At 40.7% G+C, this 70,998-nt stretch overlaps 6 protein-coding genes across 7 annotated transcripts in view; 1 reads left to right on the plus strand and 5 right to left on the minus strand.

The window, feature by feature from the left end:
• The window catches only part of LOC111233792 (death effector domain-containing protein-like), a 10,796-nt gene extending 2,220 nt beyond the window's left edge, over positions 1-8,576 (minus strand). The window contains exons 1-5 of the mRNA XM_022761689.1: positions 8,325-8,576; positions 5,528-6,163; positions 3,296-3,400; positions 3,072-3,209; positions 1-1,643 (exon numbers count right to left, since the gene is read on the minus strand). The exon at positions 1-1,643 is cut by the window's left edge and continues 2,220 nt beyond it. Of these exons, the coding sequence (XP_022617410.1) occupies positions 1,237-1,643; positions 3,072-3,209; positions 3,296-3,400; positions 5,528-6,092 (1,215 nt within the window). The 5' untranslated portion in view covers positions 6,093-6,163; positions 8,325-8,576 and the 3' untranslated portion in view covers positions 1-1,236. The remainder of the gene's footprint in view (positions 1,644-3,071; positions 3,210-3,295; positions 3,401-5,527; positions 6,164-8,324) is intronic.
• Positions 8,577-12,290: 3,714 nt separating this feature from the next.
• LOC111233765 (troponin C, slow skeletal and cardiac muscles-like) lies at positions 12,291-17,154 on the plus strand. The gene is made up of 6 exons (XM_022761649.1): positions 12,291-12,416; positions 13,259-13,289; positions 14,342-14,488; positions 15,138-15,252; positions 15,543-15,679; positions 16,877-17,154. The coding sequence occupies exons 1-6, from the start codon at positions 12,393-12,395 to the stop codon at positions 16,906-16,908; spliced, it is 486 nt and encodes a 161-aa protein (XP_022617370.1). The 5' UTR covers positions 12,291-12,392; the 3' UTR covers positions 16,909-17,154.
• A 3,462-nt stretch (positions 17,155-20,616) lies between these two features.
• On the minus strand, positions 20,617-46,871 carry LOC111233764 (rho guanine nucleotide exchange factor 10-like protein). Its single transcript, XM_022761648.1, has 28 exons — positions 46,803-46,871; positions 42,854-42,921; positions 40,769-41,038; positions 40,660-40,687; positions 39,586-39,659; positions 38,064-38,312; positions 37,741-37,871; positions 35,646-35,759; positions 35,285-35,393; positions 34,278-34,381; positions 33,381-33,458; positions 32,679-32,858; positions 31,990-32,106; positions 31,573-31,665; positions 29,697-29,867; positions 29,150-29,295; positions 28,544-28,710; positions 27,522-27,637; positions 26,236-26,363; positions 25,993-26,093; positions 25,436-25,551; positions 25,181-25,267; positions 24,587-24,804; positions 24,033-24,190; positions 23,741-23,883; positions 22,940-23,134; positions 22,334-22,445; positions 20,617-21,953 (listed from the first exon to the last, which is right to left on the minus strand). Exons 2-28 carry the CDS (start codon positions 42,888-42,890, stop codon positions 21,349-21,351), a joined length of 4,047 nt encoding a protein of 1,348 aa, XP_022617369.1. The 5' UTR covers positions 42,891-42,921; positions 46,803-46,871; the 3' UTR covers positions 20,617-21,348.
• Positions 46,872-50,246: 3,375 nt separating this feature from the next.
• LOC111233811 (natriuretic peptides A-like) lies at positions 50,247-52,756 on the minus strand. Its single transcript, XM_022761716.1, has 3 exons — positions 52,572-52,756; positions 50,689-51,007; positions 50,247-50,473 (listed from the first exon to the last, which is right to left on the minus strand). The coding sequence occupies exons 1-3, from the start codon at positions 52,680-52,682 to the stop codon at positions 50,469-50,471; spliced, it is 435 nt and encodes a 144-aa protein (XP_022617437.1). The 5' UTR covers positions 52,683-52,756; the 3' UTR covers positions 50,247-50,468.
• A 2,381-nt stretch (positions 52,757-55,137) lies between these two features.
• LOC111233782 (brain natriuretic peptide-like) lies at positions 55,138-56,386 on the minus strand. 2 transcript variants are annotated; one of them, XM_022761678.1, is made up of 3 exons: positions 56,177-56,386; positions 55,614-55,884; positions 55,138-55,303 (listed from the first exon to the last, which is right to left on the minus strand). In XM_022761678.1, the coding sequence occupies exons 1-3, from the start codon at positions 56,288-56,290 to the stop codon at positions 55,293-55,295; spliced, it is 396 nt and encodes a 131-aa protein (XP_022617399.1). In that variant the 5' UTR covers positions 56,291-56,386; the 3' UTR covers positions 55,138-55,292. The 2 variants fall into 2 exon arrangements, with proteins under 2 accessions (XP_022617399.1, XP_022617398.1); XM_022761677.1 differs by lacking the exon at positions 55,138-55,303 and having other exon boundaries at positions 55,585-55,884.
• Positions 56,387-58,663: 2,277 nt separating this feature from the next.
• Positions 58,664-60,708, minus strand: LOC111233780 (C-type natriuretic peptide 3-like). The gene is made up of 3 exons (XM_022761674.1): positions 60,552-60,708; positions 59,946-60,247; positions 58,664-58,920 (listed from the first exon to the last, which is right to left on the minus strand). Exons 1-2 carry the CDS (start codon positions 60,633-60,635, stop codon positions 59,948-59,950), a joined length of 384 nt encoding a protein of 127 aa, XP_022617395.1. The 5' UTR covers positions 60,636-60,708; the 3' UTR covers positions 58,664-58,920; positions 59,946-59,947.
• Positions 60,709-70,998: the final 10,290 nt, after the last annotated feature.

Consider the following 70,998-nt stretch of genomic DNA (forward strand, 5'->3'; position numbering starts at 1 on the left):
AATTCCCATTTTGGTTAATTGGCATTTCAGGCTGCACTATAAAAGTGGTGTGCCACTAGAAGAATATCATTGTTCAAGATCTACGCACTAAATTGTTGAGGATCAACATGCAATAAATCTTACTATTATGTTGGTCCTCTGTTGTTTCAAATCTTTAATAAAAAAAATCCCCCAGTTCAGTTTGCAGCTGCCTGTGGAGATGCCACACCTCCTGACGGAGAGGGGTGCCACTGAAGACACCTTTCATTTCTCCAACATGTCCAACAGGCCCTCGAGCTACTGGGTGAGGTGATTTCAACACCTGTGCATGTGGACTCAATTACATCCTGACCCACCAGAAGACATTATATATCCACAGAGAAGACTGCTGAGGACTTAAAATGTGAGTTCAACTGTAACTGGGTGAAATATCTTTAACTCTACAAAGACAGGACAAAGTACAAAGCTCACCTCAAACTGCAGGTATCCTACTATCTGCACATCTGAAATGACTTTACACATATTGGCTATGATTTTCACTTGCTGCTGATTTGTTATTAAATGACATTTCAAATTGAAAATAAAGTTATATCACAACTGAGCATGAGTGAGAGGGTAAGTGAGCAGAGGTCCAACGGTACAGGCTGACAATGAAACTGGCACTGATTTACAAATCCAAAACATCAGTGAATGACTCAGTAACATACAGAACACTCTCTCGTTGGGTTAATCCAATCAATCTGTAATGTACACCAAAAAACCTGGAAAAAAGATGAATCAGTTTGACAATAAGGTACAACTCCCACTGGGAGTAACTCATCAGCGTTAAGCATGTTTCCTGTATTGAAAATAACTCCACTTTTGAACAGGAGTGAAGAGTATAAGAGTTAACAAATGTTTCAATGAGCTAACACACCAGAAACAAGAAATTAGTTAGAGTCAATGCACATACGAGATCAGCGTTCTCCTCCTTGAAGAAAATGAACAGCTTAGGATTCAAAAATAATGCCAACCTGTATGCATCACCTACTTCTTTTTGCTAACATAGTTCCCAATCACTTTGCATGCTACGCTTAGGGGTGCCAAGTAGATATCCTATGAACTTAGCTCTCTCTCTCAAGGAATCGGTGGGGTGGCTGGAAGTCCTTAGTTCCCTCAGACACATACTTCAGGCACCTCAAATGACACAACCACATCTCACTCTGTGGGGGAGGCACAGCAACGTTTCTCCCGTATGCTACCACCTTGAGAATGTGTCTAAGATACAGAGTCTTTGCTACCTCCTGGTGGGCTCCCGCCACCTGTGACCAAATTACAGAGCAGTTTGCGTCGCCCAGCCTGGTAGTCCTCCTCGTCAACGTTGACCAACAGTTTTATGGCCTCGTGGCCCACAGCCTGTTTTAGGGAATCTGTGATAAAGACCCCTTTTAGGGCCTCTAGCAATGATCCATTGATGTAGTCCCTCCAGAAGGCATCCAAGTAGGTGAGCTCTGAGAACTTGATGTCACAGATGATGGAGCCCAAGTCTCGGGATTTGAGGATAGTGTTGGCCTGGTTGAAGCGCTCGAACTGTCGTTCCACTGCCTCTTGTTTGTTGGAGAATACATTGCCCTGAAGTGCAGACTCATGTTGGCAGTATTCAGCACGAACCCGGAGGCGGATATCTGCGAGGAGAGAACAACAAGGGTCAACTGAGAGTGAATATTAGGGCTGGAAAAAATTAAAACAAACAACACTAACAGTTTACATTTGAAATGTGAACACCTCCACCAAAGCTGAGTAATGGCTGACAGCCAACATGATCTTAGACAACTACCTGGCATCAGTACAAACCTGAAAACTCAAAGCCAGGATATGCTTAAGATGAACTAGTTTCTACTATCTGACATGCAAACAACAATGGTTACACTCAAAGGCAAAGTGCATGCCATTAGATGGAGGGGTAAGTTGCAATGAATCATACAAATCGGTAGAGTAGCACACACTTTCAGATATCCTTGAGGATTAATAATGTTACTGCAGTGACTTAAGTTGCTTAGAGTGACTTAAAAAGTTCACTAAATAATAAAATGAGAGCTTAAGAGAAACTTTCACACCTGGCAATGACTGTGACGGTAAAACCATTGTTATTAATGACAATGGTGACCATTAAGTGAACTGCAGTCAGCATCCTATTGCTCATGTACTGTGCTCACACTCCATATGTAGGTGAGAGTGAGGTCTGGTTTTGCGAGACTATAGTTAATAGATAATATTGTTATCAACTTGTTAGCTAGGTCTAGTCCTTTACCAATATCTGTCACTGTGCTTACATGGAGTTTGTGTTGGATTGTGCTGGGAGACAGTTTTTTGTTCATTTTAGCGAACTCCATTGGTAAGCTAATGTTAGCTAGTGTTACACACTGTTGGTGCTGTAGGGGAGTGGATCACATCCTGGCACTATGCACTGACAAATGATGTCTGAGCCTGGCCAAGCATACAAGCATCCAGTATAGTAAACCACCTGCATTACTGGTCAATGGTCTTGGTTTTTCAGGTGCCTTGGGTTGGTGAAGCTCCAGTTCTGAATTGGGTCAGGTTGCTTGAACACCATTACACTTGCCAACAAATCTAGTCTGAAACTCTAGGTAGTGCAGTACAGTAACTTAAATGGTCACGATCGCTCAGTTGGTTCATTTAAGTAACCAATTTACTTAGAGAAGCTCTCTCTGTCTGAAGTCCTTGTCCTGCTTGGACTTTGTTTCATGTATACTTTGCAGAGAAATCAGATTTCTCTAGGAGAAATCTATCTGGGGAAATCAGGTTATTTCCTTACCTTGATTACTAAAACTGGATTTCTCAATAAAATGCTGTTTAGAAAGTCAGCTTACCTGGAAAAAGGCTTAAGGCATGTAAACACAAGCATGTGTCTCACTTACTTAACAGTATGTAAGTGTGTTCTTAGGTTGTTCCTGGATCGTTCTCAAACCAGGAACAACCTAGGAAAACATAACAAATGAATGTCACTGGACTGCACAATTTTTTTTTCTGTTATCCTACTCTTTGAGACTAGACAAAAACACTGCTCCCTCTCTATGCCATGCTTCTTTTACCACATGTTTGTTTCTCTCTGCAGTCAGCTGAGGAATGACTTCTCTTCCGTTTGCGGTTCGGAACAGGAGGAGCTGGCTTTGTTCGGGGAGGGCCAACATGAGGTCCCGACGGGGAACAGCAAATGACTGGCTGAGGACCTAAACAGTGACATTAGTTAAGACATTAATCAAACTTCTGTGTCGTGGTGTTAAAAAATACCTTGAACACACAGACAATCACCAACCTGTTCTTCTGTGAGGTGCATTGTCCTTGCTCTGCACTGTTCCTCTTGGTGAAATGTAGCGCACTGATGTCTCTTCCAAGTACTTGTCAACAGGGTCTGGGCACACTGAAAACAACAGTTGATTTCTGATGTTATTTTTAATCGCAATGCTAATCATTTTCATATCAGTGGATACATCTCACAGATTGCAGAGACAATGTCTAAACTGTCAGTTTTTTGTGGACTGCCAGGGTTGATACATGAGTAATCACCTCACTCAAATGCAATACCAACATGTTTACTATGTTAACATATAGAAGAAGATCCTAACCCCGGAGGAGTAGAAGTAGTAGTTACTAGATGTAACTCCAGTTCTATGACTATGTGCACAGCTCTAATGTGCTTCACTCCTGGTTAACCCCTTTGAGGCTCTGCCTCACCCTGAGATGGATCTTTGCACTCACTGCCAACAGGGGGTTGTGATTGCACACTGCAGTCCCTTATAAAGCCCCTGCGGAGACACTGCGCTTGTCCCTTTGGAACTCAGCAACATATACCAAAAAGAGGGCCAGCTGGGCCTGCAGTTAGAGGGCCATGCACATATCTGAGAACTGGAATTGCATCCAGTATCCAGTACATTTCATTCATACATGCTCCACCCTCTAACAGGCTTGCTAGTTATTGATGTACTCCACTGGACCCCAGCCCTGACCCATAAAACCCATCAGCATGCTGCAGCCACCAAAATTCAGAGAGGCTGCTCATTGGAGAGCCAATAAATCTTACATTGGAACACCTTATTTCACTCTTTTCAAAATAATTTTTGGCCTACATCTGTCAGAGCTGCTGTGCTGCAGTAACTGAGGAGAAACTAGAGGTTTCTAGCCACCAGCTAGCATCTACAGATAGCCTGCATGTGAGGCGTTGAGGGTATATATCTATAAATCTATAAACTGTAGCTACAGAAAACAACCTGGGTTACACTCTCCCCCTTTAAACTGCATGAGTCTCTGCATGCACATCACACACCGCACCACCCACCACAAGTAAAAAAAAAAAAAAACACAGAACATGCAAACAAAATGGGACAGGACAGGGTTTTTTTTTATTCTGTCATGGGATTGGGACGATGTGTGTCACCCTCTAAAGGTGGAAAAACACTCTACTGAGCATGTTGAGCATGAACTAGATTTACCCAAGCTATAAAACCATTCCCCATAACCTGTTTGGCTTCTCTAACTGGCTAGAGGAAGAAGTAGAATGTCAAGCTATGGCCACACAAACAACAAGAATTGCATAGGACAAAGGGATAACCTATAAAGTCCAGTTACCATACTTCATGTATCAGAAGGCATCACTATTCTCTGTTGCTGAGATTGACAGTAACAATAAAAACTTATCAGGATTATAAAACTCCTGGCTGAGCCTTGCACACCCTCTCTTACTTGATGTATCTAATCTAATCATCAAGAATCAAATCTAATTGAATAGAATCAAAATGAACAGATTCTGGACTTTGCCATCCAAAATTAAATTGAACAGGGAGATCAGTGTGGATATCCAGTACAGGACATCCAGGGCAGGATGCACAAATTTATTTTCTGACGACGAACAAAGACTTATAGGTAAAACATGAAACTCACGGAGGCTGACAGAGTTATGTTCGGGGCAATTGACCTGACACAGACTGGACAGTAGAGTAAATAATTAAAATAATGTCATTTGTCATATTTGTAGGTCACATTTATTGAATAAAAATTGTCTATATAGAGCAAAAAATATTTAAGAAAAAGCTTGAGCCAATACCACAAGCACATGAAAAATTCATACAACAAACACAACCTGTCCTCACCCCTCTGTTTTGATAAATCCGTTAGAAGTGCTAACTCTGAGTCAACTGAAAATCCTGATTTCTGGACAGCCCTATATTACAAGTGATTTTATGTTCACTGTGGGTATGTGTATATTCTGGGTGGCTGAACTTTTTACCATACACTGCCATCTGAAAATGTGGTTGGCATGAATGGTGCTCATTCTGGACCTTAATTGAATGTAACCACTTGGAGCCAGCTCTGGCCTCAAGGCTCATTAAGGAGCATGCCAAGGAAGTTGTTCCAACTCATATGCTGCAAAACAATCTAAAAAAAATCAGACTGTACATTAGTAACATTAAGACATATAAACCCAACCATCAATTCTTGAACATGTATTTAAGGCCTGGTGTGGGCATAATGACGACACTGCATTACTCACCGGCCTGTCGTTTCCTGAGTGTGACGTAAGGCAAAAGGTCGTGGCGGGTGATAATCCTTAGAAGCTGGAGAACGTGCCGGAAGTTGGTTTCATCACAGCGACCCTGGCGCTCTAGGGCCAGCAGGAAATCCCTTCCACTCCTGATGCCACCACGCTCATACTCGTCAATCACATCAACAAATAGGAATGACAGTACCCTGACGTCCCGATGTGTTAGCTGGGCTCCAACTATGTCAAACATGCGGTGGAGTGAGTATAGCCCATGTGAGTTGTCCACTGCTTCCTCGGGCCACGGTTCAAAACCCCCATCTCTTCTGGATAAGCTGGAGTTGGTGCAGGAGGCAGAAACGTTCCTGTTGGCCACCTCCCCGCTGGCTGCTGACACACCGGAGCAGCCTGGCCTGCCTGTCAATGCTCTGTGTTCCAGAGGCCCAGCAGTTGCACTGCTCTGACTCGTGTGCAGCTGATTAGCCTGAATGTGAGGCCGCGCCTGCTGAGCAGAAGAGTTCTGTGCAAGCTGGGGAGGAATAACAGCATTGGGGAGCTGAGGTTGCTGTGATGTCATCTCAGGACCCGATGATGATAAGGGATGCTTGAATCCCTGCAACTCCTGATGTCTCTGCTCCAACTGATGAGCTAAGTATGGAGAGTGGAGGATCACATATAAATGTACAATCATTTCAGACTGAGTTTACCATTAGTGGCCATCACAGTTTATTACAATGAAGACAAACTTCCTAATGTCAGAAATCATAATTATACCATCATGAAATGTAACATTCAGAGAAACAAACCAAAGCTCAACATAACACAGCAAATGCCATGTATTTGTTGAAGCAGGCAAATGTTTGGACCAGCACTGGGCGATATCATAATATATACCATGACAATTTGTCAACTGGCAGACTATTACCAGATCTTTTAGAGTATCTGTGTATGTTTAGTTATGTGTACATACCTGTCATATTTCTGGGTGTATTAGGACATTGTGGGTAATGTTGCAAATTAATGAACTTGACTGTTTCATGGAAATGTGAGATTTTTGCATAAATGTGATGAAAAACTTTCAATTTGTCAATTAAGTATGAAATTTAACTCATATGGCAGAACATTATGCCTCTATAACAATAACTTTCTTTCAAATCCACTGCAGTGTCAAATATTTAACTTACAGTAAAACTGCAGGGGGAATCAGTCTTGTGACTTCTAGCCTCAGGTAAGTGAACAGTTTGTAAGTGACCAGCATGGTGAAAGTTTTCAACCAAATTTTGATACTGTGTAGTAATAATATAGTTCTATCACATTTAGAGGTTATTCCAATAGATACGTTATTATCTATTGGAAAAGCCTTGAAGAAGCTATCCAACTATCACAAGAAAACAAAATGGAAAAGCTGACCTTTAAACTTTGGCTGAGTTGCGAACAGACTTGGAATTACTGAAGTTGAGAAATGGATGTTCTGATTTGACAGCTTTGCATCACCAGAAGTACTTTTTCGGAAAATACAGCTTCCACTTCTCAACTTAAATAGTTCCTCTGGGTTTCTTGGATGTTCATCAGTACAAATTTCAACCCAATCCGGTGAAAAATAAGCAAATGGTGAGGATTTGAACACATATAAAGGAACATAATCTCAAAGGGCCAAACTTCAAAAATACCAACTAAGAAAGTATTTGGAGTAGAGCTGTAGGATTTTTGCAAGGTCCCATGAATTGAACATAAGTTTTCACATGATTTTTTTTAAAGAAAATCTATGACACGAAATGGGAGGTCCAATGTGAGTTGGTATGTGTGTAAGTCAGACAATGGCCTCTTATCTCAGTAAGCATTCTGACTTGTGTCTGGATAAGCACAGCTGCAAATAATACAATTATTAAAATCCATGTAGTTGGTTCAATTTCAGAGTCCTGGTATTGTGGGTGCTGGCTCACTGTCACACTGTCATTGCTTATTGGGACTCTTGAACGGAAGGGAGCCCTGTCAATCAAACACAAATGTCTGAGAAAGGCAACGATAAAAAAAATAAAATAAAAATAAAAGCTGAGAATGAGATTGACACCAAATCGGGGATATACATGTTGTTACGGAAGAGCAAAAAGAATCAAAGGGCATGAAAGAAATGCTTAGCGGACTTTAGAAATGTTAAATCTATTGTTCATTAAGCGGACACGGTGAAAAAATACAGTTGTAAACACAGGGAATTACTATTGTGACTCACTGCTATCATCATGAGGCCGTTTGGACAACACTTAATTATAACGCTAGCTAAGGCTAGTTTAGCAAACTAAAGCAGAGTCTATGTAAACACAAGAGCCGAATTTTCGGAATAACGCTTTTGCCAGTTAAATAAGTCACGGAAGACAGTTTCTACTATAGACCAAATAAACAAACAAATACACACTCTATAATATCCAGATGTTAAGCATGACAGATGACAAGCTAGCAACTAGCTAGGTACCTAACGGATGTTAGCTAGAAAGCTAACGATAGTTATCTGGAAATGAAAAACAGATGCAGGGTGATTTAGAAGCTTGGTCGCTACACGACATGACGAGTAACTAGACTAGGGTCCGTGTTATGTTATTTTCGACTTAATAACCAATAATTTACTACGGTCCCGTAAATCTGCGCACAATAACACACATATCACCATGATCTGCGTCTTGGTTTGTTGTGACTGCTCGTCGTTAGCTTCAGTCCACGTTAACGGTATCCAAATTAACGTACATAAAGTAGCAAGTAAAGCAGACAGTCAAAGCAAGACACATGCCATAATCTCATGAGAACTTTACATTACCTTCTGCCTTTTGGATATTCCTGACGAGCCCGTCACTAACAAAGTTCGGTAGGCCGCTAACGCTAAGTTACCTCCCCAGTGTCTAATGGAGCAGGACAGAAAACAAGGATACGTTTAATTGTTTTAATCGACTACAACGTTCAGCGCGTGCCTCCAGTGTCTTGATGGGCGGCACGGCTTCAGGTCAGAAAAAAGAGTTTGTTTAGTTGTTGTAGTCCACAGACAGTCACCATGGGAAAAACAAGCAGACAATTCTCGTTCTTCAGCTAAAATGAAAGAACTTCCAGGTTACAGTGGAGTTCAGTTCCGGGTTAATCAAGTCACTTCTTGCAGAAAAGGAAGGCTCAGTACGGTGGCTCATACGGACAAAATCTTATACGAGAGTGAACCCATAAAACCAATGAACCGCGTTCTTAATCCATATATACAGCAAATAGCCAAATCATATACAAGAGTGGAAGCATGGGGAAACACTTTACAAAACGTTCAGTCATACGCAATTTATAAGCCCTTAGTTATTGATGAACCAATCATTCCCGAAACATTGATATACATTTGTAGATGATTAGTACCCTAAGTCCCATGTGAATATGTTATAAACGTGTTGTAAATTATCAATAAACTTTTAGTAAATCATTTAACAAATCAACAAAAACAAATCAGTGATTAGTCATTAGTAAGTGATTAATAAGTAGTTAGTTGATAAATTATGAAACACTTGTTAAGTTATTCAAAGAAAGAACAAATAATTAGTAAATGATACTTGTAAGTTAGCCCAAAACAATTATTATCAAGCTAGTTTTAAATGAATACTAAATTATTTGTCTTTAAGTGAACAGTCATTTATACATGATTAACAATTAGGGGACCCAGGTGGGTCAGAGTTGAATACATTGACTGGCCATCACAGAGACTTGAGTTCCGTGTGGAGTGGGTGGGATCTGGCCATAAAGTGAACCCCTGTCACTGACATGTAAATAGAGAGGTCCCAGAAATTAGTCTGTGCTTACTGTACTTACGCACTCCTAGGCTCTCTGGTTGCAGCGGTGGGGTAGCTATAATTTATAGGGATACTTTATAAACAGTACAGTACCTTGTGGGGAATTCTCCTTTAAATACCTTTTTTCAGTTTTCTGAAATGTTGTCATTGACCATGTTAAAATATGACTGTTATCATTCTTGGAGATTTTAACATTCCGTGTTTTAACTGGGGACTTTTTAGATCTTTTACAATCTTTTAACTTTGTACTACACCGGGGGCCCCTTGTGCATGTGTGGGTACCCTGGGTTCCCAGAGCCCAAAGAGATGCAGGTTAACAGGCGACTCTAAATTGCTCACAGGTATGAAATTGAACATGAATAGTTGTTTGTCTCTATATTTCAGCCCTGAGACCGACTGGCAGCCTGTGTAAGTTGTACCCTGCCTTTTGTCAGCTGGGATTGGTTCCAGTTCCCCCCACCCCTATTCCCCACAGACACATACACATCAAATCAAATGTCAATACTGGTGCTGTTTTACAGCTACAGCTCTGGAGCCACTGAAGGTGTATACATAGAGATATACAGTATTTATTTGATATAAAATTTTAGATTATTGAAATACAGTTGCATCATGGCACTGTGTGTTGTGAATGAGGCGTTTTCTACTGCAAACATAAAAGTTGGGTTTTTCCAGGTGTAATAAGTACAGTTGCCCAAATAGAAGGCGGTTTGAATAAGCTGACATCTGAGCTTAATGTACAGCTGCTGCACATTGGCAGGTGCTACCTATTTGTCCCACGTAATGTTAACCTTACAACTGAGATTTATCACCGTAGTCCCTCTCTCACTCCCCACCGGTAGAGGTCTACTATTTCTAGTCAAGGACAAACGTTCAAAATAGCCCTATCTGTGTATCTATTGTCATGTAGACAGCTGACTCTACTCCATACATAGGGCATAGTACATAAGGAAGATTATTTGTAGTTATGAAAACTTAACATTTAATTTCCTTCAATCTGACCAGAGTTGCTGCCCTTCAAAATGTTCCAATTTGGGGAGCTTATGTGTTTGTGGTGAAATAGATATGAGTAACCTCACAAGCATTCTCTGTGTGCCATCCCAATTGTTGGCAGGGCTTTCCAAAAGATTCTTCGTGTTGCCTGTGAGCTCAGTTTAGCCTGACTGTGAAATAGATATGGGCTGATACTAGTCTCTACCTGTCTGTGGTTAGGGTTAGGCGAGTTAGGTTGGGGAAAGATGATGGTTTTGGTTGAATTTAAGTAAACATGATGTGTCTGAAGTCACTGTTAACTTTTTTCTGTAATAAACCAAAGCACATCTTTCCCTAACCTGTAAGTGCCTAAACATAACCATTAAAAAGTTTATTAAGGCCGCAATCACTAAAAGTGGATATTGTTTTGCAAGATTGGATATTTTGGCGGAAGAAAGTTTTCGGTATTTCCATGTTGGCTTTGTCTGGAGGTTGCTGCTTGGCATCAACGTATATGTGAATTGGCAAATACCTTAATTAACAATATATCACCATTGTGGGAATAACGATGCAGACTGCCGCTCACCCTGAGTCTGGTTCTGTTGGAGGTTTCTTCCTGTTAAAAGGGAGTTTTCCCTCCTCACTGTCGCCAGGTTCTGCTTATTTTGGGAACTATTGTAAGGTCTTGACCTTACCCTGTAAAGTGCCTTGAGATAATTATGATTTGACGCTATAAAAATATGTATGTTCTTAGATCACAATTGGGTTTACTACATACTATATACCAGTCGTTGCAATTCAGTTGGCACATAATTTTTAGAAGACGGGGTCGATCGATTGCCTCCAGTACCCCCAGATCTCTCCAGGATAGTGGCCCCTAAAGTGCCTGCTCTCAATGGGTCCACTGGCACTGCTGGGAAAGGCCAACTGCTTAGATTAGACAGTCTTCCTCTGCAACATCCCTGACCCTCTGGATCACAAGGCCCTTTTCCCTTCAGTGTTGGTCTTGCTCTTGCCAGGACTTGCCATGATAATGACCAGACCCCAAGTGCCCTTTGCATACAGCCTATTGGTCTTTCCAATAGGCTTCAGCTTGCTTGACTGCCTGACTATTGAGGCTCCCATTTCCTCCCACAGCAGATGTTCTTACATGTGTGGGAGACTTTGTGGTCATTCGATATCTGAAATGTCCTCAATGCTCTGGCTTTGGTAGCTTTGAATTCCTCCACTTCAGATGTTATTGGCAATCTGAGATTTGAGTCAGGGGGAAATCATATGTCATACTTTATTTATTTGATAGGAACACTAGGTGGGTGCCAACTTATAACCCTTTTCCACCAGTCAAAAACTCTGCTAAGACCCAGTAACATCGGGCTTTTGTTGGCAATGGAGAGGGGTACAATCGGCATTTTCTCTTGGGTCAAATGACTATAGTAGATGTATTTATCTGCTCTGGCTCCGATCAGTAACACCCGGGTGAACACGCTACTTTTCTGGCAGTGTAAAAGGTGTTAATCACCTTTTTTGGCAGGTGTTTAATAAGCCCACTTATACCTGCTAATTTTGGTGTAAAAAGGGTATTAGTGTAAGCTTTGCACATTGTTGTCTAGGAAGCTGCACGTTTTTAGAGCAATTACTCTCTATTCAGTAGAAGAGATGTCACAAAGTTATATTCTGGTCTCAATTTAACCAAATAGCCCATGTAAATACCAAGTTCACACTTTGTAGAGGTGAAGTCTGAGAATAAAAGACTTATGTAAAAATGACAAAACCAGTAAAATCAGTAAAGAAGTCATGTCCAAGAACAGCCTGAGCTCAACAAAGGTGAACATAGGTGCTGCTTTCGATGTCCCACTATTGTTGGGGGGCTTCTGTTGTTTCCTATTTATAGATCTGTCTCTCTCTCTCTTTATCTCTCTGTCTCTGTCACTCCTCCCTACATCACCCTTAGATTTTGGGTGGGTGAGTCAAGAGCTTTTTTAGTGCCACGCTCACCCAACAATAAAGACTGAGGCAGTTGCCGCCTGTGTTTGCATTGTATCTTTGTGCAGCAGTGCGTTCAGTGGTGTGTCAGAGGCAGGGACGGAGCAGCAGCTATGGATGATGTATATAAGGCAGCGGTGAGTACAGAGTGTGCCAAGTATGATGTGCTATTTTATTTCTCTATCTGGTGAGAATCAGAAAATCCTGGGATAGATTTGATCCTTGTATGTTGAGCGTCAGCAATGACAACAACCACATGGCAAAAACATACAAAAAACACACTCTGTTGCATGAAATGATATTGGGGGTCTCTCATGCATGAATTTAAAGTTTAGAGGCCATTGTTACATCTGTTAACAATAATTCCCACACACTATAATAAAAGACTATTTATTGAGGACGATGGGGTCATGTCCTTGAGGAAGTGAGCTTTAACAACCTGAGGAGTTACATTCTACATTAAAACATATACATGGTGTTTTTTTTCATATGAAGATAGAATAATTATACTTAAATTAATTTCAGCAAAAAAAGACTCTTGTGATGACCGCTTTCTCAATGTTGATTTTTGGAAAAAAAAAAAAAAGATTAGTGTTTTTGAAAGCACAAACACACAAATTCCTGTGTGTCACTTCAACTTGTGTAATAATGAAACAATAGGTGTGATAAGAAGAGACAGAGCTCAGAGTGAAAGGCTGCTGTGGTGAGTTCATATTTCTGTCTCTGACAATTGAACAAAGAACAGCTGGACAGTTCAGGGGGGGAAAGAGAAGGGACAGCTGATGGCTATTAAAACAAATGGGTGACACCAGACACCCACCCCTGGAAGTGTGACATTGCAGTCCAGCTACACTGAGAGCGACACTGACATGAGGTGATCAGTATAGTTGCTGAGCTCTGACTGTAGAGAGGTAAAAAGAAGCTACTGTGAAAAACATTGTGACATGTACAATGTTCATCTGATTTTATTTCCTTTCAGGTTGAAAACTTGACAGAGGAACAGAAAAATGGTGAGAAAACTACTTAACGTTTTTATTACTACCAAGAGTTTGTACCTAAAAGTACAACATCTGCTGTTATAATACTAGCAATAATATGTAAAGGAGAAGTTTCATTTAAGTGTTATTGCCTCTAATGGCTTGTCTCTACAGAAGCAATGAAAAACATAAAAACTACCAAATATACACCTACACTGTCCTTTATATATGACTGAGTACAAGCAAATATATTTAATGGATATGATGAAGGCTGTCAATGTGCTCTCATCATTAAAAGATCACTTAGAGATCTTTCACATACATCTATGAAGTCTCTGAACTTTCTTCTATACTGCTGATTTATTTTATCGGCATGCTGTAGCTCTACTGGAACATTTCCAAAAAACCCTGTTCCAGGAACCTTTTCAGGAACACAGGAACTATACTTGATTTCAACTGAAGGAACCAGGGACTAAATTTGGTTCCTGGGTCATAAAAGGTCTCCGCTCAGCAACACTGAGTGACACTAGGATTAATATTAGGAGGAGGGGCAGACGTTTCCTGTCATGTTCATTGATGTTAAAAATATCTAGTCTGAAAAGACTGAAACACTGTGCAGTTGTGAGAGAGAGCTGATGAGTGACAGAGTGTGACAGTAAAATAAACTAGCACATCTGCATTTTCGTACTGGTCCAAGAGGCTTTTTTTTTTAAATAAAATATATTGAGTCGTAGATCTAGGACTCAAGGTGTGGATGTTTTTTCATTGTTCACTTTAGCGCCACCATCTGACCAATTGTAATAATATTTCATGGCAAGTATTAGAACATCAGTTCCAGTTATGGTACCAAGTTTCATGTCTCTGGCTCAATCCAGCTCACAACAAAATGAGCAAAGGCAAAGATAGCAGATAATGATGAAAAGGCCACGCCCATATGTACAAATCAATATGTCCCTTCAGATTTGGTGATTTGCACCAACCGCAACCTAAGTGTCTTTGCTAGTTGGTCTTAAAATAACAGACAAAATGACAAACAAAACAGTTATGTCCTTGTCAGACAGTAACAACTAATGTGTCACTTCTAGAGTTCAAGGCTGCATTTGACATCTTCATCCAGGATGCAGAGGATGGCTGCATCAGCACCAAAGAGTTGGGGAAGGTGATGAGGATGCTGGGACAGAATCCCACCCCTGAAGAGTTGCAAGAGATGATTGATGAGGTGGATGAGGATGGTATGTCAGCATTACTGTGTCACATCACTGCACTGTAGACATCAGGAGCATGGTTGTTTCATAGGGTAAAATAAAAAGATTTTAACAACACTAAAGACACTTGAGTGTAAATTGAAATGAAAACTGGATTTTAAAGGTCCCATGTTTTATACTTTTCCTGTGTTTTATTTGAAGTGTAGATCCGCTTTTTTGGTTTTAAGAACCAAGAACCATCTCAGTGTAGTTTTACATCCCCTCTCTCTGGCTTCTCAGCTTCTCTCTGGAGCTCTCTGGTAACAACAGATCTCCTCTGATTGGTTGTTTTCTGAGTGGTCAAATAAAAATACAGCATATTTCAGGTAAACACTCAGAGAAACCAAATCCTGCAAGGTTGGATGGTGGGTCGAGGTGGGCTTGGCTTGGGGAATGGCTGAGTGGTGACTGCTTTGTTGTGACATCACAAAGTTACAGAAGTCCCGACGGCTCAGTGTGTGTGAGTGTGAGTGCTTTGGTACTTTCACAGTATTAATATAGAACCTCAACCTGCTTTATAATCAAAAAAGACATGTAAATCTCACATTATACAATATGGGACCTTTAAGAGATTAAATAACTTCAAACATGATATGGAGATACCAAGTCTTTATAATATCATGGTGCATATCCACAGGCAGTGGCACAGTAGATTTTGATGAGTTCTTGGTTATGATGGTCCGCTGCATGAAGGAGGAGAGCAAAGGAAAATCAGAGGAGGAACTGGCTGAACTCTTCCGCATGTTTGACAAGTAGGTTTCTCTTTGTTTTTCTGAGCTTCCACAAAATTTAAAGGAAATGCCACTTATATAAGAGAAATCAGTGCTGACTCCTACCTGTAGATTGATAGAGGATGTATTATCACTTAAGTCAAATAAAATTCTCTTGGTGACCTTGAGCAGTACCCAGAACTTCACTAGAACAGACCTTGTTACCATGTTAGAAAGAAATGATGTGTATTAGCTCAGTCAGAACACTTTAGGGGTGAAAGTGTTCAGCTCAGCAGATGTTCCTAAGCTTGATTCCTTTGTCTTGTGTTGAGGAATGGAGATGGCTACATAGACTTAGAAGAGCTGAAGGCCATGCTGGAGTCCACTGGAGAGGCAATCACGGAAGACGACATTGAGGAGCTGATGAAGGATGGAGACAAAAACAACGATGGCAAAATTGATTATGACGGTACGTTAGCCAGCACATTAGTAACACAACAGTAGACAACAGACACCAACCAAACAGTTGTAAAGTTGGTGTAACTGTGGACTGATGAAGATCTAAACTCTTTGAGATGACTCTGTGACCTTTTCAGCTTCATGCTCATCAACTCTTCTTCATCCACAGTCTGAGATCTTTGTTGTGAGGCCTGGTTTACATCAGCTCATGTTTTTCTAAATGTTAGAGTTTTTTTATAAGTCAAAGTCTCTCTAACCCACACCTCCAATCACTGACTGGAGTCCAGGTCTGATAACTCCTGACTCCAGTTAGCTTCTGTTCATGTCAAGTCAATGGGTTCATAGACCATTTCCAGTTACACTGGGAATGTTTGGGTGATGTTTTCCATATGGACAAGAACAATACAATGATTTTTGTGTTATTAGTTAAAATAGATTGTATTTGTTCATTATTGTAACTTAGATGAAGAGCTGATCAGAATTTAGGACAAATTTATAAGTAAATGGAGGTAATTCCAAAAGGTTCACTTACTTTTTCTTCCCACTGTATATCCAAAGCTACATACAGTTCACTTAAATATACCACATCAACAAGTTAAAAGACTGTATATCATGCAATTCACCTGCCCTCTTGTCTGTGACAGAAGCCCTAAGGGCAGCTAGAGTTGCAGGTCAGTCTTCGGCTCTTATCTTGCTGGACCTCTCAACAGCCTTTGATACAGTGAACCGCTGCATCCTGCTGTCTGTACTCTTTGACAGGGGTGTATCAGGCAAAGTGCTTTCTTGGTTTGAATCCCATCTCATTGGGCACTCCTTCATTATGTCACGGAAAGGACAAATGTTCTTATCCAATCTGGGGCACCTCCTCTTTGCAATATACACTACCTCCTTGGGTCCAATTATCTGCTTGCACAGCTTCTCATATTACTGCTATGCAGAGACAATTATACCTGTTGTTCCTGCCAGCTGACCCCATGGTCTCATGGCGAGGATCTTGGCCTATCTCTCTGACATAACCGTATGGATGGAAGAACGCCACCTTCAACTGTGTGTAGGTCTGGGTTCCTCCAAATACAGGAACTTGAGTTTAGAAATAGTTTTAGGTGAACTATGGCCACCTTTCCAATACCTATATAGTCATATGTCATATATCGTCACTACACATTATTGCTTAACTTTGTGTGACTTTGTGTGTTCTCTCTGCCAGAGTTTCTGGAGTTCATGAAAGGTGTTGAATAAATGATTCAGCTGGAGGCCTCTCACTGCAGCAGCTATCTTCACTTTTGACAACATCGTCTAAGGCCATTCCTGAAGACATGCCTCCAGTTTCTGTCTGCTTTTAACAATACAAACAACACACCTGTCCTCAGCAGACGCCCGTCCTGTTAGTTATTCTCACACAACACTGCCAAGGCAAAGGTTTGCCTCACAACAACTGCAAAGATATAAAGGCTGTTTACAATAAAAAATATTTTCATAATTGTACATTTTGTCTGCCATATGTGATGTAGTGTGCTCATTAAACCATATTTGGCATCTTGAGATTTTAAGTCGTACAAACCAGAAGACTTTCAAATTCAATACAGTACAGATTTTTGTGAAGGGGTGGTTTTGACTGTTTACTCATGTTCATTCCATTGGCTGACTTACAAGTCTTAAATAGATGTTAGAAGTATTAAATATTATGTAACAGCAGATTTTGGTTTAGTTTACCATTTACATTTCCATAAGGCATTATGTTACGATATGGGGAATTTGTCACAATATGATTTGATGGTCCATTGTGGGACCACCCACTAGTTGAGAACCACTTTATGATGGAATAACAGGGCTTACAAAGATAAATGGTATGTGTCCTCCATCGTCAGAACAGTTTATGCTGACAGAGACATCAAGACGAAAAGGTGTTTGACATTCACAAATGAACTTTAAAAATGTAAATATTACATCATTTGATGACAACATAAATACATGTCAAATACAAATGGAACAAAATACAAACATATTTGTGTACACACAGTATTAAACATGTCAAATGTCTGAGTGAACCAATTTATCTCCTTGTCACCTGTGATGAGGATGAGCAACGGATACTGTATGTGCACTTTGGACATTTTGAAAGTAAAATTATAGAAAAAAGTCATAATGTTGCGGGATGAAGGCATCATTTCAGAAATATTACAAATGTAAAAAATAAAGTATATACATATATATATATATATATATATATACACATTTTTGTAAAAGTGCAGCTTCATCTTGTAATAGTGTGACTTTTCATCAAATTAAAACAATATTCTGATAATATGTTTCTTAAAATATTTTGTCTTTTCTTTTTGCCTCATAATGGTCCTACAGTGGTTTTCACCACGAGGACACAAAGCAGAAGCAGTGGCAAACGTTGTTCTGCATTAGAAATAAAAGCCTCTCAAAGACACTGAACATAAGTTATGCAGTTTCCTCTCATAAATTCAAACAGATGTTTTTATTTTACTAGGTCTTAGAAGAATGTTTAGTAAAAGAGTTTTTTGGTCTAACATTGAAATGTTTGTTCACTCTAATAACATAAGATGGCGGCGGCAGCTGTGGCAGTTTGGTGTGTTCTCTTCATTTATGAAAATTTAAGGTTATTGTTTTCATACAGTTGCACAAGCTGTGTTGTTAATGGGGCTTGCAATGATTGCAAAGGGAGATCTGACCCTAAATCACTCAACTCAGGCCCAAAACAGCCATAGAAGCCAATCAGGCATAAACATTTTGAGTATGGGTTAGATGTGGTGGCTAAAACCCTCCTTTCCCAGCAATTATCTTGGGAAAAACCAATTTGACAGAAACTTGCTCACTGTATTTAACAGATCCTATTAGAAGAGAGGTGGATGGAGGGACATATGTATAGTCATGCTGGATTTGCAGAAAGTATTTGATACAGTAAAGCACAGCATTTTAATTAAATTAATAGCCATGGGTTTCAGTGGGTTGACCCTGAATTGGGTCCATTCTTACCTATCAAACCTTACTTAAATGGCTTAAATGTGACCATTTTCAAAGTCAAGTCATGGGATGTGGGGTGCCACAGGGTAGTATACTGGGCCCATTATTTTTTCTGTTATATATAAATGACTTCATGCAATCTTTTTTTATATGCTGATGATTCTGTTTCAATGAGAGCACAAAAACATAAAACGGTTGTCAAGAACATTCTTAGTGAGGAACTTCAACATGTAAGTAGATGGCTATCACATAATTGATTATCCCTACACTTGGGAAAAACTGAGTCTTTTTGGTTCTAAAATAAAATGAGCAAGGTCACTAGATTTTATATTTAAGTTGGAGAGTTCCATAGAACTGCCAAAGAAATTGTAAATTATCTTGGCTGCATTTTTGACAGGTCCTTATCAGGTGAAAATATGGCTTCAATAGCCTTCGCCAAGACAAACCAAAGACTTAATTGTTTGATCAGAAAAGCTCCTATAAATAAACAACTCAATTCTTCACACATTAGGTGGAGCTTTAGTTCAAAGTCAATTTAATGACGCTGTCATCTCTTGGTACACTGGATTATCACAGCACCTCAGAGAAAAATTATAAAGAGCTCATAATAAATTGATAAGGGTTATATTAAAAGGTCCATCTACGAACACATCGCAATTCTACACATTTTAAAAACCTTAACTGGTAGAGAGTGTAAAAAAGAACCATTTACATTAACATGTTGCTAACTTACAAAATTGTTAAAAAAAAATATGGTACCAAAATATTTAAGTAATTATTTCTCACTGGTAAGATGCATTAATAGCTATTTTACAAGAGGTAGCTTGACAAATTTCATACCTTTTTAATTCAATAGCCTAATGGGCAAAAATACATTTCTCTACAGTGCAGCAATACAATGGAATAATCTGCCCACACATTTGAAATGGATGACAGTTTAAAGTGACCTTAAATACAATCTTACAAAGTACCATGTAGTATATACAATTTATAATTATTAACTTTTGTGAGAATGCTGAGATAGCTACCACCGCTTGCTGTTTAGTCGCTATTTATATGTTCATTGTATTGTCTTTGTTTGTTGTCTTATTGTTGTCTTGTCCTTTATCTTGCTCTGTGTTAAATGTTATTCTAGAGCACCACAATGGAAATAAGCCTTTTGTCTTTGTGTTATCATCCTCGTTGATTTTTAATGTATTCATTCATTCAGTTTGATAATGACAGTGTTGTTAGGAATCATAGTGTAAGGGTGTTCATTAATGTTTTACTCTGACGATGCAAAGAAAACTGCTAGATGGCAGCAGTATGTTCAGCCAGCAGGTAGAGACTGAACTTCTGGAGCACACACATGAAATGCAAATGACATGTTTGTACTTAACAGGAAGCAAAAGACTCAGGGACAGATATACTAAGAAAATGGAGATGAAATGCAGCCCACATTTACTGTTGTTAGCTTAGCTTAGCACAAACAAGCAGCTAGCTGGCTCCATCCAAGTTAAAAAATTACTCTACCGACACCTTTAAAGCTTATACAAACAGAAATGTTCAAAGGGCAATTTGTGGTTTTAGCGGGAATTATGTGCTGGAACTATTTCTTGGAGAACAACAGTCTATCCTTTTGCCCGGCACTTTTTCAGGGCTGATTCCAATACCAATACATAGAACTTGTTTAAATGAAGGTAGGCTAAATAACAGAAACACCTCTCTGTATAATGCAATAAAGCTTCAAGCACTGCCAACTGTGTATATTTGTCATTATCAGTTGAATGCACCCGCTGCAAAGAGCCTGATTGGAAATATTTGGTTGCTTTCAGTGCTTGTTCTCACCTGTAACGGTTTATATGCATTGACATACCAATGCATATATGCCTGTATATATGCCTGGTAGCCTAAAGATGTTCTTTGATTCAATAATTTTATTATTGTCAATTTATCAATTATTGTTATTATCACCATAATATTTTTACCTCTCCCCTTCCCCATTTTAAAAATGTAACGCAGTAACGTTACTCAGAGTACATTTTAATTGATGGACTTTGCATTTATTGTTGCTTTATCTCAACACAGTTATGTGAAGATGATTCTTCAGGAAGCTGTACACAGCCACTGCACTGGGCTGTTGATTGTGAAGAAACAGTTCCAGCATATAACTCAGTGTAGCTCCATACTTAACACTTAATGACATGAAAATGACTATCTAATCCCACTGCCACAAAAAAGAAGATAATCCTATTACCCAAAATGTTGCAGTATTCTAATCCTAAATGCATATGTCCCACTAGAGAAAATCCACCACCTGTCTGGGGCTGCATGCATCACATCTATGCATGTAAAACAGATATAAAGCCTCAGTAGAGCCAACTCTGAAAACTGGGCCCAGTGTGAGAAACTGATACAGTTAAATGTCATGATCACATCTGGAAAGAGCTGGAAACAGTTGGTCTCCCCAATGTCCCACATTCCTGGAGGTAGCTGCTGACTAAAGTATAGGTAGGCTTCACAAGCAATGATACCTCTAGCGTTAGCTTGTTACATTACTTGATTTTCACCAGTCAAAACCAAACCACTGAAATGAAACCAGAGGAAACATCAAACTGTCAAAGGTGACGGCTCCTTTGACTTCAGACAAGAGGAGTCCACAGGTGTGTCTAGACTCACAGTTACTCAGTCAGGTGACATGCTTGTCTGTCATTGGCTAAGAGCTAGAGGAAGCTGCCACACCAGCAGTGTATTTTCACTGGAGTCTGAGCTGGTGTCTGCAGAGGCCGTCTGTCCTATCCTTCGAAATCCTCTGCCACCGGAGAAGATGGCTGTAGAGGTGACTTTATTCCGCCTGGCCTCCCCCTCCCTTCCCAACTCCACAGACCGCCCCCTCACCCACACGTCAGGGTCCTCGCTCACTTCATAAATGGAGCCATCCTCTGGGCAGTGCTCGAGCGAGTCTGGGGGGGCTCTCGGGTTCCCCTGGTCGGGCTGGGCGGTCAGCAGCTTCCCGGGCAGCTGGCAGGTGGAGTGGAGGCGGTACTGCAGCAACAGCCGCTTGGGCTTCTGCTCCCTCGGTGGAGTTGCCTCTGAGTTATGGGGGTAGTTGTTCTGTTCCCGCCTCTGCCCTCCTTCATCTCCTCCCACATCACCTTTACCTCCTGGGCCTCCCCCTCCTTCTCCGTTAACCCCTTCCTCTCTGCTGTTGAGGATGGAGTCCCGTCTGAGCAAGTCAGAGGCCAGAGTGCTGGAGGTCGACATCAGGAAATCCACTGGACCACAGTGAGCGTTCAGAGATGTCATGCCTTTACCTGAGGGGTATAACAGGTCTACATGTCTCACATGGCAACACATGAGAAGTAAAGCAGGATACATGGACAGGATATAGTTGTTGTGCCAGGTGGAAATTGCTGAATAATAATATAATAATCCATGACAATATCAGATCCACCAGCAGGTCTTTAAAACTGTTGGAGCAACAGTCCTGCTACAACAGGCAGATCTGAGTGAAGAGTGAATTATTATGAAGTACCTTGATTTTCTTTCCGTTTCATTTTTGGTTAATTTAGTTTGTAATGGGAAGAGAGGTTTTGTCATAAATGCTGAAACACAACATCATACTACTTCATGTCATTAACTTGTATTTTCTCTCTCCTCTACTTTGTGCTTCTCTACTGTTCTCAGTCCTGACCTGTGATCTTGGGGATGCCCTCCAGGGTGGGTACAGGGAAGGTGAGGATGACGCCCTGACCGGTCCCCACCCACAGCAGGCCCTGACAGATCAGCAAGCTGGAGACACAAACCTGACCTGAAACACAGACATTCAGTCATTAACATGACCAGCGTCACTGCAGTCACAGCCTGATACAGTCCACGTTCACAGAACCCAGACAGTTCAATCACAGAGCCACTCAGGCAGTTCAGATTCACCAGAAGGTAAATCATCATCTTCATGATTTATAAGGAGGAGAGAAGAACATCCAGCGCCTGCAGAGAAACAATGACCAAGACAAGTTGCTTCACTGAAGTCAATAGAAACCATTTCAAATCAGAGGTGAAGGAGGTCATCTTCCTCATTTACTGTCTGAATAAACTGTTTCAGTGCTGAGCTGCACCGTAGTCAGCACATGTGACTTCATTATCTTATTTCCTTGAGATATCAAATGCTTCTTAATGATAACATAGGGCTTCTTAATAATGAGAGACAATGTCCGATCATGGCACTGAATTACTCTACAGTCAGATGTTTCAATAAAGGACTGAAATCAGCACCATGTACTCTGTATATTCATCTGACTCTGGGTTCTTGTCTGGACTTGCCTGGTGTCAGGTGGGCAGTGCGGGTGGAGATGTTGACTTCCTGCAGTGGTTCCAAAGTCTCTGTGTGGAACAGGTGAAGGGATGAGCCCAGGGTGAAGGCCATCCAAACACCCCCCCCTGAACGAACCATGTGTGTAACACTGCAGCCTGGATCAGGGTGGGCTTCAAAACTCTACGGTACAGAGAGAGACAGGGTGACAGATGGTCAGAGTCGACAGGTGATCAGTCACAACCTCCAGGTAAACCATGACACAGGGTTCTGTGGAGTCATATCTTTGTCATATGGGTCACTTTTGAGCACAGAAAGCACATGAATAAAATATTGTAAAGCCAAGGAATAATTTATTTGAACAAACAAATTTGTGCACAGTAAATGTGTCAGTGTGTTTGCTATTACCCATGTAAGTGCCCATTAAAGACCTCTCTCATGTAATATTAACTAATTTTTCTTCTCTCAATGTTCCTGCTCTGTGTTCGTTCAAGTCTGTTTCACTCACTCAGCCTGGTAGCTTTTAGCCTGGATGCTTCATGAAAACTAGATATCAGACTTTAAAATTGTGCAAATAAGCAAAATTAAAATTCTTGCTTCCTGATTTGCTTTTGCATGGTGCAGTCCACGACACATGTACATTGGTGTTTCTCCCTGCTGGGCAAGGATGGTATTGTCAGCCTGTGCAATAAAATATTCATACCAGCAGAGGTCAGCAAATACACGCTCAACAAAGGCTTTAACCTTCTTAAGTGTATATATAGGATTAACAAAAAAACTCTTGCCTACCTGTGTGTGGAGACTGGGAACTTGGATGACAGTGACATGGTTTGCACAGCTGGCCCATACAGCATCTTCAAGTGTCAACAGACTGCAGACCGGCTCAGAGCCCAGAGACACCAGCCTGCATGACTCCTGGTCCAACAATCTCTCTGTGAAGCACAACGGTCCATGGTTTAGTATCTATTCAGAACTCTTTGCTCAAGCAATTACTACTCCAGTGTAATATTCTTCACTCTGACATACAAACCAACCTGAACCCTTACAAGGGTGCAGCAGGTGTTTTTAAGTGAGCTCTCACCTCCAGACTTTCTGTGGTACACAGCTACTTTGCCGTTGTTCAGTCCAGCAAAGAGGAAAGACAGCAAATGTTTGAGGCAGAGGACTGGACTGCTGTCAGGGTTCACCAAGGTCAGCAGACACTGAACAGCTGTGTCCACACTGCTGTACACATGGATGCTGGGAAGACAAGAAGACACATTACACCGATAAATAAAATTGTAGAGACAAAATAAAAGACAAGCTTAAAGGAACAGTAAAAAACTCTGGTAAATTCACTTCTTCTCTTTCTTTCTGAGTGAAATGTTCAGATGAGTCTCAATCTCACATCTAGAGCTGGAGTCAGGATATGGATATCCTAGGTCAGCATAAAGACTGAAAGCAGGGGAGACAACTAGACTAAATGTGTCTAAATGTGAAGTTCAAAAATACACCTGTCAACACCTCTAATTTTCACAAAACAACATGTTGTATCTGGTTTGTTTTACCTGTATACAAATGACTGAGTGGAAGAGATAAAAGGTCACAATATCTGTGCTCTGAATCAGTTCGACAAACTGGGCAGAGATGACTGACCTGCCGTCCTGCAGACCGACACAGATGATGTTTCCTATCTTGGCAGCATTCTGGGCCTTCTCAGCCTCCTCCTCTGTGCTGGGACACGGCTCCTTCATGTACTCCAGACAGAGGACTGGGGCTCTCAGCGGGATGGTCTTGACCAGGCGAGGAGTGGCACGGTTCAGGGAGAAGATCTCCACTTGGCCATGGGTGGAGACGCGTCCTCCACCAGCAGCCTGAGCACCGTGTGAACAGAAGGGACCAAGCTTAGCTTAACATGAAAAGTTTGTATATATACCTGTATATACATACATATAAATATATATATATATGTGTGTGTGTGTGTGTGTGTGTGTGTGTGTGTGTAGATTTTATATATGTATGTGGAATAAAACATGACAGAATATACACAGATCACTGTCCATGATTGACAGACACTCCCATAAGAGAATAACTGTCGCACTCCTGAGTACACAAGATGGGTGGAGCAATATCAATTTAAGATCATGGTTGTAAGAACTGTTTAAAATAATTGAATAAATAAATAAATTGTGATTTTGAGCAAGAGCAGTGTGTAGGATATTCTTCTTTTCAAGAATAAAAAGCACTCACCCAAAGGTAACCCTGTGGTAAGGATGTACTGGCAGAGCAGAAACCCAGCAGGCTGGACTGAGACGGGCTGTGAATGGCTGCCTCCAGCTACACAAACAGAAGACATTTGTTTTCACACACGTAGAGTCAGAGGTATAAAATATGCTATAAAATCCAACCAATGCCAAGATCAGAGATTAAAACCACCAACACCAAATAATAACAGGGCCCCAAATGCTATCGTCTTTTGCATATGTATATCTGCACAGCTCTCACCTTCAGTGTTTTGGAAGAGAAAACCGGCAGTTTGCAGGTCAACAGTGGAAAACTAAACGGAGCTTTTGTCTTTCCATCTTCTTCAGCACATTCCCACCCCGGAGCGTTTTCCTGTCCTGAGAAGATAAACAACATTCAATCATTATGTTTTATGTTTTATTTACACAAGCACATTGTAACTTTGTTAAGAAAGTTGCTATACAAATAAAATAAAATAAAATAAAATAAATAAGGAGTATTTTTAATATTATAAGATTTGACTGAAACTAATTACCATTTTCATCAAAACACTAAAACTAAATTAAATTCATGTGCAAAAATGAACACCGGTGGACAGTGAAGAGACTGTAATGATCCTCAAATGACACATGAAACAAACTGAAACAAAATGCCATATTTCCATTATATCGTCTACATTGTTTTTCACCGATCTTTAACTCCATGAACCAACTCCGTTATGCATTAATTTAACATTTTCTTTTATCTATTGTCTTGAAATACAGGAAAACTTTCTGCTACATTTGGATGGAAACCTAACAACAGAGTGCTGAACTTACTCTGAGCGATCTTGGCGAGGTGAAGCCGGTTCACCCAGGAGATCTTACTGAGGGGACTGGGAGTGTTAAAGACCACCATGATGCTCACTGGACGACCAGACCTGTGAGTGGAAACGAAACCACGTTAGCATTTAAAATGACTTTGTAATCCAAGACTAAACACCTCTGCCTTTTAAAACCTCACTACAACAGTGTCCCGGCTCTGAGCCTCTCTAATATGAACCTCCTAACACTGACACTAACTTGTCAGGTTTGCCTGGTACAGACAGACGCAGCCGACACTTGTTGGCGTTCTGGATCTCCTCCTCCTTTAGACGGATGAGTCTCAGCAGAGCCAGACACCAGTCCTGAGAAACCGTGGTGTTCAGATTCTGACAGACACAAGAGGGGAGAGCAAGGACAGGTCGGTTAGATTTTATTTTACTTTATTAACATCTTCTGAGAAAGACTGAAAAAGTTTCAGCCTGTACTGAACAGTGTAGCAGCGGTGTAACTGTGGTCACATGTTGATGTCACTAAAACAACACAGGACTGAGAAAATGAGAAAATGAAGATGAACAATGAATTCATACCCAAAAGTGCAATAATAATAATGATAATGATAATAATTAACTCAAGTCTCGCTGAAATTTGAGGCACCACCTTCTATTAAAAGTTAAATCAAAAATATATATATAAAATATATAAACCAAATTAATCAGCCTTATAAAACAAGTAAATTCTCAATTCAGGGATCTTTGCTTCTGCTCTGAAGGAATATACAAGACAATGACTTGGTGATAAATGAGGATCTTTATAAGGAATTGAATAAATGAGGTATGAATAATGAACATAAGGCCACTCTACACGCTTGGAAAGGCAACTGTGAGGGGAGGGGTATTCAGCTGGTTGCAATCTGCAACCTCTCTGCTAGATGTTATTAAATCCTAGACACTAGTCCTTTAAATCTCAGTTTAGCACCTGGACATATGACATATGACATATGTCCACCTGGACATATGAGCATTACTTTGTGACATCACACAGTAATGCATTCAGATGGATTTTACAGTGACGTCATCTCGAGCCCTGCTCAGCTTTTGAACTAAATTCAGTAGGTTTTATTTGCTTTTTTGTTTTCTGAATGAATGAGATAATTGAATAAATACAAACCAACAATATTTACATTTTCATTGAGCCTGAATATTTCAATGAGGAGGTGTTCTTTTAAAAAGAAAAAAAACTTCTGTGTCTAAAAACAGAAGTTAGAAAATGCAGCAGGAAGAGAGAAAAGGGGAAATATAAGAGACAAGACAACATCCAAAAAGCAAGAGGATGACCACAAAATATAAATTCATATCAAAACAAATCAAAATAAAAAGTCTAAAAAAAAAACAAAACAAATGTGTTTAAGAAGCAAAAAGTCAGAGCGGCTGCTAGAGACGAGAAGCAGCAGCAGCCTGTTCGAGCGTGGTTTAGGTTTAGTCCCACGTGATGTGAGAGCAGTCATTATTCCCTCAGCGTTAACAGAAAACAACAGGTGCTGTTACCTGGTAGGTCCCATTGAGCGTCCCCACCAGCAGCGAGACCTCCTCCACCACAGCCAGGTCGTGCTGCAGCTCCTCCAGCTCCTGGTACAGTCTGGGGGGGCCCAGGAAGACTTTACCTGAAACACAGGGAGCCGCATCTTCTCTGTCAGCTTCACACCTGAACATCATCCACTAACACTGATTCTTTAATTAGCATTCAATTAGCATCCCAGTGACACAAATATAATCTGAATTAATCTGTTCATTGATGAGAAGGAAAAGACAGGATGGAGTAGAGAGAGAGAGAGAGAGAGAGAGAGAGGGGATGACAGCAAAGGGCCCCAAGATGGACGAGTTACAGGTACATGTACGCTTTAGTACTGAATCTAATAGTCAATGAATTGATCACTTGACAGACAGAAAACTATCGATTGCAATTTTGATGACTTGCTATTTGATGAAGTAAATTAAATGTTTTTGCTGGACATCATTAACACTGTCACTGACCTGTTTAGTTTAAAGTTTCAGGCCCTAAGACGCTTAGTGATCTTGACCTCTGCCCTTTGACCACAAAAATCTAATCAGTTCATCCTTGATTCCAAGTGAATGTTTATGCCAAATTTTAAGAAGGTCCCTGAAGGTGTTACTGAGATACTGCGTAAACTGATCATTACATTTCCTATAATTTGTTTTGTATCCATGTTTATCATAAATAATGAATAAATACATAAGGAAAATGTAGATGGTGCACAGTTGGTCCATTAGTTAATGAAACTTTAAAACTAATAGAACAGTCGAGTTCTCCCGTGTAGTTTTTGTTTAACACCTGGTTCAGCTGATTCTTCATCTCAGCCATCATCATCATCATCATCATCATCATCATCATCATCATCATCAGTCATTAGTGCAGAAACATGATCAGAGTAATCTCACCGACATCCCCCACGTGATCATTTATCTGCCTGTGTTGCCTCAGCTCAGTGAGTGTTGTGCATGTGTTGTATTTACTGTACGTCAGTGTGTGTGTTGAGCTGTGAGTGTACCGCTGGTGCTGGAGATGGAGCTGAGGCGTCTGGCTGTGACGACACTGTCCCGGCTCTGCAGACTGTCCTGTCCCACCTCCACCACCTGAGTCTGCAGCAGGGGGGCAAACCACTTCACTGAGTACTTAGGACCAACAGGGACCAGGCTGCTGATGTCAGGGGGACCTCTGGTGGACAAACATATTACACATGTTATCATCATGGCTGTTAGTCCAAATCCAGCTGTCTCATCAGTGGGAAGCCTCCCATCCCCACTGACCCCCACTCCCTACAATATCTCTGTTACAACAGAGCTGAAACCTGGTAACTCCATGAGAACAGGACTCACTGCACAAGTCTGAGCAACTTCCATTCACCATCATCACAGCTGTTATATGAACAGCCAGGGCACATTTCTACATTCATGTCTTCATTAGCACAAAAAATGTATATAAAACAATTTTCACTTGACAGAGCAGGGCCAGATGTTTGTCCCCATCTTTGTGCTAAGCAGCTGTGAAGGACAGGAGATGTTTGACTGGTCCGTCCAATGACAACTACACACTTTCATCTAAAACTTCAGTCTCTGAACCAGTGGAGATGACGCACAGTGATGGATGTACTTACTTCAGGTTGATGTTGGCACAGATCAGGGTGTCATTGAGCAGGAAGACCTTCCGCTCCTTCGACTTGAGGATTTGACCGTTGTCACCATAAACAATTTCAGTCAGCAGTTCACACTGAATCAGCTGCCTCTGCTCCGGGTTCAGCAGCTGGAAACACAAAGCACCTCAGTGAGGACCTTTACAGATCCTGTAATACACTCTCAGTGTATGAACCAGTCAATGAGCTGAATGTCAGTGTTGCTCAAACCCAGCAGAAGTTCCCAGTTCATCATCTATGAATTGATGAAAGCTGCAGCCAAGTTAACATGAAGTTGAAGGACAGCTAATGAAGGTGGTAGATGAATATTCATGGTCGCTCTCTTGTACACATCATCAAGTTTAACTGAGCCCAAGAATTATGTGAATATCGTCTAAAACAGATTTACGGAGGATGAGCCCTTTTCATTTCAGGCGTTTCAACGGTTCAAGAGTGAGAATGATATTACTACGGTTACAGTCTCACTAACTCGTAGGTGGATGTGTGTGCATTCTCATGCGTCCTGTGTCACCTTGTTGAAGGTGCGGTCCCCCACACTGTGAGCCAACTGCTGGATCTCAGCCTCCTGATCAGCCACTCGCTTCTGCTCGTTGAGTTTCTCGGCCAGAGTCTCCAGCTCAGTGAGAGCCAGCTGCAGCGGCAGTCGGTCGGCGTGGGACTTGGGAGTGTTCTTCAACATGTCCTGATACAACACAACGACAATAACAACAACACAACAAAGAGGGTTACCTCACCTGAAGGTGACAGGGAACATACCAAGGTAGAGGTAGTGAGGAAGGACATCAGCTCCTTTCTTACACGGTGGGTTACAAAAAGAGGAAATATCAATTAAGAAAATGATCAATCCCCTCTTCAGAAGATTCACAATCTTAAATGGTAAATGGACTGAACTTTTCTAGTCTTATCGACCACTCAAAAAGTCACATTCACCCATTCACACACATTCATAAAGCGCTTCTTCCAGTATATTCAGAAACAGCTGTGGTTCAGGAGGTAGAGCACTAATTGTAAGGTTGGTGGATCAATCCCCGGCTCATCCAGTCGGCATGTTGCTGTTCCAGCAGTTAATGAGTGTGTGTATATGGTAGAGGCGCTGTATGAATGTGTGTGTGAATGAGTGAATGTGGATTCCATTGTAAAGCACTTTGATGGTCGATAAGACTAGAAAAGCGCTATATAAGTGCGGTCCATTTAACAGAAACAGCCTCAGACAAAACCTTGATGATGGTGAGGGGGCAGATTAAGAGCCATTTATACCATTCAGGACCCACAATGCACTGCAGCAGAGACATGAGTTCTTTCACTTCCTCCTGTCAGAAACTCAGACACAGAGTTTCAGAGCAACAGTTCAGGACTTGAAATGAAACCAAATATTCCAGGAGAGGCAGTTAGTCTGAGCGGCAGGGCACAGATCACATACTGCCCCTTTCTTTACGCTTCCTGTTTGAAAATACAGCGTCATAAGCATGGATTCATGTCAGCTCAGCTTTAGTCACGTGACTGCATGATGTGGCAACACAGCAAAACTGTGATTATATGTCATTACTACATTAAGGATGATTCATTTTCAACCACGTGTCACATGACAGCCTTAAGGTGTGGACAGGTGTGGACAGGTGTGGACAGGTGTGCAGATCATGTTTACCAGGTTACAGGTGAATTTAAAAGGTCCCATATTTTACACTTTTCCCGTGTTTTATTTGAAGTGTTGATCCATAAGAAGATATATTTGTGGTTTTAAGAAACAAAACATATCTCAGTGTATTTTTACATCTCCTCTCTCTGGCTTCTCTCTGGAGCTCTAGTAACAAGTTGGTGAGCCGATGCGTCTGTGGACTGAGCGCTTTGATACTTTCACAGTATCAATATAGAACAAAGACCTGCTTTATAATCAAAAAAGACATGGAAATCTCACTTTATACAATATGGGACCTTTAAATATAGGCCCTGTTCAGACCTGGTATTAATCATCTCGGGTGATCCAATCACAAGTGAACGGCTCTAAGTTCAGGTGTGAAAGTACCCGAGACGCATTGAGGACACATTTTTTACAATTGTCTAAAGCCTCATTTCACTGCAGTACTGTACCCAGCACAAGGATTCGCTCAACCCCGCCTCACTCTCTCTCTCTCTCTCTCTCTCTCTCTCTCCTTCACACATACACACATCGACAAGGGAGCGATATCCGTAAGTGAGATCCGATCACAAGTGGTCACTGGAGACGCATTTGGAGATGCATTTTAAAGCCAGGCGTAAACTGACGTGGTTAGAGCTGTCCACTTGTGACCGGATCAAAGAAGACACTCATTAATGCAGGTCTGAACAGGGCCATAGTGTCAGTGACTGGAGTTCTGTTGCTCATGAGGATGAGTGTGTCAGTGACTCACCTGCAGCAGCAGGATGAACTGAGGGAAGCGTTGGATGGGTTTGACCATCAGGCCGTACAGAGTGATTCTGTCTGGACTGGATGCTTGTTTCTTCTGAAAGTCACATGGAAGGAAGATTTGGTGACTGTAGAAAGTCTAACAATTCAAATAGCAATCATGTGGGGTTACATCAGGATCTTTGAGGAGGGTCAGTGAGGTTCGGGGTTGGGTATAGGTGGAGTGGTTTCCGGTATTCCCTCTGTAGAAAGTAATTCCTGTGAAAATATGGATTGTTTACTAAGTTTAGTGTTTGTCGAGTGCAGACTGTTGGTTGGATAAAACAGCAGAGTTTCAATTCCGTCAGACAAACAACTGAAACAGACTGACAGTGCAGACAGGGTTTAACAAACACTGAGCTAAAAACAAAAGCGTGAGCACCTTGAGGAAATCCAGGAACGCAGGTTTAGACAAGCAGGCCTTCTTGATCAGTGCCATGGCGTTGGTGAAGTTGTTGATGTAGTCACTGTACACGTTCAACACCATGGACTTCGAAAACTGTGGAGGAAAGAGTTTAACATCAGGACTCTGCGGTTGATGACCGGTTGATTGGAAATGCATCGTCTGCAATTTACACAACATTTTGATACTTTTCTTTAATGGACAATTCAATTCAATTTTCTGTAGAAATACAAGTTATCACAAAGTGAACACAGCCACTAAAATCTACAGCTGGTAAATACTTTCAAATGAATTTTACTCCAGACTAAAAACTAGATTATTTGCCAACAAATTGAATGTCTCCATCTGGTGGTTAAAAAAATCACCACTGTCCCAGCTTTTATTTTAAAAGCAGGAGGAAATATTAAAGGAACGTGAAGCTCAACCTACTCACTTGGTTAAAACTATTCAGCCTGTGAAAACAGTTTTATAATGTTCTCTGTGGTTCTAGAGGAGGTTTGTCAAGTCTGAGAAAATAACCCTGATGATGTCATAGTGACGTCCTCAGCATTATTTCAGCTTGGAGTAGGAGACACCAGTGACCCAACGGACATCTCCGCTCAGTGGGAAGAAAAAAGCGAAAGGACAGAAATGAAGAATGAATCACTGAAGGAAAGAAAGTGACTGACCGAGGCCACAAACAGGTCTCCGATCTTCTCGCTGTGATCCCACTCAGCCACACGGCACGCCAGGGCAATCTGGAACATTGAGTGACACTGATGGATCTCCGGCAGACGGTAAAAGATCTGACGCACTTTCTTAGGGTTCAGGATCAAGTTTTGTGTCTCCAGCAGAGGCTTCTGGTACTCCTGAAAGAGAAAGAAATGTCAGCTTGTTATACTGTAGATCTGTGGTTATGTTTCTCTCAGCAGGATTATAGAGCACACACAGCATATTTCTCTTTCTTTTTTGCCGCAGCATGCTCTTAACTGCACTACACTTTCAGCGGGGAGGTGCACGCTCCAGATTAACGTCTGCACTTTGATGCGCTCGTTCATTTCTGAATAGCTAAAAAATAACCTCAGATATCAGGTGTCAAGACTTTTAAGTAATAGATTTATATCACCATAAATCACAAAGAGAGGACCCATAGAATAATATCATTATCACTGCTGTTGTTATGGTCACTGGCTCACGATCTTTTCCACACATGAACTGAAGAACTGAAACTTCTGAGTCAGTTACAAATAAGTCACCAGACGAACAATGAACACTGTCCTGACACAGCTGGACTCATCAATCCTGCATTTTTACATTATCACATAGTAATAAAGCCTTCCCACTCTGACATGCAGTGGTGGTCCTGTTACCTGAGGACAGATGTGACTCACCTGGAGGATTCTCTTCAGAGAGTCCAGGTAGCTGCTCTCACTCTGAACAATGGAGCTGAGGATGAGACGTCTGACAACCTGAAGGAAGCAGTGAGAAACTCATATTCAAATCAATCTGGGATAAACCTGCAGTAACTAGTAAGGGATTATAATACACTGTTTTAATAATACAACATTACAAGTTGTAAACTGTCAAAAAAATAGAGTCACAGAGTCACTGAGTAAGAGTCACAGTAGCCACATTATGACATACTGTAATGCCCTGCATTGCATGTACCATGGTGGTAATACATAAAAAAACATAAATAAATATAATAAATATATAAAAATATGTAATAAAAAACATTATCTGTACTGTAAATGTCCATATGGTAAATTTAGTATTATGGACATTTCCACAGCACTAATTCCATCACTACAACAGTCACCACTCTGCTGCTCTCAGTTTCTCTTTTTAGTGCTGCTACAGTTTTGAGTCACTAATTTATTCCAGTGGCTTCTGCTTAGCTTTTGTTATGAGTAGTGTTAGGCTACCATCTATGAAATTCAACACTTTGTGCAGATGTTTCACAAGGAAAAAACTTAACCTTAGAAAAAAGCATTACTCTAAACCTGTTTCAGCTTACAGACCACTGGCCCATTGCATATTTGAAGTAAAATTGATAAATGTATGCGATACTGAGGTTAATAAATCGGAGGCAGTGAAACTGTAATGATTGTAATACAATACCCAGAAATTATGTTCAGCTGTCTAAATAAACTTTATGATAGAAACTCTGATTTAATCTTCCCCTTTGTGTCATTTTGAAAAAAATATTAACCGGCCTTTCACGATTATCTGGTTAGTTTGATAAACAGACATGAGCTCTTGGCCAATCCACAAGCATACATACACACCTGCTGACTGCTGAGCCCCTCTGGCATGGGGCAGAGCTGCGGTGGAGGGTGCTTTAACTCACAGACAGACATGTCCATGTAACCTGCATCGTCCTTTCCCTCACCTGAAAAATTAAACACAACCACTTAATTCTCACAGAGATAAAAAACACACAGGAGTCTGTTCAGGTAGCCTCGTTACAGTGCAGCACACAATTGCAGCTTATTGCAGGTATTTGTAAATTTTGCTATTGCTAACTCAGCCAACGTTAGCATTAACAACTATTTACTTACCAATTTAAAGTAACGTTGTGAGTTCAGGATCAAACTTCATTCCTTTATTCACCAATAGCTCTCTCCAGAGGTGGAAAGCCACCATCATATTTTGCTTCTAGTTCCACCAATTATTTTCTTCTACTGAACTTAGCATGCTAACTAGCTAGCCCCGGTCTGTTCAGTCTGTCTCATCACTGCAGCCTCCAGTCTGCCCTGAAGAAGTAGCTGCTCAGAGGACGTATTATAACCTTATGCATTGTAAATGCAACAATGGCTGAAGCTTTCGGCAGTCAACCATCAACACCACCTGCTCCAAAAACATGTTCAGCACCAGAGAAAACATACAAATAACCTTTTGATTGCAACTTTTTATTTTGTACCTGTAATATTAATTGTGACTTCTTTTAAATGCAGCAATATGCAGCAACTGAATATGTTCTTAAAAGCATTTTGCAAAACATCATCTTCCAGAGAAGTAAGTAACAGCAGTTTTTTTCATTGCAAGCATTGCGTTTTTGTGGCTTTCAGCTAGTTTTCAGGTCTGTATCCTGCTATATGATTGGCAACAATTGGAGTTTTTGTGCTATTGAATTATTTTATCCATTGTTATACCTGTCTGGTTCTCAGTTCACATTCTGCATAAGAAGAAATAAATGACCTCTGCAGTCTTGGTGCTAATGAGACTATAAATCTGATTTCCACAAACTGAACATATTAGGTGAAGGTGTTCATCCCAGCTCCAGTGTCTGTACCTGTGGAGTCTTTCCTCTGTAGGAATGACACTTTGCGAATCATGGCCAACCGTGTCTTTTCTAAACCATCCTTGGTACCGTTTCTTGCTGCTTTCATGAACTGCTGCACCTGAAAAACAAGGAACAGATGTATAATCAGGTTACTGTAGATAATAAAATCTGAAACAAAAATGGAACAAATCCAATTCAATTTGCTAAAATTAGATTATTTTAGTTTACTTTTTTACAGAACTAGAAAAAGCAGCTGTATCACATTACTCTGTTGGTTGATCCCAGTTTCTCCACTGTGATCATTTATTGTCAGTTACGGATCAGTTGTATCCATAAAAAAGGAGGAGGAAGGGAGAGACTTTCAGCCTACCTTAGTGTCACAGCTCTGTCTGATGTGAGCAGCATGAGGTGTACTGAGACGCACGGCCAGCTCCCTCGTGGTGATGGCACAGCGCTCCTTCAACCTCAGCACATCTACAGGAAGCTGGCAGAACAACAGCAGACAGCAGAGCTCAAGATTAACACATCTGACAAATCTGTTTCCCATACATTGATTTATCTGTGGCAGCCCACCACAATATCAACCCACATATTGATTTTACTGTCCCTCAGTACTGTTTACCGACCCACTCTGTGCGCCTGTCATTCAGGGTGTACAGAGCTGTTGCAGGACTGGACACACTGGCCACTCACGTAATCAACCCTCATTGAGCCGACCCCTGTGGCTCATTTCTTTGACACAACGTGCAAGCAATTGAGCTGTTTATATTGTTCAGTTATTTATTTGACAAAATTATTTTAAAAAAATGACAATCAAAATATTTACAGTGGATTATTTTATATATTATATTATTTAATAATAATTAAAGCAGCTTCACTAATGACTGTGGATGATACACTGGATGACTATGATTGGAGTCACTCTGCTAGAAAACCACTGAAATCCAGCAAGAACACACACCCTCCAAGAAAAACACAGAGATCCATCAAAAACTGTTTGTTGAGCTAGATTATGTTGTAATTTGAAAATATTTAGTAAAAATGTATGATCTGGATTAGACACGCCCAGGAAACTCGAGGGAGACAGCTGGAGGAGAGAGAACAACAAGATAAACTGGATTCTGAAATCATACTCATTCATTATTTTACCCATAACACCATCTGCTTGTTAGATTTACACCACCTGACCTGGTGACTCAGCCTGGGACAGACTCGATCCGTGCTGATCTCAAGTCCTGTGTAGAGTCATTTGTAATGTGTGTTTCTGCCTTCACCTGTGCTATAGTATCTACTGCAGGTAAAGATACCAGCAGCAGCAGATTGAACAGGTCTGACCGCAGTAAAAATGAAATAATCAAAGGGTCATTCCATTGATTTTACACAAGAAAATTGGATGAGTGACAAACAATTCAAACAGTATGTAAGGAAGCTTTGTTGCACTTGCTTGTTTACATGAAAAGTAACAGAAATAGAGAGAGAGCAGGTCAAACCCTCCACACAGCTGACCAATCACAGCATGACTGAATGATAAAAGGCATATTTAATATCCTCTGTAGTATAAACTTATCAAATATGATTTAAAGTCGGGTCAGTGTGTGAAAACACTGACAGGCAGTGTCAGTTCTTTGGTGGGTGACAGTTTTCCACACTTCAGCTACCATCTGTACTCCAAGAGTAATGTCATTCAATACCCAGCTCTAGTTGTTACAGTCACCAAGATCATTTATTTATTCATTGTTCATTTATTTTGAAAGTATCACTGAGAAGATAAGACACCTACCTCATTGATTAGTGGATCTCTTCATATGTACAAACCACTTCTTCAGAAACCTCATGAAAACATCCATCTTATTTACTGAGAGTCATCCTCAGCAGTAATGCCCAGCTGATAACCCTCTGCCTCATTATTAACTTCATAACACCTCAACTCTGAAAGCTTATTCGACTGTGTCATTTTCAAAATACTAACACATGAGCTGGAGGGGAAAGTCCAACAGCAGGAGTAACACACACAATGAAGCAGAAGACAGAAGTGCTGACAGAGCGAGGGGTGGCCAGAAATAATCCACTTCCTCTTTTTTTCAAACCAGGTTTCATTCACTCTGTACATTAACTATAAATGAGTTGTGGTTATTCCCTTACATGGTGATTTTTGGGTTGGACCAGCTTGGACCTTTTTATATCAATATTCAGAGATTTATGTTTTATTTTGTCACAACATTCATTACCTTTCAATTCAGCACAATAAATGCTACAGCCCTCTACTAATCAGAATTCTTCTATCAACACTTGGTCGTCTTTCAGTTCACTGTTTCGATTTTACAGACCACATTTTGACTGTGTTGGTTTGGTACTGCACTCCTAAATTCATACAAGTTCTAATTAAGTTTAGTTTAAAGAGAAAAGCAAAAGCGCTTCATTTCTACCCCTGATCAAACTTCTACATTCAAAGAATATCTCCAAACCTTGCTGCTGCTGCGGGCCGGAGGAGAAACAGTCTCACTGTCAGACAGTTCATCATAACTGTCAAACTCACTGGAGCTCCAGCCATTGGAGCCACGGTGATCAGGTCTCTGGATGTCCTCATAGATGTCATCTAGTTTGATACATAGAAACACATAGAAGCCAACACATGAACAAAACACGCAGTGTAGTTTCATATAATAACGGACTTCATAGTTGTGTCTCTTAGGCCTCCATTGTTTTAGTTAGTGTTTTAAACTTTGTCGTCCACGGTGTTGCGTAATGTTCAAAAATCAGTAAACGTCTAGATTGTTAGTAGACTTACCTTCCACTGGGTGCTGTAAGTTTTCAGCAGGCACGTCATCATAGATGACCTCTGGGTCTCCGACCTCACTGTCTGGGCTGCAGGTCATTGTGCTCTGGTTGGCTGGTCTGTCTACACCAGCTGTGTGATGTTCAGTCTGCGGACTGACTGAAGAGGATGCCTCATTCTCAGCAGAGTCTTGTTGTAGATTGTACCCATTTACTGCACTGCTGGACTCCAAACCACTTTCTGGCATGAAAGAGGACTTTCCTATAAAACAATGACAGCACTGTTTTAAGTAGCACAATGTTAAAGGACCAAACCATGAATGTCTGTGTTTGTAAAAACACTGGTCTCCATATTGTTCATTGTGAAAAAACCTCTTGATTCTATGTGCCATTCATCAGAAATCATGAATACATAAATTTTCAAAGATTAGGCTGTGACACTAACAGTAAATTTTACACTGCTCCAACATCCGTCCAATCACCTTGTTTCTATTATGACTCACTGTATCCATTCATTACTGTACCAATGTTAGGCCTAAGCTGACAAGAAGAAGAAGAAGAAAAAAACAATTCTTTCACCTGCTTTGTGCGATGTTGATATGAAAAGTGATGAGTTATTTTCTCGGTTCATCTTTTCTCTCCACACCCTCATAAAAGCATAATCTGTAAATTTGTTCTGTATATTAAATGTTAATTCATTTTTAGTTGTACTGTTTTTAGGCTATGTCTCATTATCATTAACAAAATTAAAATGACAGGCAGTAGTACAGGTAACAGTAATTCGGACAAGTTCAGGCCTTGTTGTTTTTAGCAAAGCATCCAGTTCTCTCAAAGGAAGCCCACCTGCCAGGTATGTGATCTCTGTAAAGACTATTCTCTAATAAAGTGTTCACAGCCTTCACGTGAGATCATGACAAAGGACGCCTCTGAAGAACAGGTTTATTACACACATTACTGTGACCTGTCAAGACTAGCATAACACAATTAACAATAACTTGTGACTCAAACACAGTTTCACGTTCAACACGCCCACCAGTGCTACAGGTGAACAACGGTTCAGACGGTGCAAATTCATATTGGTGGGTTGGTGGTGTGAAAACACATACACAGACAGAAGAGCTCACAGATCACACACTGTACATCACAGAGGTATGGAGCAGAGGACAGCTAGCTGCTGCTAATGCTAACTGCTGGCCGTGAAATTGATGCATTTCACTGCAAGCAGGAAGTTTGAAGAATAACTACTCTCTCTCTATTCAAACAGGACATGTTCAGATGAAAAGATGTCACTGAAACACAACATCTTACATTTGCTATAAGCTAGCTGCTATCAAAGCTGACACTACACACTGGTTGTGTACCTTTGTGTAATCGCAGTGTGAGCTCTGAAACCACACTGAGCCACTCCTTGGCTCGATGTGATGCCTGGACTGTCCAAATGAAAGCACACAAACATCCTCACTTTGGTGTGCATGTGGACACAGACCAGCTGCTCTGCAGAACTGGATGTGGATCCATGTTCCTTTTATTCTTACCTTCACAAACACTGTTCGCTTTCCAGAAACTCTCCGACTCTCCCGTCACTCCCAGATCAGAGGAGGTGGAACGCCTGAAACAAGATTTTAATCTAAAAGGTCAAACAACTTTTCAGATTTATCACTATAAAATGTCAACAGTGGCAGTCAGCTGATCTTTACTGCCCTTAAAGCAGCTATTTGTAAGTTTTTCTATTGCTATATAGCCAGCGTTAGCATTAACAGCTAGTTACTTAGCAGTCTTGGCCAGAGCTACAGTCATTCTTATGTTTGCAATACAAGAGGTTATACTACAACCCCTGAGCAGTGCTACTTCTTCAGGGCAGACTGGACACTACAGTGACTTGGTATTGGAAAGTGACGAAAAGGGCCAACCGGGGAAGTGATAGAAATAGAAGCAAAACAACAGGGTTGCTTTCCACCTCTGGTGACAGCTCTTGCTATGTAGCAATAGCAAAACTTACGAATAGCTCCTTTAAAACAATTAACACAACATTTTATCAGTCTGTGAGGTGGGTTCTCTAGAACTTCCAAACAGATTTAAAAAACTCAACCAGAGGTTCATGTGTGGAACTCGATCATGTGATAACAGGTGGTCGTACACAGGTGGCAGATCCCTGGTCTCCAGTGACACACAGTGTCCATACGATGATGAAGACCATGAACAATGCAGATGAAGGTTTAAAGGTTTAAAGCTCCCGAATAAAACTAATAACTAAACCTTGAGTCAACTTGTTTTTCTGTTTGTTTGTCAAGAATCAACTTTCATATTCAACTTCAGTGTCAGGTTAAATAATGAAACAACAGGCCAGTGGAAATCTTACTTATCATGTGGGATCAGTCAGAGACTGGTGACAGTAAGAAAATGTAGATGGAAACTTTAGCAAACCACACCTACATACAGCTGTCAGTGCAGGGGTTTTTTCCAGTTATTTTTATATAGGATAAATATGAAAGTCTTGTCTTTGCATGGCCAAGGATGTTACACACACACTGATTTGAAATTAAACTTTCCTACAAATAAATATTTCTTATTGTGCCTTACAGTCTATAATTTGTTCCATCATAACTTACCCCTCTGGTGACTCTCTGACTTCCATATCTGTCAAAAAAACAGATAAGAACATTACATTACAATCTACAAGCATATAAACCCTCATTGAACCATATCACCAACATTCACCTGAGCAGAACTGGTGGGTCAGGGAGGGGTCGTGGCCCTCCTGCCCTCCACTGGCGGCTCCACTCACGCCTCGCCCTGCCATCTCTTCAGCTGTTTTTGTCTTGGCATAAAGCTCTGACTGTGTTGTGTTTGTGGCCCATTCACTGTTAATGAGAGAGCCAGAGCTCGTCTCTGGAGAGCCGTCATCACTGTCGTCAAACTCAAACTTCTCCCCCTGTTCATCTTCATCCTCATCTTCCTCTACATGCGACACCCCATTAGAGACAGACACTGAGGAAAGAAAACAGCGACTCAGTTTCCTTCCTGCTACAGCGTAGTTACAGGCAACAAGCACAGATTTTCACCGCAAACCCGGACAACATGTAATTTTGATTTTTGATTTCCTGTGAGCATTTTTAAACAATAATTAGTTTTCAGGTTGTAGCTGTACAGTGTTAGCCTCCTAATGTAACAAGAATTATCATTTATGTTTCATTTATTCTGTAAACTGACTGGTGTTTGTACTTTGCCTCAGTGAACTACCTCAGCAGGTGAGGGTATGTACACTAGGTGTGTAAGTTATTATTGGTTTATGGATCGAGAACTCTTCCTAGAACTATAAAGTCCGTCAGTAGGCAGACTAACCTAAGGTACGTGGCCAGACCACCCTCATTTACTGTGAGATGATGGTGGACAGCTTGTTGAGCAGTGAGCAGCATGGGAAACAGGATTAGTTGCTGTTGTGCCGCAGCCGAGGAGATTATACTCTAAACATATGGCTTTTAAGTGCTAACTCTCCACCTGTCACTCCTCATTGGCACCACAACTTACACATAAACACCCACCTGCCTCAGAGCCACAGACCCCCAAGGGGCGCAAATACAGGCTGCCCTGAATATCTGATGAAGCTACTGCAGGTACTGCAGAAAAAGAGTCATTATATTTACACTTTCATAAAATAAAGTTAAATATAGAGCTTATAAGAAGCTGAAATTTCACATCAGTCAAAGAAAAGGCAGTAAAAACTGTTATGTGATGAAGACAGCCCCTCTGTTCAAATTTAGTTGTCAACATTATTTCAGTAGATACTGTGTTTACACTGCACAGAGTGTGGGAGAACAGGGGTCAACAGGTGCACAGAGGAGCTTGTTTTTACCTTCAGGACCTAAAGCAGTTTAATTAGGCTGAAAACAACAAATGTATTTGTAGATGTTCTGGTCAGTGATAAAACACATTGTTTACCTTGTTGATAACATCAGTATCGTGCTCACACTTCCTGTACTGCAGTGTATCTACAGCTCTGAGAGGCATCCAGAGGTCACTGTGTCAACGCTGACAGGTAGATTTGTGAACCATATGGTCTGTAGAGGTTTGCTCATTCTTACACAGCATGTGGTAACTGGGACAGTAGGCCCAGTTACCACATGCTACCACAAGCAGCAAGGGATTAATAAGTCAGGTTCACCTGCAGGTGATCACCTGAGCCGGGCTGCACCTGTTGACTTCAGTTTTGTAAAAAATTTGTTTTCCCTGTTGCTGGATGTCACATCATACAAGTTTTACAACCTTCATTTATTGAAACATCAGCAGTTCAAGTCCAGTAAAGAACCTTAAATGGTACAAAGGTAAAAAAAAAAAAAAAACTGTGATAGAAAAGAATGTTTTTTCAGTGATGAAGAAACTCATTAACTTAATGCAAACATTTCCTTCAGGTTGACTAACCCTCTGTCTGTACAAACTGAGTTACTACAGCCTTTGATGCATCATTAGGACGATGCTGTACTGCAGGAAGTAGGACTGTGTGCTGTCAGTTGACAAACTGGCTGTAAATATGTCAAACTGTAAACGTGGATAATTGTCTGGTTTTGCATTTGTTGTTATTGTTCTTAATGGAGGTAGAGGTGCAGGCTCAATGTCAGATCTACTGGTAGTTCATCAAATGGACCAAATCTACATCTGTCAAGTCTAAGTACAGAATCTTACAGGCTAAAGGTCTAATCAAGGCCATCACATATGCTAGGACCTGGACTGAAGCCATGTGAAGAAGGTTTCAAACAAACAATTCCAGAAGATACTGAACATTACTGTGACAGAGGAATAACTCACCCATGGGGTGACAGAGCAGTGGATGTGGAGAGGTCATGCTGGGTGATTCTCAGTGGTCACATTGGCTCCTGTGAACAAATACAAATCACCTCATTAAAGACAGTTTCATTATTCAGGATGACGATCAACTCTTGATACTGAAAACACAACTGTAACTGATTAAACACAACATCACAAACACAATGTGTCCAGCGGTGGTCTCAAATCAAACTTGCTTTCATAGAGTTTGAATATCATTGAAGGCCATCAAGATATGGACCCAAAATATCAAGCAAGCCTGATCTAGTCACTGTATGTTAGAGGGACTAACCAGTCAACAATCCACAGGCTCTGTACTTTTAATACATTGAGCTGACGTCCTCAGATCATACAGCACAACACACATTCTCTGACACTTGACGTCATCCCAAACCACCTGACATGAACCAATTCTCCACACCACAGTGCATTGTTGGGGAGTACAACTGCTGCATCTGTGAGAAAAGATTTCAGTGTCTGCAGAGGGAGCTGAGTGACGGCTGATAAACATCCTCAACTGATGTCACTCGAGTCAGAGTTGTCAGGTCTGAAGACGACAAGTTAGAAAAGCAAAAACCTCTTCAGCCCCCCTCATCAAAGCGCTCAGACCACATCGAAATGCACACAACCTACATTCAGACACTGAGCCTTAAAACAAGCCGTCAGGACTTCTGGAACTTTGTGATGTCACAACAAAGAAGTCACTGCTCTCAGCTATGCCCCAAGCCCCGCCCACCTGGACCCACCATCCAACCTTGCAGGATTTGGTTTATCTGATTGTTTACCTGAAATCTGCTATATTTTTATTAGATCACTCAGACAGTCAGCCAATCAGAAGAGAGGCTCAGAGCCTCCTCTCTTCTGATTGGCTCACCGACCTGTTGTTACCAGAGCTCCAGAGAGAAGCCTCAGAGAGGAGATGTAAAACTACAAATATATATTCTTATGGATCAACACTTCAAATAAAATACAAGAAAATCGCAAAATATGGAGCTTTAAACTGTGAGTTCTACAGTGTTATAGGAGTGTAATGTTAAATCAGTGGAGTAAATCAAAACAAACACTTCTTCTATTTTCGATTTCAGTGCAAATACCCAAGTCTGAAAATGAGCATCCACAGAAAAATCAGGAAATGATCCAAACCATAGAATTGAAAACCTGGAAAACACTGGAAAATTCATATTACTCACACACATACATATGATGACACACAGGTAGAATGAAAAGCAGAGGTTTGGGAGACCGGTGTTTATCCATGTGGACGACTTGTTATAGTTGTATTTTGCTGCGTTTTGCCAGAGGCAACATGAGTGTGTTACATTCCTTTACAGCAAATCCAGACCTGCCCTTACCCAGACTCTGTGACTGAACCAGATGACAAGACACTTAAACACCAGACCAGGCCTTTAATCATCCTCAGAGGTAACTGGACATAAAATTATCTTCTATTCCGACATGAAAATGTGTAATAACGAAGCCAAGGACCTGTTCTCACCACTGACCTCTCATTTCTACATATCATGTCATTAGCATTTCTGAGAGAAAATATTCAGATAAAGGTCTGAGGGGGCGATCCCTTGTTCCAAGTGGAATTAAGACAAAAACAGATAAATAATTCAGCAGCTATATGGAAAAAGGCCTCCATTCTGGAGAATGGACCCTGGCAGCTGAATGGACAATAGCAGGGAGAGGGACCCTCAGTCAGCTGTGAGGAGGAAACAGCCTCTGGATTGTCCTGACTCTACTCAGTGATCTACTGACTCCCACTGCGATGACAGCATTCAGTCAGAGCCCAAAGCCAAACATGCAAACAAGATGAAGGCACATTCTTGCATAATGTTTCACTGAAGCTGATGAATTCTGTGGATGAGTCAGTTAGTCAGTCAGTCGGTCAGTCAGTCAGGCCAGGATGGATACTCATGGGACCTTTTGATCTTCTGTGAGGTGCCACCATCAGTTAAAATATTTCCCTTTGTCAAACACTTTGGTCCAGGAGAGGATGTTGGCTGAATATCACTAAATCTGCATTGGTTCCAAGATGATGAATCCTCTACCACGCAGTGCGTTAGTAAGATGTTCTATCTCGAGATGTTCTACCTTGCTATTAGATGGATTCCCATGAAATTCAAATTCATGCTCCCCTCACGATCTACAATAACTTTGGTGATTGTCTAACTTTTGACCTGGTGCCATCACAGGTCAAAGTTTTATTTGTCCAAAATTTTGGTTTATATGGGACAAAATACCTGCTGTTCTTTGTGCTTGATGCTAAAATACTTGGTGGCGACCATGGAGAGCATACCTACTAAACATCAACATGTTGCTGTTGTCATTGTGAGTTGTGAATATGCTAACACTGGCATTTAGCTCTGAGGCTAAATACAGCCTCAAAGAGCTGGTAGCACAACTATAGACTCTTGTAGCTATATTAGATTAGATTAGATTCAACTTTATTGTCATTGCACAGAGTACACGTACTAAGACAACGAAATGCAGTTAGTATCTAACCAGAAGTGCAAAAGAGCAGTTAAAGTGCAAGTGTGTGCTGTACAGGTATGTAAGGTGAGGGTGTGCATAAGTAAAGTGGAGATGTGCATATGTAGGGTACAATAAATTACACTGTGAATTACAATGAATTACAATGATGAGGTAGCGAATTACAATGATGAGGTAGCGGGAATAAATACATATTATATGTAGGACATCAGATCTCATCGGTCTCATGATCTAATAACAGATATCATGAGACTCTAGACAATATACTGAAAGTTTGTTTTCACTTTTGCACCAAACTTTGGACACAATTCACAACTTTAACCACACTACTCAGACAGACTAATCTCATAAAACCCTCGATAAATATATATTGTGGATTATGGACTGCAGTTTTAGGATTTAGGAGTTAAAGTATCATGTGTCCGTAGTGATTGAAAAATGGTTAAACAGTAAACAAGAGTGGCCCTAAAAACTGAATTACAAACTCTTAAGTGAAGTCTGACTGTTATCACAGCAACAGGCTGTTCTGATACTGTGGACCATAGACCAACTCACCCTGACTATGGCCACACCTAAACATTAACCTGCTCTTCTGAGAGGTCACATGCATTCATAAACTTAGATTGGTCTATTCCAGCAGGTCATGCAGACTGTCATGCTGCTGTCATCAATGCCTTCTCATCCTCAGCTGCAACTATCTGGGGTGGACAGGGACCACAGCTGCTATGCATAATCATCTTATTTAGTACAAATTGTTTTCCTATAGTATTACAGAAAACTATTGTAGTTGTATAGAGTATATGGTGTTGTAATGTTTTCCCTTACATTAAGAACTGTTTTTCATTTTCTTTTGTCAACACTTTACTTAATGATCATGTCAATAAAGCACATTTTAATTAAGAATGTGTGTCTGATAGTGAACAGTCTGACAGAACAATGTGTCTGACAGTGAACAGTGTGTCTGATAGTGAACGGTCTGATAGTGAACAGTCTGACTGTGAACAGTCTGAAAGTGAACAGTCTGACAGAACAATGTGTCTGATAGTGAACAGTCTGATAGTGATCAGTCTGTTTGATAGTGAACAGTCTGTTTTGATAATAAACAGCTGACAGAGAGCAATGTGTCTGATAGTGATCAGTCTGTTTGATAGTGAACAGTCTGTTTGATAATAAACAGTCTGACAGTGAACGGTGTGCTGGGGGTTCAGTCTGAAGTCGGTGGACAGGCTGTGAACTCACTCCTTCATGTTGTTTCCCGACTAATAATAATTCCCCGAGTTCATTGTGTTACTTACCTGCCGTCTGGGGGTCATCACCACGCTTATTCATAACCTTTGCAAACAATTCAATCGCTGTGTCTCCATCTGCAAATGTCCCGACCCAGTGTTCAGAAGAAGATCAACACGTTATCTCCACGTCCCTGTTTCAGACATACCTCCTCTCCAGGTCCTACAGTGCAGTCCACCGGCTGTCCCGCTCCTACTCCAAAAACATGTCTTTGGTTAAACACAGTTTCCCCAAGAAACTCTTCTTTCCAGGGTTTTCCTGTTGTCTTTCCCTCCTTCCTCCTCCTCTTCCTCTCTGGGTTGCGCTCTCCCTTACACAGCTCGGCTCGGTTGTGATTTGGGGCGGAGATTCAGTTTAACTTACTATCAGCAGATTGTGTCGGTGTGCAGACTGAGCAGATCGTCCTTTAATAGGACACATAGGACTTTATGTAAATATATATATATTATATATATTATACACTCTGATATTGTCCTGCCGTCTGTGGGTGACCCGTGTTCTTTCTCTACATTCACCAGCAAACACTGTAGAATAATAGCAATAAGCACCAGTCTGTCATTGGCTGTCATCTTCCGCTGGGAAAACGTTACGTTATTACGTAAACTCGGCTGGAACAGTTCGCGGGCAGTCTGGTTTGTTGTGGATGTAAACAGGAGAATGTAAAAAGTTTACATACATGAATTGAGCTGCTCCGTGATTTGTGCCGAATTGTGTCTTTCGGTAGCTCGTTTAAAACAAATATCCCTGGCAGTTCGTTGCGATTTTGGGCTTTATCCAAAACTAAATTAATCTTAAATGCTATGTTAAAAAAAAAAAAAAAAAAAAAAAAAAAGGGATGGTGGGATTTCACTACCAAAAAAGGGATGTCAGATGACAGTGTTGAGTCCTTTTTTATCCTGTTCCCCAAGAGATGCTGGTAACGGAAGTAGTCCAGGCTGACACAGTGGTGGAACTGCTTTGTTTTTCAAGTACTTTACGATGTTGAGGTAGACTTTTCAGACAATAGACATTTCAAAATACGTTTTAGTCAATTTCATTTATTGCTACTTGTCAGCAATACTGTGAGTTATGATCAGACTATGTATTACTAGTAGTCTACTACATGCTGATAATGATTATTTGGTGTAGGCTGTCCTGCTCTATAGGTAAAAGAAAACGAAGGGATCCTCCAGGAGGAGCTGGAAAGCATTGTCTCCATGAATGGCACAAACTTCATAATACTACAGAAGGAGTGCTGGACCGGTTTATATCTCTTCGAACTCGATGTTTGCATATTTAAATAAATGTTAAGTGCATAAAAGAGGGCATTAGAAATAGAAATCTATAATGACAATAAAATTCAGTAAAATGAATATGAAAACAGCCACCAGAGGGCGCTTGCTGATAAAAAAAACAAACATTTCATTTGTTGCTGCTCAGCACAAAAGCCATTAGTGGGAGGTGAAGATATCACAACACTTTTACCTCACTGATCCAAGACAAATTGCCCCTGGCGAAATTAAAGCTCGACTGAACCCGTTTGATAGCTCTGTAGTTTTATTAACTGCTGCATGTATCATGGGAAAGGGTGCATCTATCTCATGTTCACACTGTATTTTTGTTGTTGAGTTGTAGAGTAGAAAACAGCAGAAGCAGTGTTAGTGTTAAGAACAGCTACATCACCTGTGTAGTTTTTCTGAAGTAATTCTGTTTGGCCACCCAAATTCTATCACCTCTCTCTGTGCAAATCTTGGTGACCTCTCTAATCACAATAAGCTGCTTTTATTTATATTATTTTATCCCTGGTTATTGTTTTTACATATTTTATTGCCTCTCTTTGGTTATTGTCAGATCCTTTTGCAAAATGTTTGATATATGATATGTTTTTATAAACGCTTTTCTACTGTTTTAACTATGCTCAGGCTCTTTGGCCTTATCTTTTATCTGGTTTTATTTTTCACTGATAAAGTTATTATTATTATTATATAATATTTCCGTCCGACACTGTTTTATAGTGCAGTGTATCATTACAACTGGCAGTAGAGTTTCAGAGCTTTAGTTTTGTCGAGTACATCTTTGTCAGGTTTGGTCTCATTCCAGAGAGAGTAAACCTCACAGCTGCACAGTTAGAGACGCATGTTTGGGTCATTTATCTACTTTGATTTGACTCTAAAGCTCATTCCAAGTTTTCCAAATTAGTCTGGACAGGAAATGTCACTCTCGTTGATAAGGTGCGCAGCCAGCAATCAGGTCAGTCTGGTCCACAGCGGAAACAAAAACCTGCACCTGTCCTTATCGCCGGGATCAGACTGGCTTCAGAAGCCGCTCTCAGCACCCTGTTCTGTCCTGCTAGTTTCCAAAGACATTATAAAACATGGCGTGAAGAAGTGGACTCAGGTCAGTTTAGGTTGGTCTAGCTCAGCAGCTGTCAGGTTGGCTGCTGTCATCAGGTGAAATGCTTCACTGGTGTATTACCAGAGTTTAATTGATGTCCAAGAGCTCCATAATCTGACTGGACAGGACAGTGTGACAGTTACTTTATCATAACCCACAGTGACGTCTCCTTTTTGCTTCGTGTCAAATGCATGTAGACAACAGCAATTAATGGATGAATCAGACATATTTCCTGCATGACTCACCTCCTGTCTCAACAGTCTATATTTATTTGACAACAAGTTGGAAGCAACAGATGAAATTAGTTACCCTCTGTCCATATCCTATACCTGGTTATCCTGCTCAGGGTTGCAGGGAGATCCCAGCATGCTTTGAATGGGAGATGGAATTTAAAGGATGAAATTAGTTCATATTTGAAAAATAAAAGATGAACAGAAAGGTTATCACAGCTTCACATTGTAAATAATGAAGAATATGTATTTTGCATTGAGGCTTCATTAGAAGCCTTATAACATTATTTTCAGTACTTTTTTGTTACTCAATTTTTTATTCATTTTACTTGAATTTATTTAGTGACATTAACAAACGAGTTACATGGTTGGCCCACCACTTTAATTTAGACTGAAATATCTCAACAACTCATGACATTTTTTATTCATTTGTATTAATCATTTGTATGCTTTCCAGTAGGACAATGCTCCATGTCACAAAACAAAAGTTTTTGTTACAACATGATAACACATCAACATGAGAGTGCTCAGTGAGTGTAAATGCAACGTCTGGGCTGCGGTTGAAAAGTAGTTTTTGCTTAGGAAGTTTCCAAACTAAGTGAAATGACCCGGAAGTATCTATATGATGGTTTACTACAACATGATGCTGTCATCGCTAAAAGAAGAAAAATCAAACATAGTGCAGCTGGTGGGGGCTCTGGAATGATCTTCAACTGATTGGGAATACATAACTCAGCTTCTTATCTTATCAACATATCACGTCAGATACAGATGGCTGCATGAAATCAGGCAACAACAACAGGAACAGTTATTAAAGCAGATATGTCCGATCACAGACTGATTTGGATTTAGAAAAAGGCACAGGTTTTCTCATGTCATGATTTCAGACTGCTGGTGTACAGAGATGAAGAGAGGATTCCTTCTCAGACAAATGTGAATATCTGCTGTAGCTAATGGAGCAGGACTGAAAAAAAACAAAAACGACTGAATTCTTCATATGAAAAAAGGCTTTATTTATCTCTGTTAACAACCCACCTGCAGTTATGTAGTTAACTCATTTCCTTAGGGTGTTAATGTTACAGAAAAACACACAAGAGATACACACAGCTGAACTGTCACTTATGCAAAGTCATACATATCCAGTCTCATCGGTTGCATCTTCAGTTGGATATGAAACTATAATCCAACATGTGTCCCAGGAAGCTGTCAGACTAGCCTGATGGGAAAACGACACAAACACAAACAAGAAGAGCATTTGTTATAAATAGCTGGTCATCATGAACACTGGAGGATGTTTATTTATTTCATATTAGTCTCTACTGTTCTTGATATCCCACAACAACCAGCACGGACTCCTGACCCTCATGCTTCAGGATCCTTTAACTAAACCCTGATTTGATTTGCCTCCTCCATCGTCAGCTGCAGTCTTACCTCTTCCATTGTTGCATCCCAGACCGCTGGCGTTTCCTATTCGATCCATTCTGGCTCCAAAGCAGCTGGAGGCTCGTTTCCTGGTGGCCATCAGCAGGTCCTGCAGACGGCTCCTCTGACTCGTGGCCCTGCTGTGGCCCTCCGCCGGCGGTTGAGATCTGTCTGATATCAGAGGTTCTTGGTCCCCCTCCTGGTTAATGCTCCATCCTCGGCTGGTCTGGCTGCGCTCAGGCTCCTGGTTTGTACCTTCATAATCCGCTTCAGAGTCCTCCTCCTGGGCGGCCGCAGCCAGAGTCTCCTCAAAGCGCTCCAGTAGAGACTGCAGTGGAGAGGTGGAGATGGGTTTACCTTCAGAACCAAACATTCTGCTCATATGTTTTAGACACAGGAAACACGGGCTGATGGAAAACATGAGCCCTCTAGTGAATCTGTCACTACATGTATCCCAGAACCTGGTCTTAGGCTTGTGGGAAATGGTGTTGACTAAGGTGAATGTTACTCTTGCAGGTGGTTTTCTGACGTGGTTCTTTAGTTCAAGTTTATGTTCTCTCAAAAATAAAGAGGCAAAAACATAATGAATGGATCATCAAATCCCTGACTACACTTACATGACACATTTGAATGCTTTTCTGCATCCAGGCCTGTGATCATAAAGCCTTTTATCACACCACTAAGAGTCACACTAAAAGTTTCTAACTAAAAGTATTCTCCTCTTCACAAACTCTTACTGAGGAAAAGAGAGAACTACGAATGGCTGACGTCACGTCTCATGGATGAACTTTCTTGCAGAAATCACAGTGATTGGTTGAAACACATGAACAACATCCTAAAGTAATACATAAAAAAAAAAAATATATATATATAGGCCTAATTATGACACACAAATTAAATAATAATGGATTAGGTGCCGTTTTCAAAAGTAGTGTATTTTCCAAAATGCATCTGAATGATGACATTTGTGCAGAATTTCATTTCATTTCATTGTTTTGTGAATAGATCAGTTAAAGGACACTAGGAGATCCTCAAGTTGTACTTTCCATGTTGCTACATTACAGTGCTGCCAAACACTCTCCGCACTGATTGGGTTGTTTTGGTTGGTTGGAGATGTTGTTGCCTCCTTCATAAGTTAATAACGTTCATCATTCACTCATGATTCAGGCGGTTTCTTTTCAGTAATTCAGTGTCAACAGCAGTCATTTTACAATTCTTTGTGAATTGGTCTTTGTGAATTCAGAGTCCTCTCCACTACCTTCTCACAGACTTAGGGTCAGCTTTTAGCAAAAAGTGTCTTACTCCAAAAAAAAAAATTAGGAGTCCTATAGTTTGGACTGACACTCATAATTTTTGTAGGAGTTTCTGCTACAAGTTAGGAGCCACTTTTCAGCCCTCAGATGTTTTGTGAAAATGGGCCCTGATCTGTGGTGAGAGAGGAAGAGACTGGAAATTTCCTTGAATACAAATCACAAACAGATATGTCAGATTTCCAGTGAGTTTCCAACTTTGTTTGAGCTTTGATTGGAGCTCAGTTAATTACATCATCTCATTGCATCTTTTTCTGCAATGGACACATTGACCACAGGATCAGCTCCACCAGCTGCGGATCTCCATACCCAATTATTTGTAGAGACACAAATAAAACCAAAACTATTTGGAGAACTGGAAACAAAGTTGAATAAGAACATGTGTTTTTTTCTAACAAGATGCAAAATTGAGTTTGTAACTGATGGACACTCTGTGGATAAACAGCCCCAACAATTTTGTCTCACCTTTGACCTCAGAACACAGTGATAACTCACTCCACAACTTTAATTGGAAATCACCTTTCAAAGTGCAGTGATCAAACAAACAGATGTGAGGAGTGAAAGGGTCACATGGTTTCTTACCTTGAGCTGAGCAAGGTCACTGGTAGAAGAGGCCCGTCCCAGTATGTGGCTGCTGACCAGTGTGTGCTGACACAGTAGGGCCACTAGGCCCCACAGGACCGCAGTCCTCATGATATCCTGCTGCTGCTACCTCTGATACTACAGCCTGCACTGCAAGATTTTATATATATGCCAACGCACACACACACACAGACACACCATGCCACAGACAGTCAGTGTCAGTGGCTCATCATTTTGTAGACCACCTCAAGTGCATTCTGACACCTCTGGATGATAAGGTAGCTGGTCAGATGTCAGATTAAGTGGTGCTTGGTGGTAGGTGATGTGTGTGTGTGTGACTGTGTTCAGTGGCATGACCTCAGGAGCCATCTTGGAGCTCTGAGCTCAGACGTGGTGTTTATTGACAGGAATGCAGATCCACCATGCAAATACTTCACACTGTCTACACTCCTGAAAAATACCATAGTAGGTTAAAACTGCTCCTGGGTTACAAGGTGACCACATGATTTAGATTAACAGAGGAAGGAAACAATGACAGGTGTAATATTTATGATGTTAGCTGAAGCTGATTCTTGTGTTGGTTTTGAGTCATGTTTCAGTTTGTTAAGGAGAATTTAGCTGTTAGCTCCAAAGATTATTGGGCTGTTTTCAGTCAACCCAGTAATAAAGAACAATAATAGACCAAATATCAAAGCAATACTTATGTTCATCTGCCTTCTTACTGAGAGTGAGAAGATAAGATTGATAGCACTGTCATGAAGCTAGAACCAGGAAGCGTTTCGCTTAACTTAGCATAAAGACTCAATTATACCAGCTTGTTTACTTGCAGGTGCAAAATCATAGACTGTAAATAAAGATATAGCCTGCATGACATCACCCGGTTTACAACGGTTTATGAGGAGTGGACTGCTCCACCATCTCCATCTTGGCAGAACCTGACTCTGCCTAACTTCCTGCCAATCCAAAAATGGACAAAGAGGTGGGGCGGTGTGGAGCCGAAACTTCGGTGCATACCAGTTTGTGGCAAGCATACGCTCACTCACCTGTTACAGCGGCCTGAACCAGACAGGACAGAAAACCATGTACTATTCATATCAACAAAATGCCACATGTAATCAAACTTAAAATATCAGTTAATTTATACATACAACACCTATAATGTTTTCCATACAACTGAAGATTCTGGATTTTGATTGGTTGGAAGATGTGGGTTCACTTTTAGCAGCTGTCTAATTGGACACCTGTGGTGCAGGTGTTTTAAACTGTAGGTAAAGACAGCAGCAGCTGAACCTCAGCTTAAGAGCTTGGAGCTCAGGTTACTGATGTAACCACCAGCAACAAACCAAAAGAAAGAAAAACAGCTTCTCAGCAAGAACTTGTGAATGTAATGTTTAATGAGTATCATATTTGTGTGAATCTGTCCAAATCAAATAATAGTAATGGTAGGAGGAGGAAAGAGGACTCCAACAGAGGAGGTTTACTTTACAGTTCACTAAGACAAAACAAAGTATCAGGCACATCAGTCTTTGTAATAGTGAAAGCAACAACCTACTGGGCTGAAAAATTAAGAAAAGAATGTGCCAAAAACTGCAGTTCCTCAAATGACCACTTGAGGCTGGTTCCAAAAATGAGTCAATCACCATAGACTCCCAATGTCCAACTTTACAGCAGAAATGTTTTCAACCTGGTACATGTAACAGTTTTGGTATCTATAGCTAATTTGCTCCTTTATGACAACTGTACGGGGTTCATTTTTACATAACTCACCTGTTTAAATTCTATTAAGGCGTAAAGTTATGCATAATTAAGGGAATGGTTACTTTGAATGACAGGTAGGTGATTGTACGCTTGTCACAAACTGGCATGCCCCGAAGTCTTGGCTCCACACACGCACCACCTCTTTGCCCATGTTTAGATTAGCCAAGCATCAGACCCTGCCAAGATGGCGACAGCGGAGCAGCCCACTCTGAGCTTCAAAACCACTCTTGACAAACCTGTGTGATGTCATGGACGCAACATCCAACTTTATTTACAGTCTATAAGTGACACAAAGAGACACGAACAGCTCAGAGAGCAAGACATTTGTTTAACCTTTTTTTAACATAGTTTCACTTACAGGGTCATTTGTTTCCCATTAGAAGAAAACAGAGCCATTAACTAAAGTCAAACCGCATCAAGTCACATCTGGTTGCTCCTTCACCGATCCCTTGTGGCCTCGATGTTGTCCAGAATCCAGTGGAGGTTGTAGGTAGTGATACTAAGTCGACTTCCATATGTCACTAACATCAGGCTACTGAAGCTGCCAGGACACTATATCTTTATGTCCCACTGTTACACACTTATCAGGCTGTGTTCTTAGTAAGGAACAAGACAGAAACGATTCGGGAATGACCTGACAGATGATAAGTTGTTAATAAGTAGTTCCCTAATGACTAAGACACCAGGATTATAATGATAGTTTAAAGTTAGGGAATGCAATGTGTGTGTGTGTCTGTGTGTGTGTGTGTGTGTGTGTGTGTGTGTGTGTGTGTGTGTGTGGTGATGCTTAAACATGGGCTCAATGATGTGCAGTTGTAAACATTTATTAAAACAGAACAATTTTACATCCATTTTAAATAAATATACTTGTCAGCCACAAACAATATTCAATAAATATTAGTAAATAAATAAAAATATCTTTTGATAGAGACGTTGCAGAGTTTAGATGGTAAGACTTCATCTTTACTTTGGATCTGCAAGAGAAAATAACAACAGCTCTGTTATTGATATTCATATTTTCTCATTCACTTAAAATAATGGTACAAATGTGTGAGCTATCTATATATAGTACATTCAGAATCAAGACATTTAAAGACAGCATTAAGGGAAAACACATGGAGCTATGTTGGTGGTCTCCGTGGATTTTCTATATTACTAAAAACATTTTTCTCACTATTAATCTTTTTTCTTGGTGACCGTTAAAATAATTTTTCATTATCTCAATGGCTCACAAAAGTTACATCAGTTCAACCTACAGATTGAAGTGGAGTTACTGTAACTTACTGTATCTGCCCACAGTGTTGCAGCCCAGAGAGCTCATGGAGCCTATCCTGTCCATCCGCCGACCAAAGCAGCCAGATGACCTCTTTGACGAGTCGTTGCGGACGCTCTTCAGGTTCTTGGCTGAGAGAAATTCCCTGATTGAGGCCTCATCCAGTCCAGTTTGTGGCTGCTCCTCTACATTCAGACTATCCAGACTGTCCTGCTCTGCAGGGACTCTCTGGTCCACCTCAGTCTGCTCTGACACTGACTCCTCCAGTCTGTGAAGCAGCACCTGCAACATCCACATACACATTAGCTGGGTCACTCTTATAAGAGTGTAGGTCCAATACGGTCAGGTAGTTCATTTTGCTGACATTGCAGCTGTAGCATTAATTGTTTATCAACTTCTCATTACACATATTATTTTCTTAGAACAGTAATTTAACTTCAGTAAGCAGATATCAGATCATATAATATCACACATAGGAAGTTGCTGTTGAGTGACAATCGGCATCTTCATAGTGTCTTTCCTCTGTCTGACATATAGCGGAGCCCCAGAACTCCAACTTTCACATGAGACTCACCTTTAAGATGTCCATGTCAGTGTCAGTCAAGCCGGTGCTGATGGGATACGTGCTGATCAGCTGCAGGTTTAAGATGAGGAGGAAACCGCAGAGAGGAGTGGGAGACAGATGCATGTTTCTCTGTGGGTTCCTGTTGATCCTATCAGTGGGTGGATGGATGCTCTTTCGCTTTTTTGCCTTGTAGCTGTTTGGATGCTGGAGCACACAGCAGCACCCTCTGCTCTTTTATACTTTAGCCTGATACACGTAGGTATGCCAGGAATTGTACTGGCATTCCTGACACCTGATTCTGATAACAGGAGCTGTCGGAAACTGCTCCTTTTAAAGTGTTGTGTCTCAGATATGGGGCATTCGTATGACATAGCCTCTTCCATATGCTACTTAGTTTCAGAAACATACTCCAACCCCCCTCCACACGGGACATTGTTGTCACTGAGCTACGGGAAGTAGTAAACTAACAGACAGTGTGACAGTGTTGCTATATTGAGGGGTGTACGTGATTGTGGTAGGGTAGCCTGCTGGTTTGAAAGGAGGAACCTAATTCAGACTGCCACTCTGCTGAAGGGTCCTCAAAAAAGACACAACTCTTGTCTCTACGGCGGGCTATGACCTCTGACCTCTCTGTAGCAGAGAGCAAGAGAAAAGACTTTGAAACATCACATTATATGAACACTGCCGTCTGACTGGCACTCAGTAGGCTGCATACCTCCGCCAAGGCCAAACAATCCTACTCATTTCAATCAGATCCAAATTATAATATGGATCCAGATTATTATTTGGATCTACACCAAACTGTATAAACTCATAGATCAACAACATAAATTCGTATATGATTTTTACATAAAGATCCAAACTGAGAACTGAGAAATTGACGAAAGTATCAAAAAATGCCCTATCTCAGCGGCCCCCAACCTTTTTTGTAACTTGGACCAGTTTCCAGAAGATAAATTTCTCACAGACCAGTAATCTGCCTGTTTTTGTAATGCCAAAGCACATGTAGCTGCTCTTCTTAACTAAATAAAGGTCTAAGACATGTGCCCTTGCCTTTCATTATCCTGTCAAGTCTCTCTAAAACTGTAGTCTGCCAGTGACGAAGTTCTGTGATATTGTGTTTTTCTGTGTTTTGTGAGCATCACTTTTAGCCACTAATGGAGCTAGAGATACCAATATCAGTCAGACAACTACTGGATGCATGTCATGAAGTTTTGTACAAACATTCATGCTCCCCTCTGTATGAATTGAAATCACCTTGGTAATCCCAAGGATGTTGGATTATTAGACCATGATGTCGGATGTAAAAATGGCACCTATCCAGTCCTATTAGAATAGCTAGCCTGGCACATACACCAAAAAAGTTTCTGGCTTCCAGGTTTATGCAGCCCACTGAATATGTGCAGTAGTGTTACTCCCATCATGCCTCTGGGCTATGAGAATGAGCGAACTGCATTCTGGGTCTGGTGCTGTGCATTCATGCTCCGCTATGTTAGCGGACTGATGGCAACATCAACTATCATTGACGATAATATTCTGAAATCTCTCATTAATTTCTGTTGAGTGTTAATTTATTTGTGATGTTATTGGGGAAACAAGGCAATCATTCAGATTGAAGATTTTGGAACCTAAAATCACATTGGATTCTCCACAATAAATCATAATCATGGATATTTTTTAATGCATCCTTAATGTGACAGATAACTACAACTTGTTAGATAAAGTTATTATTGGAACTTTACAAATAATTTCTTATCTTTTTATATTGAAAACATATTTGTATTCATGTTGTACAGTGCTATAGTTATTTATAATTCGTTTATTTCTCAGACTTTTAAGAACAGTAACTACAGCTGAACTACAATCTCTTTATGTACTAAGAAGCACAAAACTGAAATATATAAATCAATTTTGTGAATTTTAGTGAATCTACTCGAAAGCTGCATCAGAATGAAGTTATTTCAGAAACTTATTTCTCCTTATGCTTTAAAACAGGGAAATCCTTTGATTTTCAACATCATTTGTGGTTTGACACAGCTGGAGTGATACTGTGGCTTTATGGGAGGTGTGGAGCCTGCAACAAGCTTTACACACACATTATGCGCAGAATATGGATCTTTTTCATAGTGACTTCTATAGGAACATAAATCCATGTTAGAGCCAAAACCTGCTGGGGACGGACCAAACCAGATTTTTCATGATGTTCCAGCAGCTGAAAGTAATGATATCTCTGATCTGCCCTCCTGGTGTGTTTGGTGTCGGAGCCGCTGCAGCATGGAGATCAGTCACGTTACTGTGTTTGTTTTTTTTTGTTTGTTTCTTATGAAACATTTGAAACTATTCCTTTAATTAAAATATCACAATTGTCTCAAACCACAATTAAATGGTTCCTCATCTAATACACTGGTTTATTTCATGTGCATTTATCATGACAGTGTTCCCTGTGAAGAAGCTACTTTCAGCTGTGCCCAAGAAACAAAAGCACAGACTCAGATATTATGCAAAATAATTATTTTACTAGAATACAATCTATTACAAGGCAAGTCTACATTATCCAACAATAAAATAATAAATAATAAATACATTTACAATAATTTATTATTTAACAGCTCACATATGAAAAAGAAATCACAGTTCTGAATGAGAACCATGGACAGAGGAGACTGAGTAGCCGGCCTTTAAACTGTCAGTCAAAGCTGTGCGAGTGTGAGACGAGCTCCGATGCTGGTTCTGGTCTCAGTGAAGATCCATGCCTGTCAACAGAACAAAACACACATTACTACACCATATTATCACTGTTTATTACAGTTTGATGTCTGAATTATACACAACTGCTGCTGCACCGACGCCTGAAGCAACGAGCCACTGAACCTGCAGCTGCTCAGATGCTCAGTGGTTTCTGTCAGTGTGATGGAGCAGCTACCTGAACTGAACTTGTCTCTGTATAAATAAATACAAAAAGTTTCCAATACATTTTCATTTAAGTATAATTAACTAAAATGAATCATCACAGAAAAGAATTCATGGACGATTTTGACAGATTCTTAAAAAAGCATTTGCTTCATGTGCTGATGTGCCTTTATGTTCATGCTAAATCATAACAGACTATTTGTTTTTTTCTGCTGAGCTACCTTATATTTAATCTGTGAATTTGTAAAAGATGATTTTCACTACAAATTAAACATTCAAATGAATATGTTTTTCTAGTTGTGTATTATATTAACAAATCATACAAGGCTATGAATGTACAATAACTGTGATAATTTTTCTGCATTTATGTATTTTCCCATACAAAAATGTAATTTATGTACACCTCTGAAGTAAAAACATTGACATGTACATATATGTAAAAAATTATAGATGAAGCCTATTAGAAATTTGAACAATTTTATACATTAACATACAGTATGTTGAGCCCATATAAATGAATGTTTGTGTACATGCTTTTTTGTAGACATCTGTTACATAGATATGTATCCATCCCAAAGCTTGTCAATATATATCAATATTATCTTTGTAAATATAAAAGATAGACTTGTACGTTTAAAATTAATAAGAAAAACATAAACATATAGAATTTGAATGTGTGCTGTTTTAATTAACTTAAATTCATTATATGGATATTTCCAAAATATATGCATACAAAAATCATATGTTATGAACTTATATTTCATATATCTCAGGAGGATACACACACACACACACACACACACACACATATATATATATACACAGACACACATATACATACTAAATCACATCTCTCCCTGGTTCCTACCTTCAGCAGCCCAGCCCGCTGAACGAGCCGATTCTCTCCAAGCGGACACCGAAGCAGCTCCTCAGCCCGCCCTTCTTGTACCGACTCCACGAGCGCTTCGAGGTCCTCATGAGGTCTTTGAAGAGACGCGCGAGGACGTTTTCTTTAACCGCCAGTGCCGAGTTGCTGGGGTCGGACGAGTCCCACGACTGAACACCGAACACCGACTTGTCCGTGTCTCCATCTCTCCCCTCCACCTCCGCTTCCTCCGAGGAGTAATATGGCGCAGCGTTGACCTCCTCCTCTAGGAGCTGCTTCAAACTCTGCGGGAGAAATGGACACAGGAAGTTTAACTGACACCTGCTCAACACACCGAGCTTCACTAACGCTACTGCTCGCGCACAGGAAACACACAACGATGCAGGCCACAGTGATGCACCAAGTGTGTATCACCTCTAACACACTAACTAGCTAGCAACATCATTATTCAATACACTGACTTTATTGTTACACAAACCACAAATTTATCATCTGATATCTTCAAGTCATTGTAGTGTCTCTGAAATGTTGAATACAGCCAACAGTCATTTTGGCACCAGGTGAAGGACCAGATGAAGGTGAACTTGCCTGTAGATCAGAAATAGGTTTGGCTCCAACGAAATTAAGCAGTAACAGTAGAGACAAACAGCAAACGGAGACATTTGGGTTCATTTTCTTTTTGCAGTTTTTGGCAGTACAGACGAGCTGGCGCGCGCTATCAGTCCTCTGCTCCTGTGCCTCGCGCTCCTCTGGCTCTCCATCTGCGAGCAGGTGCTGCCTTTATACATGAGCATTCCGTCACGAGGTCTGAGAAAATTAACGGAGCGTGACTAATGTTCATCCACGTGGGAGTATAGACTAACCTGAGTTTTGAAAACCGGGACTGAACGTGTCCACAGGTTCAAACTCCTCTGAACCTGTCGGACCACATGATTGAGGACTCTGAGGTGTCCGGCTGCTGCGGCTCGGTCCAAACACCACAAAGTCAAACTGAAACTGAACATCTTCTATGGGTTTACCTGGTTTACTAACAGGACTTTTTTTTTTCTCAAGTTACTGGCATCTGTGAGCCAGAAGGTGAACTCTGTTGCTGGAGTCAATTTTAAAGTCCTTTCTTTTAAAATACCTAAGTATTTAAAAGTTTTTTTTTTTCATGTCAACACATTGTTGTACTGTTTTTACCTAGAACCAGGGTTGGAGTTACAAGGGGATTGGGTGGGTTTGATGCCCCTGATTGAGACTGTGGTTATAGCTCAATAAAAACTCTAAACGCTTCACACTTTGTGCTCTTCAAAACACTCACCTGAGCACATCAGTTAACCTTTGGTGCAAAATGCTTCAACCAACAAAGCACTTTATATTTAACACAAAAGTGTCGCTCCCGTAACTATAACATACACTCTCTCCATAAGACTCCCCTGTCTCTCAACGAACTAAAATCATTTTTAAAACACATATACTGTGTTTGCCTTTATGTGTGTATCCAGATATTTCAGGCCAAGCACCTGAAGAAACTTTTGACCTGTTCCTTTGATGTGGTAAATCTACAGTAAACGGTAAATTAATGTTTTACTGTATGAAACCAAGAATAATGATGTTTACTGTCTTAAAAAACTATATATGATAAATTAGCAGTATTATTTTGGTGAGATTCACTGCGTTTGTTTTCAGTGCAATATACTGTAGTTCAGAAAAATACAATACAATCAATTACTCAAAATACATCACAATCAATAACAACAAAGAGCAATCTTTTCCCTATATACAGTAATTTGCACATATATTGTCAGCCTATCTGCTGTTGAAGATTTTCATCAGCATCACACTGAATATTTTCTCCTGTCATACACGATGGGAAAATCTCCTCAACTACATCCATATTTCTCCTGTATACATGCACACTTCGATTCAAGTTTGACCACTTTTGTATAGATGGTGACAAGACTGCATAACTGAATAAACCTTTTGCTAAAATCATAATAATCTGTCTCATTTCAAGCATATGGTTCGATGGTTTTATTTCCATCCACAGTGATCTGAAGTTTTCTTGAGGTTTTGAACTGAACGTTCCTCTAAGTGAAAAAAAAACAGACATGGTGTTGAGACAAGTGACTAACCAATTTCTACAACATTACATTACACACTGCTAAAGACAGACACACTATGTGCACTGAGGAATTGTGGGATACTGGACTTTGGTAATAGAAACTGAAGTAAATCTGAGAAAAGACAAGTGAGTTGCTCATTGTTCTCCAGATGAGACAATAACTGATTAAACTACAGAATATCACACTGTAAGGATCCAGTGTGAATCTGGATTGACATCTTTTATTTGTTTTGTCTTATTTTTTCTTATTTGTTGGGGTGAGGGCAGCGGTCCCTGAACACACCCCTGACCTACAGGATCTCTGCAGAAACAGTGAAATTAAAGTCTTTCTCTGCTGTTTTTGCTACTGACTGTGAACATCAACAGTTGCTGTCATGTTCCTCTGTCTCTTCCCTCAGAAATGAGATACACACACATGGAGGTGGAGGTGGTGAAAATTAAGACTAATTTGGTGTGAGTTGTCGTGCTGTGTGTGTGTGTGTGTGTGTGTGTGTGTGTGTGTCGGTGTGTGTCGGTGTCGGTGTCGGTGTCTGTGTCTGTGTGTCTGTGTATATACACACACATGTTCCCCAAACCCTCCCAACCCCAACTGCCCTGCCATCATCCAGACAGGTACCAGCGGCAAATAATGAGCGATTAGCCCTGGACCCTGTGAAGCTGAGAGCACTGTGTGGAGGTGGATGACGGCTAATTGACATTTCAGCAGCTTCTCAACTGGAGAGCTATCATATGAAATTGACTCAGGCCTCAGGGCAGCCGTGAATGTTCCAAATGATTTTTATGGAAAGAGTCTGAGCTCTGCTGGTTCTGTCTCACAGAGACAGATGTGATGCTGTCAGACAGATGCAGCTGAGAATGGCATCTTTGTATTTAAGTAAAATGAGCAGTGGAGAAGGACATATTTAGATTTATTACTTAAGTTAAAGCATCAATACCACACTGTAAAAAGCAAAAGTCCTGTATTAAAATGATCTGTATAGTAAAAACCCAGAAGAGCAAGAGGTTAAGTATTGAAGGCAAAAGTGCACATACACTGCTGTAACTGGTCAGATGAAGCAAACTTTACAAAACAAAAGGTTATAATAGTTTTTTTAAGGCAGATTTACTAGTTTAGTTTATTTTTTATTCTATTTTTTATTAGTTTCAGTGTTACTGTTAGTTTTATTTTGTAATATGGGAGATTTGTCAGGGGCGAGATTCAAAAAGGTCAGAAACAGTATTGCATAATAAAATGTTTTTAAAATGTCTTCACTGAGGGCAGATGAACAACCACAAAAGACAATGATTAAGTACGTTTGTGTCATTAACCAGAAACAACAACAGTACTTAACATGTAGATATGGGCACAAATATGCAAAACAGTCGACACAAGATTCAGCCTTAAATGCAAAATGTGTGTAATTATGTTTCTGAGGTGAGATGCAGGTCGAGTCAATCTGAGAAAAAAACATGAAAGAACTTAAATACCAAACCCCCTAGAGATTAGATTAATTTATATGAAACTACTCAAAATGAACTCATCAGTGAACTGGACTGTCCAGCACTAGTCATAGGAGCTGCTGCTGTGGCTCATTATTGCAATTTATTAACAAAAGAGAGCCAATCAGCTTTAAGATACTGCTCCATCTGACACAGCTAGATAGATTTCATATCCACCCAAAATACAAAAACTAAATACATTTTCTCTCTTTTTTTTTTTTTTTTTTATAAAGCCTCGTTTTTATTATATTTCAGTTGATGAAAATGTTTGTTCACATCTACTTTTTTTTATTTCATTAGTTTTAGTTAAGGATAATAACCTTGTTTCATATTCTGGATGGTCCAGAAGTGATGAAGTCAGTCCTTTGTTGGTACTTTTCAGTTTATGAAATTAGTGTGTTTTCAAAGATTTTGACATTGTTCTGAATAACATTTATTTACTTGCATTTCTGAGCCTGAGTTTCAGCTGACGCTCTGTTATAATGACGACAAGTAGCGACAGTATTTTAATCAGCTGATGGTCCAAAGTGCCCTGTAGGTCTCTGCAGCCTCAGAGGAACTGAGCCGTGGAGTATGCTGGTTTTCATGACTGACATTTAAACCTCTCAGGCAGTTAGATGAAGAACGTGCAATCCACCCTCACACCGGTTCCCCTTCATTAAAGGCCTTAATTAGAACATAAGCACCTCATCATCTAAATGATGGAGCTTGCTGAACTATGGCGAAGAACTCTGAAATGAGAGACTACATAGTGACGTCAGTATTGTCTGCCAGACACCACAGCAGTGATTCCCAGAGGCAAGTCCTTCAGGAGGAACTCCCCAGTGCAACGACTGCTAGTGTAACCATTTTACTATAAATGACAGAGCTGTAGTAGAGTTGTAGTTTCTTCCAACACTGTAGAATACAGACTAAACAAGGCTTACGTCTGCACTCTTATGTGGCTCTTGGGATGGAAATGTCTTTGGTCCAGACTGAAATACTGGATCTCATGAAATACTGTTGCCATGAAATTTTGTATGGACATGGTTTTTCCTCCAGTGCCACCAGCATGCTGACATTTGTAGTTTTGTGTGGAATGTCTCAACAATTATTGAATGGATTGGGTGGATAATTTGGTACAGACAACCATATTCTTCACAGGAAGAGTTATAATCACAGTTTACTAGCACCATTTGTCCAATACTCATGACCAAATGGGTTGTTGAATTTTTATAGTTTTTTGATTTGTGCAGTGCCCCAAGAACATTTCAGTGTTTGATGCAGAGGATGTTTGGAGATCAGCAGATCACCAGTATCAATCACTGCTTTTTTACAATGACTGGAGGTCATCCAGGGCTGGCGCGAAAAGAGCTGGAGAGAGGGTCAGAACAGGTACTGGGTTTTGCAAGGACGTTTCAGAGTGGACAGAGCTTCGAGGCTGGCCTACAAAGACTTTGCACGCCACCTCATATTGGAGATCAACACTAGCCACTAGCCACTAGCCACTGGAGACAAAGCGTGGTGTTAGGCCTATAGCTTATGTCCACTGAGCACAACATGGCCAACTATATTTCCATGAAGTTGGAAATTCTTGCACTCAAGTGGGCTATTCAACTCAACTGGGAGCCATAGAGCACCGATGTGCTGCCCAGCTTGCTGCTTAAGTATCGATAAGGTCAGAGCAATAAGAATGCAGATACTTTCCCAGCAATATATGTCAAGTTCAAGCTTGGCTGAACATGCTCTGCCTGGTACTTTGGTCCCAGTGCCCCTTCAGCAAGCCCCACGTCTGGACTTGAGGGCATCTACGACTCTGAGTCTCTACACCAGGAACATGGTCATCGGGACACTGAGTGGCCCACTCAATTGGTGCAATGTCTGGAATGTATTTGGACATAAATCAGTGGGCCCAAGAGTGTGAGCATTGCCAAGTTGCAAAATTTGGAACACTTTTATGAAAACCCCATTTGATTTTTTTTAATGACCCTTCCAGACTAAAGGAATATAAATAATTGAGATACAGACAAACGGACTGGATCGCTGGAGACCAAGATGGATAGAGTGAGCTGTCAGATGCTTCAGTCAATGATTGTGTGTTTTTAAAACTCACTGAGCAAAGCCCAGAGTGCAGCTCACTCTCAGCAGAAGGCTGATCTGATCACAAGTGGACAGTCCCAAGTACAGGCGTGAACGCATCCAAGATGCACTGAGGGCGCATTTGAGTTCCGATCACTCAGACCACATTTGGAGGTGGTCTAGGCCTCATGCGGCCACACTCTTTTAGCAGTGTGAATGCAAATGCGTCCTGGGCCACATTGAAGGACCGCCTACTCTACTGACGTCCCCTACCACAGTCTAATTAGTCCCGCCACAGCTTCATAACGAACCGGAAATACTTTGCCACTACAATATCCTTTCACACCATTACATCAGTCAATATTAAGAGCTTACGTCAATGTGTGTTTAAATGGGTTAGTGTGAGAAAAGGGTGAGACATGCTTAAATGTAATGTTTAACCAACAGCATCACCTGTGGCAGACACAATATGACACATTGCTAGCATGCTAATGACAACACCAAGGATGGCAATAACTCATAGATATGACACATTTTCCGACACTATTTGGCCCCAGTGTTGAGTGCTGTGTGGTGTAAGCAGGGAATGTGGCACCTGATAAATGATGGGACAGAGACAGACAGTCACAGATACTCATCGGTGCCATCCTGTCAACACCGTTACAGCACCTCCCCCTCTACACAGACTATCACCAACACACTGAACTGGCTGCTTGAGCAGAACATCATTCCGCTTTTTAAAGAAACATTAAGAGTTTCTCTGAAAAGTTTGTCTTTTACGCAATGACGGTGTAATATGTGTAACTCATTACCTGTAGTGGTGGATTAAAGAGCAGCTGGAGAGAATTGCTTTATAGAGTAACCGTGGGATCTTCTCAAACCTAATAGATTATCCATTATAACACATCATATTCATACATCTATGTCTAACTTCTAGTTAATGAGGTACTGATGAGGTGATCACATATCTTATTGAACAAGGAAGAATATTATTTAAGTGTAAAGCTATAAATGGTCATCATTATCCTCTTGTAATAGGAACAGTGGGGTGGCAGTGCTAGTATCCCAAAAGTAATTGGACTCAAAAAAAAATAACAACTGACAATGTCAAAAGAGTGTGAACGAGAAAAAGAAGGGTCCAACTCTTCAACTGGCAGAGGGATACAGTGAGCATCAGTTATTCCATCCTTAAAATTTCAAAAGACAGTGGTTCACAAGAACAGGGTCAAGCAGGAGACACTGGGGGCAACAAAGCTACGCACAGGGGCGAACACAACTCTCCACTGACTGGGACGACAGCCAGCTAATTCGAATGTTGCTCAACGAGCATAGGATGACAGGAAGTGACCTACAAAAAGAGCGGCAAACAGCAGCAGGTGAAGTGCATTCTAGTGCAAAACTCTTCATCAGTGAGGAGTAAGACCATCCTCTCTGATGAGTCCGGTTTACAGCTTTTCCCAACACCTGGTTGTCAAATGGTTAGAAAACTAGATGTTGGGCAAAGCTGAAAACGCTAAAGACCTGGAGAGGCCTACGAGCCACAGTGTCTCACACTCACTGTGAAATCTGGTGGAGGATCAGTGATGATCGGGGGGTGCTTGGCAGATTTGTCTGTGTGAAGGATGCATAAATCAAGCATGGGAGGTTATACCGGAAGAAAAATCTGCTTCCTTCAGCTTTGACAATGTTCCCCAAATCTGAGGACTGTTTTTCCAGCGGGACAATTGCTCCATGCCACATAGTCACTGCGATAGCCAACCCTATCTACGGACCTGAACCTGATTTAAAACACCTGGAATGTGATCAAGAGGAAGATGGATGGTCACAGGCCATCAAACAAAGCTCAGTGGTCTAAAGTTACCCAACAGCAATGTGAAAGACTGATGGGCTGCATGCCAAGACGCACGCAAGCTGTGACAGAAAATCTGGGTAATTCCACCAAATACTGATGCCTGGACTCGTCGTGAGTTGAAACATTAGTCCAGTGTTGTTTAAATTTAGAACAAATAAAGAATAAAACAAAAATGTTAATTTTACTCAAACATATACCTATAAATAGTAAAACCAAAGTTTCTTTTCCGTCTAACCTTTCCCTTTCTGTCTGACCTCCCTTCGGTAAACAGCTCACTCATTTCCATCTTCTGGTAATCATTGACAACTTTGCCAAAGATAGCAGTCAGAGCTGGCCTCTGTAAACAATGAGGCAGATCCAGTTGACTTGTTAACTTGTCGGCAGAGATGAAATGCTGGAATCACTGCGGGCTTGTGGTTATTTCTGAATTGCACATATCGAGGATATTCCATGTTGGCCTAATCATTTTCCTGTAATAAGACCGGAAGGAAGGGTCAGGGAGGAAATGACGAGGCTCTTGCTGTCAGCTGCATCATGCCTTCCTCCTCTGTTTAACATCAGTGGATCTAACCAGTTATCCCATTGAGGGTCAGGGGTCTGAAACCTGCATTCAGTCCACAACAGTGCCAACACACAAATAGACAAACATATTCACACTCACATTCAGACCTACAGGCAGTTTAGAGGTTTCACTGAAGTCTTGGGAGGAAACGCACATATAAACAGGGAGAACATTAACTTCACACAGGAAGCACTCAGACAGCACAGCATGGTCAGGCTCAATCTCTGTGCAGTCAAAAACATTTTCTGTCACCATCCAGTCATCCTATCAGGGTTCATTTTAAAAGAGGAGCCACAACACTTCTGCACAGGGGGCTGTAAATTCACTGTAGATTCACCCTCACATACTTCCACGACCCACTGGCCCGTCCACGGTACCAGTAGAAGGTTCTGAACGTGTTCTGACCGAGTAAAAGCTTAAACGTTTTTTCAACATAGACAGGCTGTACCTCGTTAGAACGGTTAAAGTCTCTAGTATTCAACTATTCAGTTCAGTTTGCGCCAACCAGAAGCACAGAAATGTGATTCATTAATATCTACCAGGATTGTGTACCAGCTGAGCGTGGTGACTGCCTACTGTTTAGACGTATAGAACAAAGATTCTCTCTCCATTCCTCTGTTGTTTATATTCCTTCAGTCCGTCAGGGTCCACAGATCACAAAAATCAATAGGGTTCCTATTAAAAGTATTCCAGGTTATAGATATTGTCACGTCCATTTGTATTTTTATTCTTTTTCTTTTTATTCTTCTTCTACGTGTTTCTTGGTGGATCGCAAACCAGCTTTATAGGTGCATACCACCACCTACTATGTCAGAGTGGGTAGTGTCATAGCTTTAGATCAATTCAATACTGAAAAAAAAACTATAAATAAATAATAATAATAATATTGGTTCTTACACCCTATCTCGTAAACCTGCCTATATTATATTCCCTAACAATCCTCTTCTGATTTCCCTGAAATTCTGTCTTGTGCTCAATAATGATTTCAAACTCCAATCCTGCATCAAGTACTATTCTCCTTAATCTCTCCCTCTCTGAATTATGTTTATTACATGATTATATGTTCTATATCTTCCAGAGTGTTGCACCACTGACAAAGATCTGTTTTAACTGTTCCCCATTATTTATAAACTGGATTTAAACCATGCATTCCCAAGTCTTAATCTTGTTATGATAACCTCCTCTCTGCAGTTACGATACCTTCCTTTAAATCGTTTCACCTGAACTGTGGATGAACTGTGGGGCAGCAGTGAAAAAAACTAGATGTAGAAGTATTGCATGCAAAACAAGCACATTTTGAGAAAAACTAGAAATTTTACCTTTCAAATGACATCTTATAAATGCATTTTGTCCTGTAAGCTTATTACATTTACATATGCAAATAGATGCAAATTAGGTTTAAAACAGGTGGGCTCTAAGAAGTGGGTATTTAAGGAGAGCTCAACACACTGCAACCTAAATCCACAATATGTAATTTTCTGCTGCTGGGGGTCTTTCAGTAAAAACAATAACAAAAGACAGCGTTCAGTGACGTCGTGAAGTAGCGTGGGATCATGAGAGTTGTTGTTTTCACCACCACTACCGTCATTACAGTCAGTTAGTCTCGCCATCAGAGAGACTGAGCCACATGTTTGAGCCTCAGTCACACTCAGATGAGAAGTCTGTTGTGACCAAAATGTTTGCTAGCGTTAGTTCTAGCTTGGCTTAGCTTTCCTTTGCAGAGGAAGCACTCATCTGTAGCTTTTCGATGAGAAGTCAGGTGACTGTGTGTTCTTACACCTGATTGCAGGGAGAGTCAGACCACCTCCAGATGTGGTCTTGTTGATCTGATTATCCTGTTTCAGATCACATGTTAATTGGAAATAGGGTCAGAACAATTACTGTATCAACTCCACATTTTAGCAGGTGATAAATAAACATTTCAGCACTTTTATCACAAAAGTAAAAGAAGATTTAAAAAAAAAATGCTCAACTTCACCAGCAGACATGTTCAGAATCACTCTCCTGTTCACTCCTCTACTGTTCCCTAAACATGCTGTAACTTCCTCAGATAAAACAATGATTTGCGAAATAGTTAAATGTAGAAAATTCATCAAAATTCACATTACATGCATTTACTTTCACACCTGCAGTAGTCAGTTTTGCTGTTCACCGTTTCACTGTGCAGAAGGATGAGGGTTAATTGCCTCATCTCAAGTCACAGCATTTGATATTTACAGTTTTGACACTCCAGGAGTCCCATTTCCTCTAGTTCCTCATCTTTGGATGCTTCATCAAAATTCACCACCAGATCTGTAGCCTCCCAGCCATCATTTCCAACAGTAAACTACATGGTCTAACTTCAGTGTCACTCCAGTCCACCTTACTTGTGGCAGAAGAACACCAGTTTAACCTCCATGGCATCCATCAGGCCTGCTGTCTATTCCTAGACTGAGCCCAGACTCCCACGCCATTACATCACGCTTTCCCCTTCCCACCGGCTGTGGAAAGACTAGTGTACAAATGTTGTAAATGTGACCCCTCTAATGCCACCCTTACACAGATAAGGCTATTTTCACACAGCGAGGACTTGTGTCTTATATATTTAGCCTTAGTTCACACTATTTTTAAACACAGATCACTTAAGAAAAGGAGGTAGTACTTTTTCAGTTGTTACTGGATCAAGTGTTGATATTTATTTTTTACTACTGTGTAATATATAAGATAATAAAAGAAATCATTATGACAGCCTTTGATTGGGTCAGTGTATTCAGATATCCACTCTCAGGTTACTAAAATGAGTCATATAGCTCTGTCAGCTACAGTCTTTGTGGTGGCTTCTAATTAACGCTGAGCTGTTGTTCAGTGATGGCTTTGATAAGTGTGTCAGAGGCTTTCATTCTCAATAGCTGTGCCTTTAGCTCACGGCACTGGGAATAAGATGCACCGATATTTATTTCACACTTTCCTTTGTTTCATCTGGTGGAGCTGGCGTCAG

Source organism: Seriola dumerili, unplaced genomic scaffold (genome assembly GCF_002260705.1).
Source record: "Seriola dumerili isolate Sdu_G_001 unplaced genomic scaffold, Sdu_1.0 BDQW01000425.1, whole genome shotgun sequence".
NCBI classification, from domain to species: Eukaryota; Metazoa; Chordata; class Actinopteri; order Carangiformes; family Carangidae; genus Seriola; species Seriola dumerili.

Bases quoted from the DNA above. Each gene is read 5' to 3' on its own strand.
- LOC111233765 (XM_022761649.1), top strand. From the start codon at position 12,393: ATGGATGATGTATATAAGGCAGCG. The intron at 13,290-14,341 runs GTGAGAAAACTA...TGTCACTTCTAG, and splicing joins GACAGAGGAACAGAAAAATG to AGTTCAAGGCTGCATTTGAC. The intron at 15,680-16,876 runs GTACGTTAGCCA...TCTCTCTGCCAG, and splicing joins TGGCAAAATTGATTATGACG to AGTTTCTGGAGTTCATGAAA.
- LOC111233782 (XM_022761677.1), bottom strand. From the start codon at position 56,290: ATGCATCTGTCTCCCACTCCTCTCTGCGGTTTCCTCCTCATCTTAAAC. The intron at 55,885-56,176 runs GTGAGTCTCATG...TGGATGTTGCAG, and splicing joins CTGACATGGACATCTTAAAG to GTGCTGCTTCACAGACTGGA.
- LOC111233780 (XM_022761674.1), bottom strand. From the start codon at position 60,635: ATGAACCCAAATGTCTCCGTTTGCTGTTTGTCTCTACTGTTACTGCTT. The intron at 60,248-60,551 runs GCAAGTTCACCT...TTTCTCCCGCAG, and splicing joins AACCTATTTCTGATCTACAG to AGTTTGAAGCAGCTCCTAGA.
- LOC111233764 (XM_022761648.1), bottom strand. From the start codon at position 42,890: ATGACCTCTCCACATCCACTGCTCTGTCACCCCATGG. The intron at 41,039-42,853 runs GTGAGTTATTCC...TTCTTTCCTCAG, and splicing joins ACTGCTCTGTCACCCCATGG to TGTCTGTCTCTAATGGGGTG. The intron at 27,638-28,543 runs GTACACTCACAG...CCTGTGTTTCAG, and splicing joins CTCCATCTCCAGCACCAGCG to GTAAAGTCTTCCTGGGCCCC.
- LOC111233811 (XM_022761716.1), bottom strand. From the start codon at position 52,682: ATGAGGACTGCGGTCCTGTGGGGCCTAGTGGCCCTACTGTGTCAGCAC. The intron at 51,008-52,571 runs GTAAGAAACCAT...TCTCCACTGCAG, and splicing joins GTGACCTTGCTCAGCTCAAG to TCTCTACTGGAGCGCTTTGA.